The sequence below is a fragment of the Anopheles darlingi genome, chromosome X (genome assembly GCF_943734745.1).
Source record: "Anopheles darlingi chromosome X, idAnoDarlMG_H_01, whole genome shotgun sequence".
Taxonomy (NCBI): Eukaryota; Metazoa; Arthropoda; class Insecta; order Diptera; family Culicidae; genus Anopheles; species Anopheles darlingi.
This window is the reverse complement of record NC_064873.1, coordinates 11,522,745-11,584,630: the sequence shown is the minus strand read 5'-3', so window position 1 is coordinate 11,584,630 and position 61,886 is coordinate 11,522,745. Positions and strand designations below refer to the sequence as shown.

Here is a 61,886-nt window from a genome sequence, read left to right as displayed (position 1 = left end):
TCCACATGAGAACTGAAGGCTGCCTATGGTTGCTTGGGCAGTAACTGCGTCACGATCACGATGCTGCGGATGCTGCGGCGGACAAAAAACAAACACGTATTTTCGGTGAACTACACTTACCTCAGCTTACTACGATGGTACACTACTGTTTCACTCCCAAGCAACCATAGGCAGCCTTCAGTTCTCATGTGGAGAACAATAAATCCCCCTGAAGGCTCCAACAGTTCTGCTGCTGACAACAATCAGAACACCAAATCCCCTCAAAGGCTCAAACAGTTCTCCTATGAGAACACGAAATCCCCTCAAAGGCTCAAACAGTTCTCTTATGAGAACACTAAATCCCCTCGAAGGCTCAAACAGTTCTCTTATGAGAACACTAAATCCCCTCGAAGGCTCAAACAGTTCTACTATGAGAACACCAAATCCCCTTAAAAGCTCAAACAGTTCTTGACGATACCAGCAGAGGTCGCAATCGATCGTTGCGATCGGTTTGACGTTTCAATTTCACGAAAATTCCTGAAACAACAACAACGTCGGTTGCATCTGCGCTTGTTAAAACAAGTGAAAAAACGTTTAAATTAGTGAAAAAGTGTAGTGTAAAATAAGTGAAACAGTAGTGTACCATCGTAGTAAGCTGAGGTAAGTGTAGTTCACCGAAAATACGTGTTTGTTTTTTGTCCGCCGCAGCATCCGCAGCATCGTGATCGTGACGCAGTTACTGATATTATGAAGGAACACCGGATGATAAGAAAGGCTATGGGATGAGGTAAGTACGCCGGTACCGGATCGTATCAATCCACGGTGACACTAACACGGATTCTCCCTTCCCCACAGGATGCCCATAATTCCATATTAAACTTTGACGAGAATGTGTCGTGTCGTGCCGAGTTGCCAAGTACTGTAACCTGCATCTGCCGACCTTTCTGCGCTCGGTGACCCGTACGGGGGGGGGGGGGGGGGAGAAGAGCTTCGAGCAGGCACTGAAGGATGCGCTTAACTTTCGAACGAAGTGAAGTGATCGATTGAATGATTTGTGCAGCAACGACAGCAACCGTGATGAGTGATAACCGTGCCGAAACAACCGACCGTATATCAGCTACAAACAGCACAGAAATCTGCGGCCGAAAACCGAGCATCAGTAGTAAGATTGTAGAGGTAATTGTAACTGTGAATCCTGTGACACACTAGAGCTAATCTCAAAGACGTTCGGTTTGGTTTCAGTTTCGACTTGTTGCCCAGAGGGCTTGATGATGTGGCTGCGAGCGTGATGATCGACAGCATCAAGTACTATAAAGCGGTCAACGAGCTGAACATCACCGACACACTGCAGATGACGAGCTAAACGGCGACGGCTTGTATGGCGCCACCGAAGGCGAAGCATCCTACCAACTTGCCATACGATCCCTTGGTGCAAAAGTGACGAAACACTGCCTGCTGCTTCAGCAGGATAACTTTCCACAGCTTGCAAGCCGTCTAGCACCGGGAGATGCACAGAACGGGGCGCTCCATGGGGAGGTTGTCGATGATCTGAGCCGCTCATCAACACCGATCGACTACGATGCTAGCGATCTATCTACAACCATTAACATCAACAGCAACAACTGCATCATCATCAGGCGCAACAGCAGCATCTGTTACATCATGTGCAACAGACACAGCAGCTGGTGCAAGTCCCTCATCCGATGAGACGTGGAGTGCTAGTCACCGGTACGCAGAATGGTGGAGGTGAAGGATGCGCTCACCTTTCTAACAAAGATGTTTCATTGCCAGCCCGTACAACCATCGCCATACGTGAATGGTGCCGGTGGTATGCCGAAGAAAATCGCCGGTCGTGAGTGGAGTGCGGAGACGATAGAGGCGTCAATGCGACCTGAAGCACGAACCAAAAATTTTCATCGAAAACTCCTTCCGTAATCGGTAAGTGTACATACAAATGATAACAATGATCTCTACCCCGTAATGAATGATAACAATGATCTCTACCCCGTAATGAATGATAACAATGATCTCTAACCCGTAGCACGCCACCGGCTATCACATCACCGCAGCGCGGGAGACCGATCGGCTACGGGCCTGATCTTCAATAGGGGGGCCCCCTCTGCTGATCGGGAATGGTAGCAGCTGCTGCTCGTCATCCGACGAACGGATCCACAAAGAATTGCTGCGGCATGCACTGACGCATCATCCGCTCCATCACCACCACCATTCTAATCAGCATCACAGTGAGGTTCAGCAACGGTACCTCATCGGATGCTGCTTACGAAAACAGCGAGTAAAGGTAAGTCTTTATACCGGTGGTCTGCTTCATTCTCATTCTCTTTCCCCCTTTCTCTTCTTGACAGCCTCCATCCACATCATGCATCGGCCAAGGATATGTGCTCTCCTCCCCAGCCTCGTTGAACGGTTCGTTAAAGCGATCGGAACCGAACGATTCGTACAGTGGGACCCCGACCGATTACCATCATCACCTCCGTAATCGACAGCAACTCGTTGCATCATCGGATGAACGGACAATGCAGATAGCAAACGGTGCCGTCACTCCTCCACCCTATCATCCGCACAACCTCGGCACGGAGTACGGTGGCCAAGCACCACTGTCACTGCCAGGTACGGTTTCCACGGTGACCCCATACTAATACCAAAGCCCGCTCCGGAAAGGGGCGCACGGCATCGCGGAGATAAGAGGGTGATTTTTATGGGTAAATTAGTGTAATTTATTTATAATTTAAAAAAATAATTTTTTCAAATAAAATTTGGTGTTATACATATATTTGTAGAAAATAAATATATATATCACATGTACACAATATATACCGTGCCTGCGCACGCTGCGGACAAAATGTGAACTATTTTGGGGGATTCAGCGTTCTCATCAGACGTTCTGATGGGCATTCTGAATCCCCCAATTTTGTATGGAGAAATTGCTGCAAATTTTGGGGGATTCAGAATGCTGATGAGACCAGCCTAGAGTTCTGATCAGAATTCTGAATCCCCCAAAATTTGTTCTCCTTGGTTGCTTGGGTAATCGAATGATGGAGACGCCAAGCCACATACCAACATAATATCGCATGCCACCTTTTACGTGCGATAATGTTAACCATAAACATGTATCGAATGCATCTTTGCCTGTGCGTAATAAAATGTAGTCATCTTACAAAGGATTGTGGTCATCTTACTATGCAAGAGGAAAGACTTAGAATAGAGGACACATGAGCGCTATACTCGAAAACGATGTTACAAAGAGAGGTAACGTAATGCAATATTAGTAGGCTAACGAAAGGTGGATGCAGCTCCTTATCATTTGGGAGCGGTTCAGGAGATATGCTGCGAGACCATTGCTGCTAGCCTTTGGGATTAGCTCGTGTGTCTCTCCGTGTAAGAGTAGTATTCACTTAGTGTGGGCTAAGGTGTTTAATTTTCTTTCCACATTTACTTTTCATATTTTTTTTTATGAATGCTGATTCTTTCAAGAATATTGTGTGACAGTTTTGAATAAATTGAAGCAAAACTGATAAAGATATTGATTTTTGAATGACCGCCTTTCAAAACTTTTCTCAAAATCTACCCATCGTATGCTACGAAACTGAATCTGAATCGATCGATTGAAATGATTTGATTTTAAACACTTAATCTGTTCATAACACTGTCCAGTTTTAATAGAGATTGTTGATACTTTTTAATATAAATTAAGTAAAACTTGTTCTTTGAAGGAAAATCGAAAAAACCACCAGTTTTTCAGCTTCAAAAATAAGCCATAAATCGGAAAATTGGAAATTCCACAAAAATTCTACAGGGGTAGCTAGATAAACTTATAATCTAACTAAAAATATTCATTTGTATACTTCCGATGATTCACTAGAAAGCTATGGTGGGCACCGCAAAAAGTACATTTTTACAGCCCATCGCTTCTCTGGCTTGAATGCCATGAGAGTAGTTCCATTTCGCCGCGATTTCAGCCCCGCGGCTCTAACGGTTTACAACTCATTTGTAATCAATTAAAACCACATTTACTTCCAAAGGGTCAAGGGAAAGTTGTATAACTTACTATTTTATTTGCAATCATGCCGGTTATCTAGAGGCGTCTTTTGAATTGGCTCTCGCCTTTTAAGCAGTAGTCTTTATGGTTTATTATCGAAAGCATTCATCCGCTTGCCGACGATCGTACATAAAACAGTCGGCTGATATACTTATTGCGTACCAGGTTGGGGCTGATTGAAACTATTGGAGGATATTTCAGAAGGCCGCTCGTTGGTTATAGCGCGTAATAAGTGTATCGTCACTACCGAGCCTAGCTTGTGCGGCCTTCGTTGATTCAGCAGAATTTGTCCTGTTTCAGCAATCGAGGTTTGATGAAGGCAGATATGAATGGGCGCCAATAAGAGAATTGATGATTGAGGAAAACATAATGCAGCTGATTAGTGAGAGTAAGATTGCCTTTGACCATAAACAACTGCGTGAGCCACATGATAACGTGACTGCATATGGATGCTCTTAGCAATAACGTAAGTGTTTCTTCACAACCCTATTGCCTTTGGAAATGGCGCTATTAAAGACAAAAAACGGACCCTCAGTTGTTTGAGAAACGCTTTTCAAGATTAGAGAGTGTGTCACCAGGTTTAGATATCGTTAGTGCAAAGGGCGATGAAAACATACTTCGAAATAGCTCTGATAAGGTAAACGTGATGGGTAACCCTTCACAAAGCATTACGTAAGTCTCACGCATTACGCTCGTAACAAGCTGTACAGCCGGGTTTTCTAACGCAGCAGACACCGGTTGAAACATCGACTAAAGATGTTTACGATCGACAGCGCAAGCACCGCAGCAGAAGCTGCAGAGAGTAGACCAACAGAACGGAAAGCTGCTCATCATCAGTCGCCAACGTAGGCAGCGAACACAGCTCCGGTGATCCCTTAACGCGGCCATAAGTGGCAGGAAGAGGGAATCATGCGACCGCGTCTTGGAGGAAGGGACGAATGGTTGGCCTGTCCACGGCTAGCACGGTTGCCGTGTATCGTCCCGAGAGAAGTATGCTGAAAGCGGTCGTAGGCCAGCAGCAGCAGCAGTAACGAACGCGGATGGTGCCTGCCCGCTAGAACGGCAGCGGTGGTGCGACCTCCGGCAGCACCGTAAGGCTGCACACGCAGAACTTAAGAGCAGACTTTAAAAAAAGATAGGAAAGGAGCATTCCGGCTGCTTCTGGATAGGGATGGCATAGCGTGATAAGGAGAGGTGTGGAAAGCGAGAGGGCGAGCTAGGCAGAGCCTAGGTGGAGAGTAGGGCCTATGCAGAGCCCCACAAAGGGGACTTAAAGGCTCTTATGGGCCTCTAGAAGCCGCCAGGTGGAGGTAATGCCAGGTTAGGAGGGAGGCCTCGAGCGACAACCGTTTTCTTCGTTGTACATATTAGTTTAAGCAATAAATGGTCTGATTTAGAATAACAAATCGAAGTTGTTGCTGGCAACAACCACCACGGTAATCAATTTTGTGAACGCAGTGCCGTCTACGAAGCATTTAAGATCGGAAGGTCTGTCGCATATATGCAGCTTTAGCATCCCGATCGATCCATGTAATCTTTCAGCGTTCAAGCCGTGCAGCGTGCCCTGCTGTGCTGTGGTCAAGCCGTGATAGTAAACTACGTGGCTTTGATTCATGGCATGTGCGATCGCTGCTACCTGCAGCATTGCAAGGTGTGACTGCCTCGAAAAGAACATTTCGGTTAGTGCGTTCCTTGCAGGATCACATACACCACCGCGATTTGCTCCCGATCGCGGCCTTGTCGCGGGCCTAAAGGCGGGCCGGCGCTTTTGTGGTGCTTTTCTCCGCCACCACTGATGTTACCGCTGCCGATAGTAATTGCACCTGAGCAGCATGCAGCACGGCCCTTCCTATCGCGGCGACAAGCACGGCAAACTGCGTTGCACGCATCTCTTTGTGGGAGGGAACACCGTGGAGCGCGAGTTGATGATCGAACTTATTTGTTTGAAAGAGCGCCAAGTGCAAAACAATTGATGCGGTGTGCATTGCACTCCCAGTTTTGCATACATTTATTGATAGCCATACTTATTGATTTCAAGTTGGTGAAGTTGTGCATCGTGTTATTGTGCGTTTAAAGTGCTCCGCAACAAAGTTCGCTTCCCATCGCATCGACGAAATACATCCACATCGGTAGGTAAGTATAATTCTCCCAATCAATAAAAGCCATGCATTAATCGTTCTCCTTGATATTCCAGCACCACGAACAGACTTGCAACATCGAACACTACTACCACACACATACCCGACTACGAACTTGACCAAGGAAACAGCTGGAGTTCCCAGCACCCCAGCACTGAGCGAGAGGGAGAAAGGGAGAACAGAACACAGAGAGAAACAGAGGGGAGTGTAAGAGAGATAGAGATCCCCAATACCTCGGTAGAAGATCAGTACCACCAAGAACGATCGAAGACGAGAGAGGAGAGAGAGCGCGAGAACTGCGCATGTCCAATTTTTTTGCTCTCCAGAAACCGACCAATCCTGAGCAAGCTCTAATTGGAATTCCCAAGTAACCAAAATTTCCGCTCTTGTGAGAAGTTGTGAACCTCACTTTCCTTGGTGAGAAGGCTCGCCCTTGTGAGAATTTGTGAACACCACTTTCCTTGGCGAGGTGGCTCTATAGCGGCCCTAAAAGGGTGCCACTATGCAGCCCTATAGTGAGCACATTTCTCACTATGGGGAAAAATCTCAGTATCCCCATAGTGAATGGTCGGGTGGGATGGGGAAAAATCTCAGTATCCCCATAGTGAATGGTCGGGTGGGTGACAAGAACAACAAACAATCGAGAAAAGTATTGAAAAATTCAGAAAACTCGTAACAAATGAATAGTGGCACACGGAAAATTGGGACATATGGCCAGAGTAGCCGGTCCCTAGTTTTAGCGAGGTCTGGGTCCCCAGAGTAGCTAACGAAGGCCCAGGAAGCTGGATTCATTAGCCGTACTAGGGTAAATCCTCATTTGAAGAAGAAGAAGAAGAAGAAGCTTCTCCTACCAACTGTGTCGCCTTTCAACTTCTCATCTATCAATTCCGCTTCCAGATCGTAAGGCCCTTTTTCGACCCTGCTCTATCTATTCTCGTTTTAGGTTCACTTCTCTTGAGCGATGTCCGGGATATTCGACGGCCTAATCTCTCCGACCTCCTAGCTCTAATTTCTGTGCTCTTGCCGGCATCAAAATCGCCTATGCACATGCTGACATCTCTGGGAGTTTTCGCACACGGTTGTCCCTGGTTTCGTGAGGCGTTACATCGAGCACGGCGAGTTTCGTGACGGGTCGAATGTATATGCTGTCTGCCGTTCTAACGCTAGCTGACCGAACCTGACCGTCCCGCTTGCTCACGTACACTCGGTCCACCACGCCCTTCGGCCAGGAGTTTCGGGGTAGCCGGATCGACGATCACTACCACGTCCCCTGCCTTGACGGGTTCATTGTGCTGGTGCCACTTGGTTCGCCGGGTGATCTCCGGCAGGTAGTCCGTCAGCCACCGCCTCTAGAAGCTGTTAGCCTACGCTTGTGACGTTCGCCAATTCTGCCGCTGTCGTCCAACTAACCCGGCTGCTTCATGCCATTCGACGAACCCAGCAGGAAGTGGTTCGGTGTTAGGGCCGGGGCCGAGTCTTCGTCTACCGGCACGTGTGTGAGGGGTCGCGCGTTCATGATGCCCTCGATCTCGGCCAGGTGCGCAGCACTTCGTCGTTCAAGCGTTTGGCCGAGCTCGCAGCAACGATGTTCTCCTTCATCGTCCGGATCAGGTGCTCCCAGCTGCCTCCCATGTGTGAGGCTTGTGGTGGGTTGAACTCCCACCGTACCCCGCGTTGGCTGCACTCCTTTGTGATAGCGTCGTAGTCGACCAGCTCCGGGTTGCGTTTAAGTTCCCTCTGCGCATCGACGAAGTTGGTCCCTCGATCACAGAATATTGTGAGCGGGGTCTCTCTGTGCGCAATGAGATTCGGCAACCCCATGAAATATGAGCTGGTGGTCAGCGAGTGAACCAGCTCAATATGGACCGCTCGCACCGTGAGGCACGTAGCCAACATGCCCCAACGCTTTTCCACTCGCCTTCCTACGGCTACTTCGATTGGGCCAAAGTAGTCAACTCCTACGTATGTGAATGGCCGGACATAGACCACAAGACGCGCCGGGGGCAAGTCGGCCATGATGGGAATCTTCGGTACTGCAGCCGCATTCTTACACCACTGGCAGTTCCTGCGTACTCTAGCGTAACAGGACCGGAGGTGAGGAATGTGATACAGCTGGCGCATCTCGTTAATCACTGTCTCATGGTTTCGAAGGTGGAAATTCGCGTGGAATTTTCGCACTATCAGCTCCGTGACTGGATGACGCTGTGGTAGAATTACCGGCCTCTTCGCACCCTCCGTTGCGTAATGACATACAGCAATTCTCGTTCGCATGCGCAGGATTCCGCCCTCATCCTGGTACGGACTCAGCGAGTGGATCGGGCTCTGCTTTGGAATCACGGTACGCGTAACGGATTTCTTGGCGTTCTTCAGCAGGTCGATTTCTATGGGAAACGCCTCCCTTTGCGCCTGGCTGATTATAATCCGTTGCGCGTCGCTCCTTTCCTCCGCTGTTATAGGGTCCGACGATCCGGCTCTTCGGGTGCTGCGAGCTTTGCAATTGTGAAGGAAGCGCAATACCCTTCCGATTACTACGAGCACCTTTGCCCAGTCTGAGAATCGCGTCACGTTAACAACGGGCTGCTGTATGGACCGAGCGTCAGTCGAGTAATGGCCGACGAAAGGCTTGTGGCGGCGAGATCGGGCATCCTGCTCCATTTGGTTGCGTCGTCTGCCGGGTTGAGCTTCGTGGGTACCCATCGCCATTCCCGGCATTTTGACGTCTTTAGAATCTCCATAATGAGGTCCCTGATCGGAAATGGTAGCAGCTGCTGCTCGTCATCTACAGCGGCTTGCACCACTACTGACGCATCATCCGCTCCATCACCAACACCATTCGAATCGGCATCACAGTGAGGTTCAGCAACAGTACCTCATCAGATGCTGCTTACAAAGGCAGCAAGGAAAGGTATGTCCTTACTGGCCGTCCACACCATAAATATATTTGGCAAAAAAAATTGGGTCTACGAGTGTCCACACTACAAATTTATTTGCCAAACATTTCTGTGAGTGCCTGAGTGATCGCTCAAAATCGGGCAAAAATTGGGACATTATCATATCGATAATGGGCCGCATTTTACCAAAAACCCCAATTTTCTTATCTCCAACAAAAAAATGGGTAAAAGACTGAAATAGGCCCCCCCACTCACGGTGAGTTACTGAGTGACCGAAAAAATCGTTAAATACCACTTTTAGATAAGCAAACCTTCATAAAAATATGCGGAAACGTAAATAAATGTATTAGGGGAGGGGGGAGGGATGGAAAAGTTACATTTTACCATTAAAACCACGATTTTTTCGGTCACTCAGTAGCTCATCGTGAGTGGGGGGGCCTATTTCAGTCTTTTACCAAAAAATGTTTTGATTACGTATCCAAAACATGTTTTTGTTGGAGATAACTGAAACAAGCTGCATGCAACCGCCGCTCACTTGGATGCAAATGTCACTCATGGTAACCCACGTAGCTGCAAAAATTTGGAGTTACTTGTTGGGCTCCGCCATACATTATCCCCAAAAAAATGGTGGTGTGGACGGCCGGTTATAGGGGCAACATACCGGTGGTCTGTTTCATTCTCACTCTCTTCCCTCTTTCTTTTCTTGACAGTCACCATCCACATCATACATCGGTCGAGGATATGGTGGAACGGCGTCACCAGAAAGGTGTTTTCGCTCCGTTAAACCTCGCCCAGATGATCTATTCTTCGTTGCCTTTCTCCTCGATGTCGTCCACCACGTTGACGCTCACCTCGCCAGCCTCGTAGAACGGTTCGTTAAAGCGATCGGTACCGCACGATTCGTACAGTGGCACCCCAACCGATTACCATCATCACCACCACAATCGGCAGCAACTCGTTGCCTCACCGGACGAACGGACAATGCGGATAGCAAACGGTGCCGGCACTCCTCCACCCCATCATCCGCATAACCTTGGCACGAGGTACGACGGCCCAGCATCACTGTCACTGCCAGGTACGGGTACGACGGTGACCCCCTACTATGGTGCCCCGCACCGGAACGGGGCGCACGACATCGAGGAGATGCGAGGGTAATTTTTATGGGTAAATTAGTTTAATTTAATCATAATTAAAAACAATCATGCATGCAAGAACGGGTTGAGAGCGGGTGTATGGCGGCCTGGCACGGACAGAAAGGTGGATCTATTTGTAAAGAATTGTCCAGAGCGCCAATTTGTTACGGCAGCGGAAATACCAGCCCCTATAGAAATGTCCAAGCTACCAAAGAATCCGTGGGATTTTGTGGCCATGGACATTTCATCGTTATGTGAGACATGGAAAGTGTTATAAGTACTAACTGACTATTACTCAAGATTTTTGGTAGTAGTACCGATTGGAAGCATGGATGCAAACGCGATAAAAAGGCGTTTAACACAATTTTCAGGACATATTACGTGTCTTACAAAATGAAAGCGGATAATGGGCTCCCTTTTGACAGCGAGGACTTGAATGCATGGCTCAAAAACGAATGAGGAGTAAATTACCAAACATAAGAACGGAGGACATTCAACGAGGGGATGAGGAGCTGAGGGAAAGCGATAAGGTTGCGAAGTTTGTTAGGAATCAAAGAGAGGATAAGAGAAGGGGCGCAAAGAAGTTAGATCTGAAAGCAGGCGATAATGTATTGGTGAGGAAGAAGAAGAAGGATAAGTTGAACAGAACGTATGAAGAAGAAGTGCATGAAATGATAAGTATTGAGGGTATCGGAAGGATAAAGCTGAGAGAGATAGCTACGGGAACGATACGAGTACGTAATGTGAAAATGGTGAAGAAGTTTATGGGAAGAGATGCAAAGGGGGAAAGAAGAAGAAACAGGAGTGAGGTAACAGAGAAAGGAGTGAAAGAAGGGTCGGGCAGGTATAGTATAAGCAACGCTGTTGGGATTTTTGAAATAGGTGGTGGGTTTGAGTGCATGTGGTGGGTTGTAGGATAAGTGTTGGAGTAACATACATAAACGAATTATAACGGACGAATGGGATGATGAATAAAAATCCGGTGAGATCGAAAGTTCTAACCGCCGAGAACAGACGTAAATTCGCGATTTCATTTCATTCAAACAAACGCAAAAAAACCGAAAAGACTAATTGAAGAAAGAAGTTGAAATGGATTGTATGTAGTGCGATGTAAGGGGACGGATAAAGAGGGGTAGGATGTGGGATGCTGGTATAGGTGAGGGGCGAACCAGCAAGCCAGTGAATAAAGGGACAAGCAACAGAACAGACGTGCAAGCGTTTACATGGCAAGATATCACAAGATCCTTTAAGATTTTCTGGAACAAACCGATGGTGGTCTTCTAGCAACTAGACAGAGCTTATATAAAAAAAACGACTTTAAAACAACATGTACCAGTGAAACAACTTTCAAACACCATTTATTTTCCTTTCATTTCACCATTGTTGTTTTGTTTAAAATAAAATGCAGAACATCGGCAACTCTGATGCGAATTGCACGGCCGGGACTCACTTGCAACCCAGATCAAACGACGAGGTATAGCCAACCAGGTATAGTGCCATACCGAGTAGATCGAACTGGATGAGCAGGACGTACAAGAAAACTGCCACGATTATGGTTTTGCACACCTTGTCTAGTAGCTTCATACGCCGCAGATGAACCAGCGCTTTAGGGATGTTTTCATCCTTCTCCTTCAGTAGATAGCGCCGGGCACCGAGTATGCAATTCCGGAAGTACAGCGTCACATCAAACTCGATAAAGTCCCGATAATAAAAGTCTTTACTGTGCGGCGAGGAGGAAGAATCGAGTGAAAAGGCTATATAAAGAGGATCTATCCAGATTGGGTTGAGGGGAAAGTAATCCATTATTTTCAATCTCGATATCTCGTTTTCGATATCTCGTCAAGTATTAAACCAACACTCTCAGGTTGATCTCAGGATTGATAAGAGAAAATTTCAGCATGTTGAAAACAAAAGTCAACAGGCCCTGCCAGACGGCTAAACTCTAGCGTAAACGTAAAAATTAATGCCAAAACGTTTACGCTTGCCGTTCATGTGCTGTCAAACGATTATAGGTCCGAGGGGTGTGAAATCTAGCGTAAGAGCTGTTTGCTAACGGGAGGGGTCGCAATATGTTCTGTTTGTGGTTTACATCGATAGTGAGTGATCATTGCTAGTGTGCTCAATCGTTTTCTTCCCCAAAACGATTTTAATTTCCTCAACCGGGCCACGTAAACATATAGAGGCGTAAACGTTTTAGCATTGATTTGTAAATTTACGCGGAAATTACAACAAATCATTTGAGGTGCATTTCACATCAGGCAGGGCCGCCTTTAGCCTCTTGGAGGCCCTGGGCACAACATGATAACGCTCCCCCCCCCACTTTCCCCTGTTTTTACAATTGTAGCGCGATCTATTTGGGTAGGGTAGGGAAGATTGTTTCCCATTTAATACATGTTTTTCCTCTAGTTTCTAATAAGTTTGATTTTCAAACAATACACCAAAATCGTAGTGCTTTGAGGGCCCCAACCAGCGCGGGGAGGGGCGCTTGGCACGTGTCCATTGTACTCAATGGGAAAAATGGCCCTGACATCAGGACATCGCAATGCATCACATGTTTGTAAAACCTAGAACTTCTTCGTTGTTTTGATGCATTCAACTTGTTCGAACTGGAACTGGAATCTAGAGAAACTTGTGAAAACTAATAGTTTTTCACTAAAAAGAAATAAACCATTTATAAAAGAGGGACACTAAAGTTTCCATTGAAATGTCAGCAAATTATCAAACAAAATGAATAATATTAATGAACATCGTACCATCGAAAATATTTTAAATAAAGCCTTGAACTTCACCCAACGATTATGAATTACTTTTTCCTCATCCCATTATATGAAGGGCGGCCAATTGTAGATGTGATAGCATCGCTTACTTGTCCTCTGGCTTTATCTCCGACGCTAACTGGATGAAGTTACGATTCTTGAAGTCCCAGTTGTTCAAAATGAAGTACTCGAGCGCCACGTTAGCGGTGTAGATTTTGCGTTGTAGTTTCGCCAGGCTGGGGTTATAATTTACATGTAGATAATACATCATGTAGTTGTTTGGAGTCGGGGCTAAAAAACTAAAACACTTACAATGGTTTTTGACCCATCAAGCGGAATACGCCGTCGATCAGAATGGCCGGTAGTATATGGTATAGCAGCACCCGGAACAGGTTGTAAATACGGACCTGCGTGATGCTACCGCCTGGTGCCCAGATGCATTTATCGAGCGGAATCTCATTGGATATCATGCGACCCATTTCAACGATTTGCGTCATCGTGGAATTGCGAAGGTTGGAGATGCAGCAGTTATAGATAGGAAGATTCGGGCTCGTACTGAGAGCACCGACAGCAGCGGTAAAGATATGGAGATTAGATTAGATGGAGAAGATGTGTTAAAGAGGTTCAAACTGGTCGAACTAGACTACTAACGGAGAGTGGAGCGTTTGTTGGGAAATACCTGACGAACTAGTCCCACAATCCGAATGAATCCACACCATCTGCTACTACCACCAGGAATCTTAGAAGGGGGAAGAGCTTTTACTAGGGGGAACTTTCTAATCGGATTTCTGTAGTAGACTACTCTGAAGTGTATCGAAGAGGAAATATGTCGAGCCGAGCGTAACCGTGAATCTAGGAATGTTGGTATCGATGCAAAGGCTCTGCGGAGCGAACGCTTCATTTGACTATTTCATGATCTCGTCGCCCTTGGATATCGGCAAGAACTGGGCGTATACCTTGGAGGCCGAGCAGTGTGTTCACAGCGAGGAAGATATCCGATTGAGACCTTACGTACTCTCGATCGCTCGATACAATGCGCACAATCAAGAACAACATGTTGTTTGCACATGGAAAATCCCACGCTTCATCGGATAGCAACTTGCATAATCACAACCGCTTACCCGCTAAGCAAGGGTAACTTACCTTGCCTTGTGGATTACGTTCGACTCCGTGCCGCGCTTCCAGGCCGCAACAATCATCGCCTTGATGCACACGTCCACGGGCGTAAAATCGGCGATGTTGTTCGGATCACAGTACATGGTCCGACAGAGACCGATGCCGCAACCGACCAGCAGCCCGACCGGTCCATTAAAGTTGTCCATCCAGCCCGGTATCGGGTCCTTCATCGACGAGATGACGATCGACGGCCGGAACAGGATCAATGGCAGTCGGTCCGCATGCTCGGCGACAATCTGCTCCGCCAGGCTCTTGGTGAACACGTATGTGTTCGGCAGAAAGCCCATGTACTTCGGCGCTAGCACGTCCAGTGTCTGTTCGTCGAAGTGCTCCGCGATTCGGATTGTGTCGCGCCAATCGGCGTATGCTGGATATACCTAAACAATACGCATATTCTTTTAATTCCTTTAGCCGCTGTTAACGATGAATTGCTGTACGGGCCAGAACCTACCTCCTCATCGATGACGTACCGGTCCGGGTTGGAGTAGGTCGACGAGACGTGCATGAGAACGCGCAGATCCGGCAGCTGTTCAGCCAAGCGTACCACCTCCTGAGTACCGCGAGTATTTAGCAGGATCGCCGCCCGGAGTGGATCGTCAAAGCGTACGCTAGCGGCAACGTGAAAAATGACGGATACTTCGCGCATCTGCTCTCGGTCTTGGGACGACAGGCCAAGCCCGGGCATGGACACGTCACCACGCACTGGTACAGTCTTGGCGAGCAGGTGTGGGGCCTCTAAGCGCAGCTTTTCAAATAACTGCGCAACGGGAGATAAGCAAAGGAAGATCCGAAGGATTGGGCTTAGGTACCGATATGCTGCAGCTACTGGGAACATGAGTTTTACCGGAAGTTGATGCATTTCGGCTATACGCTCCTCGACGGTCTTGTCTTTCTTCTCGCGAATCAGCATGTAGATGGTCCGGAGGTCCGAGCACGAGCGGAGCAGTTTCTCAATCAGCACCTTTCCCATAAACCCTGTACCGCCAGTCACGAAAATGTCCTGGCCGGCAAAGAACTCCCTGATCGATGGTTTACTAGGATCGAAGTTCTGCTCCACGGGGAGCAGCCCGCTTGGATGATTGGAGAACGCGTGCATGCTACTATGTTTCTTTTTGATGGATAGTAGCTCTGGCTGGCTGATGGGTGGGTTGGCTGCACGCTAGAACCCCAAAGAACCTAAACACATACACAACTATACACATACACACACCACCTCCCGTCACATACACACGCGAGCGTATACACTTTACCCACACACACACGCACACTCACAGGTACTTCAATTCAGTAGCGAAGAACTAAGAACCAGGGGAGCGTAGTATAGGCTGCCTGCTTGGATCGGTTCACGTGCAGCAATGAACCGAACGTTCGCCGTTGGGCTTCAACGAACCGCCAACCGATACTGCTGATGGGAGGCGCAATTCCCCCCAACACAGCTTGGCCGGGGAGAGTGATGATGGACGGCTGCATCAGTAATTAGTGTGACCTTCACTCAACGGTGATCGCGAAGCCTCGACTTTCAGACCAGAAGTAGACGTAGAGAAAGGGGTGAGCGAGTGAAGTAGACTAACATCTTCCCGTTCCATCGTTCTACCCTTAACACACATGGCCAACGTGAACCACGTGTGCTCCACGTCTGCCACCGGCCCATCACCATCGCAGCCGAAGATCGGCAAATTGGATATTCTAATCTGGACCGGTTCGGCCTATTAGGAAATATATTTCCTAGGAGAAGTCACGCACATATCGCGCAGATATTTGCTTATCGACCGACATCCTGATGTCGCTGAATAAATTTTAATTTTAGTCCGAAAATAACCGGTTTCCACATTCACATTCCTGTCATTTCCTTCCAGCAGCTACCAGCCAGCTCTGCGACTGGGGTGCTAGATACATATGCTGGGGTGCTAGATGCATACTTCGACATCTAGACCACGAAATCTAGTCACAAAGATAGATTATGGGCCCTATTCCGGGTGTCTTGTCTTGCAAACGAGATTGTTGTACTACTGCTGAAAAAACTTAGCAGTCTTGTTTAGCTCTAATGAATGAACTTGTGATTTTTTACAGCCTGATTTCAAAACAAATACTAATACTACCAAATTAATCACCAACACCACCAAAAACCAACATCCTTCGGTCCAATGGCAACTACGACCAAAACGAAAAAATATACTAATATATACGAAACTAATTTACGAAATATATTTCAACAGTAGTACAGCAGTCTCGTTTGCAAGACAAGACACTCGGAATAGGGCCCTATTGTGTTCCTTTATTAGACGCCATTCAACTATTCATCGAGCATACACTAGCCTGTCTGACAGACGAAACGAGGTGTGATTAAGGATCGGGTGCTAGAGGTTATTATTTTGTGAAGCAGTTTATGCATAACTGACTTGTTGTTAGTATTTCCGGTTGGCGGGCCAGCGGCCTCCATGTGTTATCGCTGTACCTAAACTGCGCGGGGCCGAAAAACCACCCAGGTGTGCATTCAAGCACTGCTTTGTGATTGCTGCATTTTAATTATTGCGAGGCCGGGCATCCGTTCCATTGCTACCAGATGTTTACTGGCGATAAAATATGGCTAACCTTCAAGGTCCTTAACATTGCCTGCATAAATTGTTAAAGCGCTTTTCAATTAAATGCACCAGCAATCTCTCTGCTCCTCTGGCTTGTTTGCATTGCAATTCTGTTTTGGCGGTTGGTGAGTAAAGGTCAGATGCGGGAGAGAAGGAACAGTTCATTTGAAATACCGGTAATACTAACATTTTTTTTTAATGATAATTGGGGCAAGGGACATACTCAGGGGTCAGGAACCCAATCTCTTTATAGGTATACGGTATTCTTGCAAAACCGTATCAACTAATTTTCGCTATGAAGCCGAATAATTAGTGTTGAATAGAAAAAAATGTCTCAACAGTCTCAACCAAGACAAGGCCCAGCTATCCTCACCGGCCCAATCAAGAAAATAGTTGGGCTAATGTTTTTCTGTTTCGAAGGACTGTGGTAAAAGTTATTCGTCTCGAGGTTTCTTTTTCGATTAAAAATGAACGTCGCTGCACCATTAGCGGTTGAAAAAGAACTTATTTGGTGAAGTAAGATTGGCCACATGAATTGGTGATTACGTTTAACTTTATTAACTGAATCTGTGGACTTATCTCAGGCCGGTCGAAGCCCCACACGATCATACGATGTTTACTTGGAGGTTAGAAGGAGAAAAGGAGTTGTGCGGCTTACTCGGCGGCCTTCACCAGAGCCTCAGCGACCTCCACGGCGATGGCAGCTTCGGCACGATCCTTCAAGACAAGAGAGAAACAAACAAAGAGAGAAAGAAATTGTTACTAAGCTGCTAAGACTTGTTGTTCATTTGATCTATAGGCTGACAGTTTCCCGCCTTCTGTATACCTTATCTCCCGAAGCGGACGAAAGCTGGCTCTGGGCACTGGTCAGTAATTCCCTGCAGGCGGATGCATCCAGATCTTCGACAGGGTGGGCCTCTTCGGCCAGCACCTGCACCGACGCATCCTCGTTCACGGTGACGGTACCGCTCGAAACGAAGATTTTCTTCTGGGCACCATCGTTTTCGTACACGGTGACAACGCCGGGTTTCAGCACGGCTAGAAAGAAAATGGCGACGGTCAGTCGTGTAGCAATCCAGGAAAGCGGTCCATCCACAATATTGTTTGGTACCGGTCAGTACAGAACTTACCTAGCGTCGGAACGTGTTTAGGTAAGATACCGAATGCACCGCTGAACGACGGCACATCTACTTGCCGGATGTTGGCGCTATCGTAGAACACCTTGTTAGCGGCGGCTAGTGTGAAGGCCATCTCGTCAGAGTAGCTGCGAGATTGCACCATGCGAAGTGCGGGCTTCGAGTAGGTTACCAAACGAACGGTACGCAGGACATTCATTTTGCCTACCGGAGAAAATTATGTAACCAGGATGTTTTTATGTGTAGCAATCGTATGAGGCAGCGGTTCTAATGTGATTAATTATGTCCTGCACGAGTCGCTAGCCAATGGTTTTGAGGAGTTTAATGTTGTTTGGGTACCATTTAACGAAACTTTTGTCGCACAGCGCGGTAAAAAGAAAATTTACTTACTGAAAAAGGCTTTTGTAACAAGAATTTTCACGCACTTGTGTGTATCTAACCGTGATCGAAAAATGGACTTGAGAGCTGACAGCTGTTAAGCAAGGCCAACACTGCTGGTGCCCCCGTTTACGAGCGCCTCTCTCAGGATCGCTATAAAGTGCCATAAAAGCAACTCTTTTTTGTACAAGCATTTTATGGATAAAACTACGCCGGATCCGCCCCGATAGATTTGTAATATTTCCCCTTTTTCACAGGAGAGAGAGAAAGGTGGATTTCAACTTAGAGATTAAGTTAAAATTTGGGCATTGTTGTCCACTCCCTGCTCCTTCTTTGATTTAATAAAGCATCTTTAATGCAGAGGACCACCAGCGATTACCAGCACGCGCGCTATCGAGAAACGGTAAGTCCGAGAAACGGTAAGCCCATGAAACGGTAAGACCAGAAATCGAGCCAAATGTCAGCGTTTGACAACCAAATCACTGGCTTTGTTCATCGGTTAAGTGCGTGTGCGAGTGTGTTCGCCCTTTCATATCGCTGCGTTAAAGGAGTCAGTCATTATGGCTACCGTATCAGGTAAAAATGAGGAAATTCTTCAATAAATAATCAGTTTCAGTGCGTGTGATTGCGAGAAAGGTGTTGTAAAAGTGGTTAGCCGCAAAACGATAGTCCTGGTCATCCGCGGTTATCACTGGTTGTAGGATGATTTTTCAGGGCATGATCAGTGCCAGCCGTGGCCTACCTTCAAGCATCCCTGTATCTGGTATATGGTATGCGCTCTGACACGCTCAATCGTATTCCTCAAAAAAGGGGAGGGGGCTACCAGTTACCGCGTGGCTGTAGCTGAGCAATTTTTAAAGAAAAAGTAGAAGTTTCGTTTTTCATTTGTTGAGATTAAACATATTCCAGACATTTGCCACAAACAACAGGCGTTTTTTTTAGTGCCTGTAGGTTAGTTGCTTGGTATGTGACACGGAGGATAGGTTTTCGAGTTTCCCCTGGATATAGTTAGTTTTTACTACCACTTGGTATCACTTGGACCATCAACGAGACAGGAGAACTTGTATGACAAGACATCAAAAAGGAATGTAAACGTGGAGTACTTTCAGAGGATTGATGAGCACTCATTGATTGAGGATTGATGAGCACTCGCTTCATAATAATTAGCCTTTGTAACTATCAAATTCCATTGGAAATGCGCCCTATGTCTGATGAAAGAATTATACCTTCACCGGTATCGTACTCTTGTTAATCATTCGTTTTACGGATTCCAGTTGCTAATAATTACATATCAAGCGCAGAGCTACAACCGAAAGGCGGTTTGGATCTGTCACAGAAGATCGCGATCAGGCGCGGTTGTTGTCCAAGTCGGTATTCGTGCAATTCTGGCAGTAATATCTGTTTCATCGCTTAATTTTTATTTGAGTCCCCCATCCCTTGTCCATCTGCGATACCTAAGAAGATTTTACGGGCTGGGTTGTAGTCTGCCATTCTCATAAAATACGCATTCCACTGTAGCCGGCCTAGTCTCGTTCAGCGCGACATTTAGATCGTTTTACAACTTTAGTCCTGTTACAATACACACACACACACACACACACACAACAGCTTTGTACACATTGTAGCACAGTTGGCACAGTGGAACAAATTAATCAAGGCTAACACGACGATTGCCGATGATTTCGGCCACTCAAAAGTCGCATTAGCATTCGAACATATTTTCGAATCAATCTGTTTTTTGCTTTTTTTCTTTTAGGAAAAAAGGGCAAAAAGACGAAGAAGAACAAGCTTTCGTTAGGCGAGTTCCTTACCGATGGTAATACGGGCGCACTGAACCAGGTGCAGATTTCTGTACCGGTCAAGCTCAGCGGCGACTGGGGCGATGATGTGGATGACGATGATGATGAACGTTCCCTGCGAACGCAGGTTATCGCATTGCCGACGGCACCGCGGGCTACCCGGATAATGAACGATGACTCGATTCCGCATCATCCGCCCTTTTCGATCTACGTGTCGAACCTACCGTATGATATCAACGATGAAGATCTGTACGACTTCTTTCCTGGCATGGACATCGTCTCGATGTCGCTGCCGCGAGATGACGGCGATTCACGTCGGCTTCGTGGCTTCGGCAACATCGAGTTTGCTTCGCGCAATGATCTGATCAATGTACTGGCCATGCCCGAACCCATCATCCGCAACCGGCGCATTCGCATCGGGCTGTACAATGAGAATGACACGAAACGGCGCAACAATCGATACGACAATTTCGGTGGTGGCGATTCGGAACGCGGTGGATCGGACAATTGGCGCGACCGGCCGGACGGCAATAGTAGCGGCTACGGTCCACGCGGCTCCGACGGTGGTAACAGTGGAATGCGTCGCTATAATAACTACAACCGAGATCGTGATGAGCAACGCGATCGTCCCGATTCAGGTGGTAACTGGCGGGCCGGAGATCGCCCTGCGGCAGCAGCAGCACCCGTTTCGCCGAACGCATACAGGCGCTTCGGCAGCGGAGGTCCAGGTGGTGATCGCGACCGTGACGGTGGGTTCATGCGCCGTAATGTAGATCGGACACCACGCCGTGACCATGACGTACCAATGGAGCGGCCAAAGCTGGTACTGCAGCCGCGCACGTTGCCAATCCCGGAGCGACAGAAACCGAGCTCAATCGATGACGATTCAGAAGTGAATGACGGAGAAGGTGATTCTAACAGGCGTAATGGCGAAGAACCGGAACTGTCGTCCGCGCCACGTGCAAAACCGACACCGGTACCGGCGGCAAAGGTGTTTGGTGCTGCCAAACCGGTTGATACGGCCGCCAGAGAGCGTGAAATTGAAGAACGTCTGCAGGAGGAGGAACGAAAGGAGCGCGAAGAGCGCCAGCGTAAACGAGCGGAGGCTGCTGCAGTTGCTGGCGAAGATGGCGCTGGAGGCGACAATGAGCCGGACAAAGAGAATGTTACTACACAGAACTGTAAGAATAAAGCAGGCAATGGGGATGCCGGAGGTGCACCGGAGGAAATCATTAGCTGGCGTGTACGGAACACCGACGACGAAAAAGGTCAGCCTGCGCACGCTCAGTCGCCGACGCGAATACCCAATTTTAGCATAAAACATAACAATAGAAATACGGGTATGTCCCCTTCCCCATCTGGACTTAACGATTTTCGTTTTTCGTTCCTAATGAAAACCCTATTTAGTTAACATGGGTGATAACTGCCATGCGAATTTTGTATTCTTGCTCTAATCGCTGCGCTACACAGAATCAGCTTCCAATTGTTCATGATTAATGCTTGCCTGATTTTGATAGCGTTGTGTATTGTTAAACCCGCATATATTCAACATTGTGTGCTGCTTCAATTGTCGCGTGGCGATGCCCGATCATTTTTCATATTTGTAAAAATAAATCTCTTACCATTGCAGATGATCGCAAAACGGATAATCACCGAGAACAGAGGGGAGATAATCGTCCAGTATATCGCAACACTGCCAGATATCAACGGTAAGCATTAAAGAAAAGAATAAAATGCATTTACAGCATCCGAGACGCGCCTGTAAAACGGCGTCTACACGACGACGAATGTTGGAGAACTTCTCGACGAGAACTTCTAAATTAAACGTCATCCCATACAAATCCGCCGAGAAGGTATCGCGATAACTGAAATGCAAGTGTAGCGAGCGAGCAAGCGAGAATGGACTTACCACACCTTTTGGAGCTGTCAAATCATATGTAAACAGTGCCCTTGTGTTGTGTTTTGAAGGTCGTGAAAGTATTCGCGATAACTTTTGCTCAAATTGAGCAAAACTTATCGCGATAACTTTGTGTGTCGTCTGGGCGCCGTTGAACTAATTATAGGCACAAACAAATGACCAACTGGTGCTCTTTCTGCTGCAATGAATGCGTTGAGTTGGATTATTATAGCAAAAATAATGTTTTTCATGCCTTATTTTGAGATATACCTGTTGTTGATTGAATGGTCAACGTGCATGATCAAACTGATCGTAGCTTTTTGTATGACCGACAAAGTTGGTAACAGAAACAAAGGAGGACGTGAAAAACATACAGAACACCTGGAATGCGTAAATGTATTTTCCTAACCAATGAACCGGGCAACGCGATCAATCAACTGCATTTAAATCAACACCAACCAAAAATTATTCATTTACATCCGACCTTAACCACTGAAAACAGTATTGCCATGTTGTGAGAGGGGATTAACATAGTATCTGCAATCTTCTTTTTCTTCTATGAAGCAATTCCAGTGGCCACGAGGCCACGATTGTCGGTAGTGAGGTGCCAGATACTGACACGAAACAGGCGCAGCCTAAGGAACGTGATGTGAAAATGGAAGACCGTATGCCTAAATTTCACGAGCCTATCGGACCAGTATGTATCATTTTCTTCATGTGCTGAGGATGATCGGAATAAATCGTTTTCGTTGACCATTCGCACATCTGCAATAATGCTAACGACTTCATACTCTTTCTCTCTCTCTCTCTCTCTCTCTCTCTCTCTCTTTTTCTCTCTCGGTCTTTTTTTATCTATTTCACTTTTTGATTTTCACTTGTAGAACCTATCCGTAAACAACACATTCGAAGGACTCACGGCTGATGATGATGATATTGGGGACTGAAACAATACCAAAACCACTACCAACACCACTTCTTACGCTGAGTGTATCTATCAACAGAACTCGTGGCTTTTCTTATTTTTTTGTTGTTGTAATGTTTCTATTTCTTTTGACACATTTATTTTCTTATGTTTTGGTACTATTGTAGAGTCTTCCTATATCGCCTCTACCACGGCAATGGTTAGGACCCCACAGCAACTCTTATACGCGATTACTTAAACACTTCTACACAGCATCATACCAACACACATACACTCAAACACGGACATGCACATACATAAATACAAACAAACAAACAAATAGTACTGTTAATGAGGCGTAAAAGGAAGAAAGGTTAACAAATTATAAAAAAAATGTATCTTGATTTTGTTTAGCGCTTTATTATAAATTTTAAAGCGCCCTTACGCGTGTCATCTGTTCAAGACATTAACTGGAAAATGGTGACTATTCGGCTTTATAAGAAACGTAAAATAAACGAACCATCGGACACCTCTTCCCCTATTCACGGGAGAAAGATGGAGACCTGAAGAAGAATGCCTTTCCTTTCCTTCTTTTCTCCTTTCAGCACAACGCATGATCATGTTGAACGAAACGAAAAAACTATTCGCACTCGATAATGTAATGAAGATAGAAAGCTATATATATTTCCATATTCCCGTTGGATCCTTTGGTCATCAAAGGATACCGCGATATTGAGTGATTGGCAGTAGCATTAAGCAGGTGTGTCCTCAAATTAAAATGATCTTAGAGATGTTAGGAAGCAATCGTCGCTAACGCACCAGCAATAACAGGTCTCTCTAATGAAAAGGCATTCATAAATACATGGCTTTTTCACGCCATGTATTCACGCTCCAGCTGTCCATTCGTCATGTTAGGCTATATTAGGAAGTCTTATTTTAATAGGAGGCTGCACGAGCTGGGTTCGTGTGTAAATTTAAAGTAGAGTAATTTTGTGCCAATAGCTAGTGGCTGGCTTTTGCTTATTTCCGGATTGGAGTCGAAAAATTCGTTTAAAATAATAATTGATGCGGTTGATAAGCGAATTCAAGGATCATGAGAGCAGGGAAATTTTGATGAGGATTAGTATCAAAAATTAGATAATTAGATTTGCTAATCGTCGCAGCTTAATTTTTTGCTCTCCAAATCTCCTTGTTCGTTGCTTAACATGAATAATAAATGAATCTTATTTCCTTCGTAATAATATCTTCGCGCTTCCGTTCGTTTTCTGTTTGCTCTATTTTATTTTTATTATTTATATTTCACTGCTTCCCAAAATCAACTGCATCAAGCCAATTATGTGTCAACAATTATTGTTTCCCTTCATTCCGAACCCTTATATATATAAACATACGGCTCGCCCGTCATTATATATGTTAAAAAATATATATTTTAACGGACGAGTCGTATGTTTAAATTACGCTTCAACCTTTATCCCAGATATATGATATGATTCTTCAAGCCGCTCCCTTTTTCGCATTATTATTTATAATTTCAGCTCGCAAGCATGCCTACCGTGCTGACCGATGCCGATTAGCTCAAATGATAAATGTGCGTAGTAAGCTTCCGCATAGAGAGTGCTTTGACTTAGTGTGTTCCAATAATTTTGTTCCAGGCCAATGTCCGAACAAGTAAGAAGTAGGCCATGCCAAACGATCCCGCTCGGCGATGACCATGTAAAGCGAGTCAAAAACGAGTCTCCGTCTCTGTGTATTCGTAGTTTTGTGTTGGTAGCGTTTGTGTGTGTGCGGCGAGAGATGAGCATGAGATAGCATATTTGGTTAAAGTATCCTCACTATCAGCGTAGCACTATATCTGCTGTGGCTAATAATTAAGCATCGAGCGAGTGTAAAGCCAAGAGTCGTTCTATTTGACACTCAAGTGTAGACTCTATAACACGCACACTGTCTTTGATGGCCGTGTACAATATAGCAGCGGCGGTGAATAAGGTGACGCTGTCTATGGTTGTCGTCGCCAAGTCATGCGGGTTACTAGGGACATTAAGAAGGGTTGAGAAGTAGAAAGAGCAGCGCGGTTGAAGAACCCAGGTGAGGAGGGGGTTATGATTTCACCAATCGCAGCGGACGATGACGTGACGTAAGCACCCGGACAACCCAATCACAGGACTGGGATGTTGCACAACAAAAATACTTTTTACCAAACCCGCGCGAACGAACGTCACGGTTTTCTTCGCTCTACGCAGCTCTCATCTCATCGCGACCCGTCATTCTGCTAGACGAACACCAAACGAACGGACTGCGTGCGTTCTTGCTTCTTCGAGAGGCACGTGGTCAAGTTGGAAAATACCTCCAACACCCCTTAGGTGAGTGAGTGAGCGAGCGAGCTAGCGTGCTTGCGTGCGTGCGTGCGTGCAAGCTACGCGTGAGCGAGTGTTTGGCAATTTTTTCCCGGTCCGGAAAGGCAGTATCCTTTCAATTGTATCACGTTTGGCATCTACCGATCAACCAGCATCACAAAAGCACACCTAGCCTGCGAGCGCAAAGCAAACGGACACCTAATCAATATCCCCAGCCAATCAGGGTGTCCTTGGCCCTGCGTGTGTGTGTGTGTGTGTCCTTTTTTGCGCCTAACCTGTGAATCATATCATTATCGTTGGGTAAGTTCACTTTATAAATCCCCATTTTTACCATCCCTATTGCCTCTCATTTTCCGCGTCTATTTTCACGGCCATGGCTCGGTAACCGGTTTCAAGCACGAGCAAGGGAGTAATGTGTATGTGTGCGTGCATAGCAAAGCGAAAGGTTGGAGATATGATTCTAGAAGGTTGGAGAATCAACCCCCCCCCCCCCCACATTAAAATACTGCCACAGGTCTAAATGGACGCACGGCGCGATCGTTGAGGAATTTTTGATGCGAATTCGCACGGCATTATTCGTCAATTGTCTTGAATGTGACCAAGCGATCTTATCAGCAATAGGGGTAGAGTTTCTGTTTATCACACAGCATCTAGAGTACAGCAGGGATAATAGGTTCGTTATTTGTGCGATATATTAGCTAGATAACCAGCCACAGGCCGCCATGTTGTCCCTGGATAAGGTAGTGTGATCCATTCGGGGTCACAAACACACATTTTGCCACGCATAACAGAAACAGCATTGCCTCAAAAACCGGTACACGATTTCGATCGTGATATTTGCATTGGTAAGAGCGTTGCTTCAGCCTCCAGAAGCTTCGAGATGTATAGCTTTTGGTTAATACGTCACGCGTTTCTCGTGAGGACGGGAGTTCACACAGTGTGTTAGGCCTCCGCGTGGCGGATGTGCGTAATGCTATGTTGTTCGATTTCTTCGAGAAAGTTGGGGTTTATACTAAGACTGACAAGCATGAGACAAGTATATATTAATACATGCATACCTCTGTCGATCTTCCCGGGCATACGTATATATACGTCTTAGTGTACAAAATGGCAAATTCCGTCCCAAAAAACTGCGATATGCGGACATCGTTCATATTCTGCTTCCATTTTCAAAAATAGGCGACAGAATCGCATCAAATGCATATTGAAGCTTACGGTGAGCATGCTCTTGATGAAACAAAGTGCAAAGTGTGGTTTTAAAAATTAAAAAATGGCGATTTTGATGTGAGAAACGAGAATCGCAAAAAACCACCGAAAACTTTAGAAGGCATCGAATTGCATGCCGTATTGGGCGAAATGGTTATAAGCGAGCTATACAAGCAACACTCTATCGATTTTGGACCGTGAAATCCGCATAAATCGACCGGAATATCGAAATTGATAAAACAGACCGATTTTGCTCGATGAAAATGCTCCACCACACCGCGGAAGACCGGCCAAGAAGACTATAAAGACCTCAATTGGGATCATTTATCGCTTGCGGCTAACTCACCAGACTTGGCTCTATTGAATCAACATTCATTTGCATCGTTGGGGCAAATACTGGCCCAGCTGCGCTTCCATTCTTACAAAAGTTTGAAAAAAAATGAACCTGTGATTTGGATCGAAACAAAAGATCGACTTTTTTGGCGAGGCATTTTGTAAGATGCCTAAAAGATGGAAAAAATGTATAGCTAACTATTAAAATTTCTTTGAAGAATAAGAGTTCCTCCATTTTTGCAGAATAAACGTGTTTTTTTGACAAAAAAGGCGGTTTCATATGCATACACTATTTAAATGTGACGCAATTTTACACCTTTTTTAATTAACAGGTAAAGGGCCCGCGACTGTCACCTCAACTTCCGGGGCGTTACATAAGGCGTTAAAATTTCAGTAGAATTAAACGGTGAATTTATTGTAAGTATAATGGTACTTAGAGTGCGCGGGCGCGCATGCGTGTGTTTGCGCGCGTGCGTACGTGCGTGCGTGGGACAAAGAGGTTCGCCTATTCTGCTGATGCAACTTATTTACTGTCATGCTCATCTCAACTTTTGTCATCTGCAGCCACTGTCGAGATGGCACAAGAGTCCGACTTCGTTAACGAATTCCGATCATGGCGAGAGATGGTACGGGCAGCGGAAGCGAATGGTGGTGCGGGTGTCTGTTCCAGTGCCCTGCGTGGCACTGGAAGAAGAAGGGATAACCTTTTACGGAGGCCTAGTCAAACGGAGCAACCAGAATCCCTTTTCTTCGTCGACCGCCGCAGTAGCACCATCATCATCAGCAGGCGCCTTAACACAGGAGGAGGACGAGCTGCTTCAGTTGGAGGACGAGTACGCTCTGCGCAGAGGATCTCCGCCCGGTGTGGCAGGGACGAGTGCCGAGTGGCTGAGATCAACCGGTCCCGTTACCAGCCCAATCAATATAGGATCGGCCTTTTTGAACGGAGGAATTCCCGATTGGTCGAGGTGCGACAGCATGTTCATGGACGAGGCGGTGGACGAGCTGCTGGCGGCGAAGTGCTGTACAACAGCCAGCAGCGGCAACCACAGCGCTACAACAGGTGAACGACTGTCGATGGACCGGCGGAAGGCAGCAGACGTCTACCGGAATGAAATCAATACGACAAGCTTCAGTAGCGATGCTGAGGCAAGCATCATTGTACACGAGGACATATGCAATAAGAACATAAGCATCATTGACAGCAGCAGCACCACCACCTACTCCACCACAAAGTTTTCCACTGGAGAACGGTGCTCGGTGACAGCAGCAGCAGCAGCAGCAACAGTACGAGGCGACTGCAGTAACAGCAACGGTGCTGTGGCAGCGCCAGCAGTGTCTGTGGCGGGAGCAGTAGTAAAGATATCTGCCGATGAGCAGCAACAGCAACGATTAAAACATAGTAGCTATAGCTATAATAGTACTAATAATAGTAGTAGTCGTAGTAGTAGTAGTAGTAGTAGTAGTAGTAGTAGTAGTAGTAGTAGTAGTAGTAGTAGTAGTAGTAGTAGTAGTAGTAGTAGTAGTAATAATGATACGAATAGCAGTAATAGTAGCAATAGCAATAGCAGTGGTAGTGGTAATAGTAGCAGTAGCAGTGGAGGCCTCTGGGCAGGTGGCAGTTTTGGTATAGTGGCGGAAGAGGAACTGGATGATGAAGTGGAAGTTGAGGAGGAACAGGAGGAGGAAAAGGAGGAAGACAGCGACACAGCCACTACACAACACCTACCTGAGCTGATGCATTGGACGAACGAAACGTGCGTCAACAATGGCCTCTTCACCGACGATGTGCTCTCCGATCAGCTTTGGATCAGCGCTCCAATCAATGGCACTCATCTCACGCAGGACCAACACCACCAACATCCACATGGCACCGAACCGCCGGGCGTTGCGTGCAGTGGCACTATGACCGCCTACGGTACCACGATCGACTATTATGCTGAGCCCAAAATCAGCCCGATATCGCTGCACGATGAAATAGAACAGCTGTCGGCAAACTGGGACTGCGACGTGGTATCCAACCATCTTGCTTCAGCCCCGCCGTTCGCGGCACTACACTACACCTCCAGCACAGCTGATGACCCGATGCTTTGCGCCGGGTCTAGCCCAGTGCAGATCAACGAATCAGTCTCACTCAATATGCTTCGCTGGCTGGAAGAGGACATCTCCTCCACCATTGACAACCAACATACCGCCCCATCACGTCCAGGATCGGACCACAGCACTGGAGAGGCATTAAGAGTCGCAGCACCTGCGCCAGCGCAACCGCTATCACCACCATCACTAACAAAGAAGTCCGCGGAGCGTCCACAATCGACCGACCAAGTGTCCGGTTTTGGGAAAAATCTGGATCTTATTCAAACTCTTTTTAGCTTATCGCCGGACAGCCAACTGCCGGAGAACACGAATCAATCGCAGCGCGATCACAACTATTTCACTGTCAAGAGGTGCAATAGCAATTTGGCCGGTGAGTCCGAGATGCACCGCAAGCGCCTTCACAGCAACACAGACAAGGAAGAATCGGAGAAAGAGGAGCACCAGAAAGAAACAAATAGAGAGGAGTGCAAGGAGGCAATAAGGAAGCCATCGGATACTAAGAGAGCCAAGCGAGATAGCAGTACATCGAAGATATATGCTGCAACGAATACTACTACTTCAACTATTAGTGCCACTAGTACTACTCTTTCTGCTACGACTACTATGAATACTATGTTTAATACTGCTACTTCTGCTGCTACAGAGCATGCCATTCCTTCAGCACCACTATACACAACGCGGCAGGATAGGAGGCGACCGACAGCGATGGCCCTTAGACTAGATGTATGCACGCAGTCACCACGGACCAACGTTGCCTCCAATCTCAACCACACACACAATCCCGTGTCAACGTTGACCGTCGACACACCCGAACTAACCAACGACATCCTGGACCTGGAAGACGAGAAGTTCGATCTCCTTTCCTTCATCGACGCCGCTCCGTTCGAGGTGAGTAGCTCTCGGAGACCATCGTTTCCTTTTTTTAGCGTCGGCTCTGCTTTAATTACTCCATGTTTACATTCCCTCACAGGAAAACTTATTGGAGCTGAAGAACATCAATTCACGACGAGATCCCGAGCGATTAAATCCTGTGACTAGCATCTTACCTTCAGTAGCAAAACAGGAAGGAACTGATAAGGAAACTGTATCAACAGAAGATATTGAGTGTGCAAATTTGACGCCCTCGTTGTCGCTTCCGCTTTGCCACCTGCTGACGATCGACACCTTGAACCATGTGAACCTTGAACCGGAGGCTACATGTGAACTACTGTCATCATCCGGACGATACCAGGCGGACCACGACTCGGTACGCGCCGGTTCAAGATCGTCCGCTTCGTCCGCATATGGCGGCGATTCGAGTTCGGATGTGTCTTTCAGTAGCAGCTCAAAGCCTCCAAAACGGCGAGGCCGACCCCCAAAAATGCCCAGCGGAACGCTGCTCGATCGGTCAGCCTACCAGCATTTGAGCGAGGCGGACTGGCGTTACCGTGAGCAGCGAGACAAGAACAACGAGGCATCTCGCAAGTCACGCATCAATCGAAAAGATCGTGAGCTGAAGCTGGAGGCCGAGGCGGACGAGCTGAGTGTGAAGCACCGGAAGCTGTCGTATGATGAGAAGCGGTTACAGCGAGAGTGCCAGAAGTGGCGTAAGGCAGTCATGAAGCTGGCTTTGTTGTAGCGCTACTACTATAAATGAACCGTGTTACTTACGCATACGCAAACACAGTTGGTAAAAATAGCTATCTGCGTACAACAAGCTTCAGCTGAACATTACCAATTATTCCCAAGCTTGTGGTTTTATCCTCCTCCATCACTTTAATCGAGTATGCGTTGTTAAGTCATGTCCCTCTCCACCATCTTCCTTTTTGTGTTTGTTGAAAAACGATTTGCTTGTTTTTTCCCATTCCATCCTAATTTCGCAGTTGTTTTAGTGTTGCTATAGTGTAAGTGGACATAAGTGGATCGATAGAATTTATCGACTCTAATGGAACCACTACCATATTAACGGCGGTGTTGCAATTTTTGATTGTGCATATATCATTCCTTTGTTAGAACATTACTCACTTACGTAGAAGTAAACAGAAAATAACACATTTTATCTATGGGTTGCGGTTTTCGGAACAACATGTGTTTTCACTAAACACTAGGCATAAATTAGGATAAAACTTCATGGAAGACAAACAAATGATAAAAAAATGATTAAAACAATCATAAAATCGCGATCTAATCGGCACACAAAAATATATTGTTAGGTTATAAAGCTAAAGGAATAATTTTGATTTACCCTGTAATCACTCTCCATTAAATAAAGGCCCAACAAAGTGGGCCACCAAACAAAACTAGCGCGCTTGCGATGGAGGATGCCTTAATGATGCATGATGATGAACTGCTACGGTTTCAAGACTTTGACTTTATGGAGCACATCTGGCGGGTCGTCCTTATAATACTGATTGTAGTCACTAACGAATGCGCGGTATGATAACATTCATCATAAAAAAGTTGTATCACGTCAGTAGTACCATGGGAGTATTTTATACTTGTATATATTTAATATCGTGATCCATAATAATTTGCTATTATATTAGAAGCGTTCATTGAAGTGGTTTATCACTTTTTCTCCGATACCTGAAGAATCATGTTCTGGACCGTTGACAAGAGGGTAGCATCACTGGCACAGTAATCAAGGATCTTAAGCAAACTTTCGATATCCTTTTGCATAAACGCTATGTTGGCAGCTTCTGCATAGCAGCTAAAGATGAAAAGTTTATAAAAGATTTCTGATTAAGATTTTTTTTCACCTATTTAGAATTTTCACCTATTCCAGAATTAGTACCAATAATGACATAGATTACAATATACAAAGACACACAATAGATTCAGCGCAACAGTTAGCGCAACAGTAGAGAACCAGTACTCACATACGCGTACAACCGGCGTCAGAAAGGTGAGTATTTTATGGGAATGGCAGACAACCCAGCCCAGAAAGGGTTACGCTTCTTATTTCATCCAGATGGACAGAGAAGACGTGATAGACCTCATCGAGATGGAGCGATGGCATTAACCCGTATGCAAAAGGTATGCAATGTGGACGCTTAATGTTCAAAGCCTGGTCCACACGCTGCGATTTACCGCTAGTTTGGTCGGTCCAATCTTTGGTCGCTGCCAAATCGGGGCAATCTGTGGAACATCCACACGCTGCGATTTCACAGTGATTTTCAATCGCAGATCCCATGGATTGTGCTCAGTGGATGGAGGAAACACTATGTTTTTCTGCCTTTGCATTTTGCATTTTAGTAAAACAATACCTGTGACAACAATTAGCGGCTAACGGCCACTTTACGATTTTTAGCTACAGAAAGGAGCTATAAAGACATAAAATTTTTCATGTCAAACCATAATGAACACACTCACACATGTCTGCACACGCACACATGTATGGAAATTGGACCGATATTAATGCATTCTTGATTCAATTTGCTAGATTTGCTGCGACGGCCGAAAGTTTGCTAATCAGTCCAATTTCGCTGTCCACACGCTGCGATTTCGATCGTACGATGTGTGGACCAGGCTTAAGAGGTTGCAAAGCGGCCACTAAGCGGCCGTTTCGTATGATAGGTCCACAAAACTGGCTGCTTAGTGGAACATTGACGCCAGAATAGAAGTCAGAGACTGTCATGAAGAACGACCACGCTCGACCGCGAGTGGTGAAAGGATCTTCTTCAGCAGGGCAAGACCGTTTATCAGTCATAGTTTGATAAGTAAATGAGTAAGTAATGTTAACTGACGAAGGACAATGAGCTATTCGATCCTACACTATTGGGTACAGCACGGCCGTACTTACCTAGCGCGTAGATACCACTTCAGCTTAGTGTCCTCGCTGCAACGTGGCAGATACTTCTTGGCCTCTTGTATGTTCTGCTGGCGCAGGCACACTTCAACAAATGGTTCGTAGCCAATCGGACTCTTCTTCGCCTTGGAAAACCGTTCCAAATCCTCCCACATATAACTTTCTGCAATTGTTTGCACTCGCACCCACCAATAGCGCCGATCCGGTAGTTTAAACTCGCTCTTCAACTTCTCCGCGTACCGCACATCACCCAGCTGCAAGAGCTTGCGCACAGTCGCATGCAGCGATAGCCCCTGGAACTGGTTCTGGTGCTTATCGTTCAGCAACTTTTGGTGTTTGGCCAGCTTTTTTGCCTCGTCACATAGATCCGCCTCGATCTGTTTGCCAACACGCCGAAAATTCCCGCTTACGTCTGAAATCGAGGCGTCTAGCTGGCCTAGTTGCTGCGCCTCGCGTAGAGTCAGCTCGGCCTGTGCAAGAAAGTCGTCCTCCTGCGAATGGATATCTTTAAGCGTGGACAAACTATTGAGCTGGCAGTACTTCTTGTACAGATTCTGCGCAAGTGGGTAGCGCCGAATCGTCATATGAAATTGAGCTAGCTCGGTCGTGTTTTTCATCTCTAGCAGCGCCATATAGATAAGATCGATGTCGCCGGACTGGGTGGCAGCAATTAGAGCCTTCTCGCTAGCGCCTAGTTTCAACAGCAGTGGCACCTGCAGCTTCTTCTTCGTCTCCAGCTCCAGCAGCTTCAAGTAAGGTGCACGAAACATTACGGTGGCGTATATGCATTGTGTGTCCAAGACCAGCCCAAGACAGCAATACATACCGTAATTGCGAGCTTTATTTTACCGATCTGCTGTGCACGTTCCGCCACGCTCGCGAACGACATTGGTTGCTGGAGGCCCGCACTGGCAAACTTGGCAGCAATTTTTCGAGCCACTTCGTCGTCATCTGGCAACACAGGGAACGAAGAAGTGATTAATACTGGAGTAATGGTAGATGTAACTTGACAGGATGTGGTTTCGTATACTTTTATCCTGCGCCAGCTTCTGGAACGCCCAGTGCTCTAGAATTCGCTTCTCAAGGATGTTCAGATACTTGGCAATCTGCATTGCAAGTCCGTAGTACTTTCGGAACATTAACCGATCGAGAACAACAATCGGCTGCAGGTGTTCGAATCTGCAAAAATGTGTTTGAGAATTTTGAACAAGCTGATCAAACAAAGTGCCACCCGGAATCGCAAATACGTACTGGCGAATCGTGATGGGAATGGCAACGTTCGGATCGCGCAGCGCGTTAAGCACCTTCAGAGTTTTGCACATGCGAACGTACTCAATGACGTTGTAGTCGGCGAGGAAGCTTTTGCCGAAGTAAGCCGCCCGTATCAGGCTCTTCTGCGTATTTGGATCAAACTCGTAGCCAGCAGCCTCGATACAATCGCCCACGGCCCCTCGTAGCTTGCCTGCCGTTAGACACAAATATTCATTTGATTGGTGGCTTCGTTCCTGGAATTTACAATGTGCCACGAACAGAAAGCTGGCTGGTTCCGAGATACTGATGCCAAAAATCTTTTTTGTACAGCTCGGTACGCGCTGCATAAGATCATGGCTATTGCTGCTTATTACACGGACACTGTCCATCTCTTGCACGAGGGTTACCGCTGAATCGTAACTGTAGATACTGGATTCACCCGTAGTGAGCACGATCTGCAGCATGTTGCTGTAGCATATGATCACGGCCGGCGTTTCGTTGCCCGGCGCACCATCGAGACACCACGCCAGCTGGGTCGGTCGTTCCGTTCGTCCCGTCGTAAACTCACAGTACTTATGGCGCAGGTCAGATGAACCCATCCAAAGGCAACCCGTATTAGTTAAAAGCGCCAGGTGTTGATGGTCAAACGACGCACAGATCAGAGTGAACGATTTGTAATCCGTTGTTAGCGATATCGGTGGTGTGGTGAGCGCATTATCGCCGTACCGGGCCACGATTACATCGGGCCCCTGAGTCACCACGCATACAGTCGTGCGATCCTTTGAAACCATCTCCCAGCATCCTTGGCTGTTAGTAATGTCTGAAACAGGGAATCGATACTTGATCATTATAATTGTCGCATCATGCAACGCCATGCAATTGTGCCGCGTACTCACTTAGTAAATCGGAGAGCGGCCGTGATTTAGGATCTTGGATGTTGTTCAGCACGTAGATCTTCGCGGTTCCGGTCATGGCGGCTACGCCCGTACCGGATGCGGATTGAAAGATACGTGCCTCGCTAACATCGGTCACGTCATTGCTCACACTAAACTTATGAACGAAACTACCAAACATATCGTATATAAAGATGGTGCCGTCATTCTGCACCACAATCAGCTCCTCGGCACATGACCAGCCGAGGGTCACTATCTCACCGAAGTCCCACTATAGTACCAGGTCGGAGTCGTGGAATGAAATATAAGCGAAGATAATCTGATAACAATTCATCAAAACGAATGCGGGGAGATCGCTACAGCCGAATAAAGAAATACATTACGTTGATCGATGAAATTTGCTTGCCGATACAGTTAAATATCCGTATAACTTGTCTCGTACTTGTGTCGCCTTCAATTTTAAGAAACGAGTTTCTGTCTTTTATCACGGCGATAGGGCCACCGTAGGGTGCAGCGTATACTTTCATATGATCCAGATCGATGTTTGGCGGCCATTTCATTTTGTAAAGTTCCACCTTTCTGCAATCGTTAAATACCTTATTAGCCACAACCGACCAAAGCACACTTTTTCCAAAAGGCATGTTGATTGAAAGATGCGAAGATTTGCGAAACACATAAAGTACCTAAAGGAGCCTCCTTGTTCCAAAGTGAACCATTCGCCAGTATTGTACAGCAGCGACATTTTCGATTTGTTACTAAAAATTATCTACAATAATAACGTTGACCAATATCAGCTAAGAGCGCAGATTGGGCCATACGCAAACTGCCAGACGAGATGGACCTGCTCTAGATCAGTCTTTATAAAAACCAAGGGCTGGGGCCACACGGAGCGTAAATTTATGCGTAAATTTACAAATTAATAGCCGTGGCCACACGAGGCGAAAACTCTAGCGCAAAAGCCGTGGCCACACGGGGCGAAACTCTAGCGCAAACGAAAAAATTAATGCCAAAACATTTACGCTTGCCGTTTACATGCTGTCAAACGATTATAGGTCCGTGGAGCGTAAAACCTAGAGTAAAAGCTGTTTGCAATCGGAAGGGCTCGCAATATGTTCTATTTGTGGTTTACATTGATAGATAGTGATCATTGCTAGTGTGTTCAATCCTTTTCTTCCACAAAACGATTTTAATTTCCTCAAACCGGCCACGTAAACATATCGAAGCGTAAACGATTTGGCATTAATTTGTAAATTTGCGCGCAAATTTTCGCTCCGTGTGGCCACGGCTAAACGAAAAAATTAATAGCCGTGGCCACACGGGGCGAAAACTCTAGCGCAAACGAAAAAATTAATGCCAAAACGGTTTCGCTTAACCCTTACACGCTGTCAAACTTTTATACGTCGTCGGACTTTTTCGCTGAACCCTTGACGCTATCGAACGCTTTATTTACGAAAATGTAGGTTCTTTTCGTATTGTTTTTGCATTTTTAATATAAATATAACAGCAACAGCAACAATATCGTTAAAAACTGCAAAATTTATTCGGAAATCAACTTCAGCGGCCAAAACACAGATGAAAACAATACGTTTGACATTTCGGCATAAATTTTCGGGTTTTTACCCCTGCCACACGAAGCGAAAACAATTTGGCATTAATGTGCAAATTTGCGCGCAAATTTTCGCCCCGTGTGGCCACGGCTAATGCCAAAACGGTTTCGCTTAACCCTTACACGCTGTCAAACTTTTATACGTCGTCGGACTTTTTCGCTGAACCCTTGACGCTATCGAACGCTTTATTTACGAAAATGTAGGTTCTTTTCGTATTGTTTTTGCATTTTTAATATAAATATAACAGCAACAGCAACAAAATCGTTAAAAACTGCAAAATTTATTCGGAAATCAACTTTAGCGGCCAAAACACAGATGTAAACAATACGTTTGACAATTCGGAATAAATTTTCGGGTTTTTACCCCTGCCACACGAAGCGAAAACATTTTGGCATTAATGTGTAAATTTACGCGTAAATTTACGCTCCGTCTGGCAGCATCTTTTCGTTTGCGCTAGAGTTTACGCCCCGTCTGGCACCGCCTTTTCGTTTACGCTAGAAATTACGCCCCGTCTGGCACCGCCTTATACGTCCGCGGACATTTTCGCTGAACCCTTGACGCTATAAGCCTGCCACAGACCGCAAACGGCGCGTGCGGAACGTTTCACCGCGTACGAATAGAATGTATGGGATTGTACTGGGCAACACATACCGCACGCGGACGGCGCGTGCGGAATCGTGCGGACCTTGCGGCCAAATGCAAAAGTTTGCATTTTGACGCGGCGAAACGCGGCGAAATCCGGTGGATTTGATTTGGCAGTTAGTTGTAAACAAAATGAGTGTTTGCATTGTGATCATGGAATCATGTTATTGATAATAATATTTATATTATAATATGCTAATTAATAAGCCGTGGCCACACGGGGCGAAAACTCTAGCGCAAACGAAAAAATTAATGCCAAAACGGTTTCGCTTAACCCTTACACGCTGTCAAACTTTTATACGTTCGCGGACTTTTTCGCTGAACCCTTGACGCTATCGAACGCTTTATTTACGAAAATGTAGGTTCTTTTCGTATTGTTTTTGCATTTTTAATATAAATATAACAGCAACAGCAACAATATCGTTAAAAACTGCAAAATTTATTCGGAAATCAACTTCAGCGGCCAAAACACAGATGAAAACAATACGTTTGACATTTCGGCATAAATTTTCGGGTTTTTACCCCTGCCACACGAAGCGAAAACAATTTGGCATTAATGTGCAAATTTGCGCGCAAATTTTCGCCCCGTGTGGCCACGGCTATAGAAATTTAATATTTTGTTTTCGTTAACAATTCGTGTTTTCGTAAACATTGTTTGGTTTATATCGATAGGTTCAACGCTATAACGGCCGTGCCGCGCCGCACGCACCGCAACCGGTATGTGTTGCCGCTTCATCCGCGGCGAACCGTTCCGTCCGCGCCGCAAGCTCCGCTTGCGGTCTGTGGCAGGCTTAAATCCGGCGAGAAGTTATCGCGATAACTGAAATGCACGTGTAGCGAGCAAGCGAGAACAAGCTTGCCACACCTTTTGGAGCTGTCAAATCATATGTAAACAGTGACCTTGTGTTATGTTTTGAAGGTCGCGAAAGTTTTCGCGATAACTGTGTGTGTCGTCTGGGCGCTGTTTAAGGAAATCACTCAGGCGATCGCTTTTTTGCTGGTGACAGCAGACGTTTTGTTCGGGGAAATAGTCAACGAACCTCAAAAAATCGTTGAACACGACTGAGGCGTCAACTAACGCCTGACGGGAATAGGCACCTAAACCAACCCTACCAGCTTAGCCTCACAGAGTCATACCTTGGGGCTTGTCCACATTAAACCGTGGGAAGATTGCTCACTATAGAATGCCATTGAGAGCTCGCTCAAGTGCTCAAGCTTTTCACTGCTCGAATTGTACTGACAACTGCTCGTATTTTACTGTCTACTCGACGCACTTAGCCGTTCGTTCAACTTGCCGTTAAATTAAGCCCTATTTTAACCGTTAAACTTTGGATGCAACTTCGTTTATTCAAACAGCGTCTGCCACCAAGTCAGGGGCGGCTGTCTCTCCCGTCCCGGCGGTCATCAGGACGCTAATCCAGTGGGAATGAGTGATTTTGCTGATTGCGGCTCATAGTGTGGATTGGCTCGAAAATTTGGCCAACAACACAACCCTGCTCGAATACGTTTTGATGTCTGCTGTGAGTACGTGTCTACCGCCGTTGGCAGCTGCGCTGTAGCAGATTCCGGTGTAACGGTCGCGAAATAACCCTACCCGCCCGATCACAGTTTCTATCGTCTCCCGTACACGTCTCCCTGCGTCACCACGTCAGTATACCAACTTTTGTGCGTATTGTCTAAGCCCAGCCGCGTGTTTACGGTTTACGTTTGATGCTATTGCCCTAGGTACTACAATATTTTCCGTTGGCACGGTCAAGTTGGTACGACCCATTCACCGCTTGCTGTCAGATCCAAAGGTCGGTGTATGCATGACCCTGCAGTGCTGGTTCCCGTGTTAAATCCGGAGCGAGAGCGAGAGTGAGCGAACGAAAAAAGGTGATCCCAGCGGGATAGTGCGACGAACGGTGGCTGCGAGAGGGAGAAAGCATTGAAAATCCCTGCTTCTTGTTAGTGGTTGCCACAAATAAGCCAAATTTTTCTCAGCAACTCCACAGCGTGATCAAGAATTGGGCGCTAATCAAAGCGATTTGGGGCCCTGTTTAAGGAAAAAACGACTAGAACGTCTCCCCTCTGGACCAGGCAAGAATTTGGATTTCCGTTTAAACCGTCCTACGGTCTGCTAGAACGAAGGAAAACTTCATAACCAACACTATTATCAGCAACACACGGGCCACGGGCATTGATCAACGGTATTGGCCTCGGGCCCACCACTGCCCCTATTCGCAGCCCAATCCAAGTTCATTGCGGCCTAGGAAACTGCGAGTATTCGAGGCAGGGAATCACCACACCGCATTAGGAGAAATTTCGATTTGGTGTGTGTCCGCTACGTCCACACGTACACTCTTACACGGGCACCCTTGGTCGAGGAAGGTGAAAAGGGCGCAAGGAAATCAGCGAAAAAGTTGGAAGAAAAACCGCAAAAACGTATTCCGTCAAACGGGTGTAAAGGGGAAGTAAAGAGGAAGTAAAGGGGAAGTAAAGGGAAGGAAAATCGAACCGCTAGTCAGTGGTCTGCCAGTGGTGTGTTGTGTGCCGATTAAGCGCGCGCGTGTGTGTTGTGCGCTTCTGCCGCCATCGTGTGTTTCCTGCCTAGAGATCCCTTAACTAATCGACGAGAGGCGACAAACATGGCGAAACCAGCCCAGCTCTTAATTATTGAACCGGCAACCGAGCTCAAATTCCAGGGTAAGTGATAAGTGAGAGCAGTGGGTGGGGTGAATTGGGGGTGGCAGTCGACGACCCGATTCCTGCACCATCCTGGGGTACCCCGGCACCTCTGCGGCGGCGTGTTGCGTAAAACGCATCTGGGCCGGGTACCACCATCGTACAGCGGTATCCGCGGTATCGTAGATATGATACTGCATAAGCGACCATAGGGTGGGCATGGTTGGAAGAGTTTGGACTTTGATATCGCCATTCGCTGTTGACTGTACCGTCGGTCCCGCGGTACAATTACCAGCCTTTTCAGCTGTTAGCCTACCTCTGCTTGTATTGTGCCTCGCGATTATCCGAATCGCGAATCTACTGCCGGCAAGAGACATGACACAAGAATTTGTTATATTATTTTTAAATAGCTTACCAAAGCTTATTACGTTCTCCGTATCCTCTCACCAGATACGCGCGTCGTGCTATTAGCCTCCATCCCTAGTGCGCTTTTGACGCAACGTATAATTGCTTTTATATATATATATATATATATATATATATATATATATATATATATATATATATATATATATATATATATATATATATATACACATATATATATATATATGTATATATATATATATATATATATATATATATATATATATATATATATATATATATATATATATATATATATATATATATATATATATATATATATATATATATACGCACACAACAGTACGACGCACAAACCAGTGTATTTCATATATATGTGTAGGACATGTGCACACAACGATTATTCTTTTCTAAGATACCTAATATACAGCGTATTTGTTTGTTTTATCTGTGCTTACACTCCACGTAGCCTTTACTACCGCTTCCACTACACTATCAAATGGCCATAACAGGCAATCAATAGATTCTCCAATCAACGTGTCGCCACCAACAATTCTAACACGGCACTTAGACCACACTATGACGATTCCCAGAATCATCGGATATACTCTTTAATTTGTATTATAGTTCTCTATATTGTTAATATTCTCTCTTTACAGGACCGTTTCGAACGGCAGTTGCATCGTATATGCGGCTTACTAACCCCACAGACCATGATATTTACTTCAAAATCAAAACGACCGCCCCGAAGAAGTACTGCGTGCGGCCGAATTGTGGCCTGCTGGAACCGCGCGAATCACAGGAAATCGCAAGTGAGTGAGAAAGAACCGGGGCTTCCAAAGGGTGACGTTCTCCAAACTAATCGTTCGCCCTCTGCCATCGTCCTGCAGTCGTGCTCCAGCCATTCATTTTCGATTCGAACGAAAAGAACAAGCACAAGTTCATGGTGCAGTCGATGGTGAAGCCGGAGGACGAGGAAATCAATCTGGAGGAGCTGTGGAAGAAATATCCGGAAAATCTGATGGACTCGAAGCTACGTTGCGTGTTCGATTGTCCCGTCGAGGCAAACCAGGCTACCCCGGCATCGGCAACGACAACGGCGACAGCCTCCAACAGTGTCGCCCCAGTTGCCCATCGTACGTTTAGAGTAGCCGAACTGCCACTTTTGATCTACTTTGTTTGAATTAATGGTTAATCCTTTCTTGTGCTATTTCTCATGCTATAGCAACGAACGAAGCTGTTTCTTCTAGTGCAGCGCTCTCTAACACGCTGGCAACAAGCAACATTGGCATTTCGAATGATGAGCAGCTTATGGGTGACGAAATGGCACTTGTAAAGGAAATGAAAAGACTAAAGGAAGAGGAAAGTGCTCTACGCCAGGAGAACTTACAGTTAAAGGTAAGCATTTCGGGGTCATTAGCTAGGAAAATTGAGTTTCTTTTTCAGTGTTACAATTACTTGCACAAATACTTTGTGCATCCCCAAATTTCAGCAATGATAACTACCGTTGCATTTAAACATACGGCTTGCCCGTTATTATATACGTTAAAAAAAATTACCTTTGGTAACAATTTATCATCACATAATACTCGTAGTAATGCATAGATGTGGACATTAGTGATGAACTCTATAAATCGATACGATTTTCTTTTTTTTTTTAGGAACAAGTCTTACAGTTACGCACGCAGGTGGATGCCAGGGCCAAGGAACAGCCATCAGCGGCAGCCCGGGCCGCCAGTAGCACCACAGGATCGGTATATTATCAGAATCCGTATTCTCCACCTCCTTTGCCCGTTAACCAGCAGCCTATCATTTACGGCATATTGGCCCTCGTCATGTGTTTCGTCGGTATACTTCTCGGCAAGCTCCTTTACAGCGAAGCGGCTAGCAAATAAAGTTTAATACAGCAATGATGATGGTGGTGGGGTGGTGGTGGCGGTTCGTGCTGATATTGGTAGTGTTGTTCCAGCGGTGCTTGCGGTGGTTGGAGCGCGTAAAGCAGCACTAGAACCAGTGCGATCGATGTCCTATCAAATCACGTTGACACTTGCTTAATGCTGTGGCACAAATGGGTTTGCTAAACAATGGATGCATTTTTGATTCGAACTAACTCTGCTTCATCTTCCTTCATACAACAAGTTACCGTACGGTTCGGCCATGATCAAACGGACGAGATTCGATAGGAAAAGGTTAAAGTGCAAATGGCGAAATATATGTGGGAAATGGCATAAAATGAATAGAAGGGGACGTATTTCATTATCGGAAGTCATACGCAAACCGCAAACCATAAATGATTTACATAGGAATGCTGAGAAGGCGATGTGTAGGTTTGATTTGTTGCGCTGGCGTGGAAACATCCAAAAGCAGTCAAACGATTATAAAATGATTACAACTAGTGCAAGACAATGCGCGATATTTTCAATATGATAATACTGAGAATTGTCCTCAAAACGCCTGCTCGGTAGCAGTGATTCTTTCGCAGTGGGGACAATAGCTGTAGGCAATAGCATATATCAGCAACAGCCTAGCCGCGCAGAGATACATTATTAGAACATCCCGGCTCTTTTCTGTTTCCATTAGATCCATCTTTCTCTCTTCTCTCTCATAGCTGCCAACCTTTCCTAACTTCTCTCTCAGCTCGGGAGGATCAGCTTTTTACCAACATTTCTTAATTCTCTTCATCCCAAAACACCTCCAACTCATTTTTTTTGTTGCTCCAGTACGGAATGGTTAATGTTTCAGTGCATTTATATTTTTTTTATTTCTGCTCATCTTCTATAACACTGATTGAGTATCGACAACAACAAACATATTTCACATGCAAAGAATCCATCCGCCCCCATCTGGAGTTTATACTAGCAAATATCCAATAGAACCCCGGCAAACAGGAAATCTGACCGTTGTTTGTGCAAGTGTGAAGGAAAAGAGTATAGTAATAAGTGCAAATAAAAACCGCTAATTTGTAAAACACGATTGCACTTATAGCTTAACAAAACAACAACAAAAATCGCATACTTCTAATGGAGATCACAGTCGATCATACATAGCTACACAAATTACCACATACGCAATGCCGGTAGGGTGTATACATTGGAAACAATTAAGCAAAACTCTGAAGGAGAAATGAAACAACGTTAGGAACTGCGATAAGCCAATTGTGTGCTTACGGGAAGCTGTTAAGCATCCTAGTGAATGAATAAGCCGAGAGAAAGAAATATTCATTAAAATTCAGCAAATGTTTACAAAGCATTTAACATAAAAAACACTCCTATGTATTTCCGTTAGTTTAAAACTGTTTCATTTTGATTTTTACCTAATTGATTAATTTAATTTGTTTGACCAAACACGTTTCGGATCGAGAAAAAAAATGTATAAAACGTTTCGCGGCCCCGATTTGCATTCTTAAGCGGATGTTTATCCAGGAAAGTGTCAGCTGTTTAAGAATGGAAAAAACACAGTCTCCATGATTTTAACCACTATGGTGTTATGGCACAGTTTTGCGGCGGTTGATCGATCGCTATCAGAACGCGTAGCCTATACAGAGCACCCAGAAGTAATGTTGCCGGAATTAGCGTCAACTTTCTGGATTGCTTAATCCTTACTATCCTCAAGCGACCTAGATCATGCTGCACTACGCTACAAAATTACAATTAAAAAAAATATTAGCAAATGCAAACACAACAAAGATTCAATCTGCGCGATAGCAGAACACAATCAGCGTTTGCGATGTGCTTCTCTTTCAGTTCCGAGCTGCGATGTATCCCATCGCATTCATCTTCCTGGGTACAATCTGGCAGAATTTCCTGCCGCAATACATCCGGCTATATATTCTTTTTAACCATGCATAAGGGCGGACGAGCCTTATTTTTTGATTATGTATTGAAAGAAAATTCTCACCTACTTCTCGAGGAATGAAATCGAGGTTGAGCAAAAGAAAAAAGAAATACATCCTTACGGATCGGTGAGTACTATAGTAGTATTGTAAGTTAGATGGACGGTGTAAACAGAAAAAACGAGGAAATTAACAAGTAATCAGATAGTAACGGTTAGAAATAACGAAAGAGATGAAGTACTCGAAACAGCGTAACGGAGGTCGTTTGCAGGTTGCAAATTAGTAATGTTGAAAAGAGCAGAACCAGACTTGGCCATTAGAGAGTTTCTGAGTGTGCATGTTAAGAGGAAATGAAAATGGAAACGAAAACGTATAAATTAAATAGGTGGCTCATTCCGAGCATTTCCTATCACCATTGCATACTTGCAGACAAACAAATATTGAGACATCAACACGAATTATACAACAGCAACACGAACTATGCAAATACACGAAACGAATGGAAAAAACAAAAGACAAAAATGGAATTTTCACAATCTGTTTTAAAAATACTGATTAACAAGAGTGGGACAAATATCTGGGTAAAGAGGCAAAGGACAGCAACCAAAAAACAAAAAGCATACACAAAATAAGATGAATGCAAAAGATAACAAATAAAGTCAGGTGCGATAAGAACCCAACACTAAAGAAATAGGTAATAGGGCATTACAAATTATAATAATCAAATGGGGGTAACACTCGCTCGGTCATTACTCTGCTAGCAAATGTAATGAGAAAACATTGAATTGAGTCTAAAAGGCCTTCTAAATCTTTATCATTGCTGTTTCTGTAAAAGCATACTTATATGAAAATGCAAAATAAAAGAATGTACACTAGCTATTTCGAGATTGAATTCGAGAATTAGAGACAACAATTCGATTTTCTTTCTTGGTAACCACTTGTGGCGCATTATGCCGTCAGTCGTGTTTTGGATTGTTAAGATTGTTTCTTCGTTTATTTATTGTTTAAGAGAGAGTGGGACAAGGGGTGTGGGGGAGTCAGTGAGGAAAGAATATAGAAAATGTATAAACGGCCGACCATCCTCGTTCTATTGTCCTATCCGTCGTAGTACCTCCGATGGATGAGTCCAGCGTTATCGTTGCGCAGAATCTCTCAAACCGGTTCAATATGGGCATTTCTCGCTTATTTTTTTCTGTTTTTCAAGCTACAAACAACATGTTTAAGAATTTGATTCGTGTTTAACGCATAAGCAGGTCACAAGGTTCGAATCGGTCGCACGCTTAATATGCTCTATTTTTTATGTTTTTCCTCTCCATAAAAACATTCATGGGCTATTTCTAATTGTTTTGCTGTCCCAATGTGCTCGATGATCCGTTATTCATCCAACCTGCAGAATAATTCCTTCATACAAATTCATATGTGAATGGAAAAAATCTGCTTGCGAAATAGAAATCTGCTTGCAAAATGAGAACATAGATCACGAAAATGAGAGCGTTATGATTGCAATGCAACGAGTTTGTGTCTATTGGATACTTAATGGCCCACTAGCCACTGAATTTTCTGAATGAAGCAACTGTGTCTCAACTCAAACTAAACCTTTTATCATACCTGGGGAACGTTTTGCTTGGTAATCTTGCTGGTAAACAATAATATATATATATATTTATAAATTCATAAATTTTGTGGTGCGAGATACCTAATTGCGCCTTTCACACACGATCGGTCCTCTAGCCCTCCTGACCGAAATCTTGTGTGAATTTGTCCAGCTTTTTCATGTCATCCTCGTTGACGGTAGGTTTCGTGCTGGCTAGAGATTTCAGCATATCATACTGAGAAAAGAAAACAACGAAACGAGAATAGAAATGAAAAAGGGCATGGTGGTTTAATGCTGGGCCATCGGTGGGTTGTTTGATGAGCTTACCATCGTAACCGGTGGCTCGTATAGCTTATCGCCGGGAACATCGATCCACGTCATCTCGATCGCTCCCGGTTCACCTGGACTGCATGGCACGAGCAAATCGTCACAGATAGTCGTTTTATCCACTGGTGACGGGCCGGTGACCTTTTTGAAGTGCGTGGCAGTCTGCACCTTGCGCACCGGCTGCATGAGTGCGTCGCGCACCACGATTGAGATGTCAGACCCGGAGAAGCCCTCGGTTTTGCTCGCCAGCGTACGCAGATCTTCCTCGGTGAGCAGGTGAGCAGTGCTACCGAGATGAATTTTGAACATCACATGGCGCGCATTCGCCTCCGGCAGTGGGATGTAGATACGCTTCTCGAACCGACGACGGATGGCCGAATCGAGGATCCACGGTGTGTTAGTAGCACCGAGCACGAGAATGCCTTCATTATCGCTGCCTACGCCCTGCATTTGGACCAGGAACTCGGTCTTGATACGGCGCGCACTTTCACTCTCGTTATCCGAACGGGCAGAGCACAGCGAATCCACCTCGTCAATGAAGACGATGCTTGGTTTATGGGCCCTGGCCAACTCGAACAGATTCTTCACTAGCTTCTCTGATTCGCCGACCCATTTCGACACCAGATCGGAGCTGGAGACCGAGAAAAATGTCGAATTGTTCGCCTCGGTCGCAACCGCCTTGGCTAAGTACGATTTGCCCGTTCCGGGTGGCTGTATAAAGGAGTAGAGCAAGGAGAGGATGAATATATAGGTGCAGTAGACACAAAAGGAGCAGGTGCAGGAGACGCAAGAGGAGTAGGTTCAGGAGACGCAAAGAATGTTGTTGCCATCACAACACTTACGCCAAACAGCAGTATACCCTTCCAGGGCATGCGCTTGCCTGTGAACATGTGTGGGAATTTGATCGGCAGAATCACGGCTTCCTTCAGTGCCGCTTTGGCTCCCTCAAGCCCAGCTACATCCGACCATTTGATGTTCGGCTTTTCGATAACGATCGAGCTCTCCAACTTGTGCTGCAGCTGCTTTTTTTCCGGATTGTCCGAGTCTGAGTCCGAGCTGTTCCTGTCGCCATCGCCACTCTTATCCTTCGACTTTCTCTCCCCATCCTTGGCTGGCTTCTTGCCCTTCGTGCCCTTGTTCAAGTACGCTTTTAACTTTTCCGCACGATCGAGATACTGAAAGCACTTGGCACGAATCGATTCCTTTGCCTTGTCGCCTTGTGCTTCATCTGAGCATGCGGTGGTAAACGTATAATTCATTAGATATGCACTATATATCAAGCAGCGTAGTTAAATGACGATGAGCGAAAACTTACATTTGATCGCATGGAGGAAGTACTCAACCCCGTGCTCATAAAGCCGGAGGGCTTCTTTATAATTTTTATTCCTATCCTCCTCCGTCGCTTTCGTCACTATGTCGATTGCTTTTTGCAAGGTCGGTGCCATTTCGCTGGATTATTATACAGCGCCTCCGGAATAAGAGAAAATCGAAAGAGAAATAATGAGCGTTTTCGTAAAAAAGAGTTTGGGCCACCAGTGACACGTACTGGGTCACCTATTCCGTCTCGTTGTATGACTAATGTTTGCAACCTTAAATCTCATTAATAGCACCACGACGGTGGGAGCGAAAGGTGCGAAGGTGAGAGAAGAAAAAGAAGGCGCATATTCTACAAAAACACAACAACTTGCACTCGTTCGAAACCGGGATAACGTGAGCCGGTTGCACGGTCGTACAGCTCAGATCTTACCAGGCATATACTTACTTTCAACGTTTTTCTATTCCGCTAAACCAGAAGCACCGTAAAACCAGTTCAATTCTACCAAACAAAATGTTTTTGGCAATTCACACAACCGATACAGGCTTGAAACACCCTTAAATGACAATGGAATGCTCCAGTAAGCAACATCACTCAATCTCACATGAAAATCTCACTATGAAATTAGGGTAAAAGACTGAAATAGGCCCCCCCACTCACGGTGAGTTACTGAGTGACCGAAAAAATCGTTGTTTTAATGGTAAAATGTAACTTTTCCACCCCTCCCCCCTCCCCTAATACATTTATTTACGTTTCCGCATATTTTTATGAAGGTTTGCTTATCTAAAAAGTGGTAATTAACGATTTTTTCGGTCACTCAGTAACTCACCGTGAGTGGGGGGGCCTATTTCAGCCTTTTACCGAAATTAGAGATAAAGACTAGGTGGTAAAAGACTGGGGGTAAAAGACTGAAATAGGCCCCCCCACTCACGGTGAGTTACTGAGTGACCGAAAAAATCGTTGTTTTAATGGTAAAATGTAACTTTTCCACCCCTCCCCCCTCCCCTAATACATTTATTTACGTTTCCGCATATTTTTATGAAGGTTTGCTTATCTAAAAAGTGGTAATTAACGATTTTTCCGGTCACTCAGTAACTCACCGTGAGTGGGGGGGCCTATTTCAGTCTTTTACCAAATGTAACTTTTCCACCACTCCCCCCTCGCCTAATACATTTATTTACGTTTCCTCATATTGGTAAAAGACTGAAATAGGCTCCCCCACTCACGGTGAGTTACTGAGTGACCGAAAAAATCGTTGTTTTAATGGTAAAATGTAACTTTTCCACCCCTCCCCCCTCCCCTAATACATTTATTTACGTTTCCGCATATTTTTATGAAGGTTTGCTTATCTAAAAAGTGGTATTTAACGATTTTTTCGGTCACTCAGTAACTCACCGTGAGTGGGGGGGCCTATTTCAGTCTTTTACCCTCATATTTTTATGAAGGTTTGCTTATCTAAAAAGTGGTAATTAACGATTTTTTCGGTCACTCAGTAACTCACCGTGAGTGGGGGGGGGGGGCTATTTCAGTCTTTTACCAAATCAATCAAGCTATTGTTTCAAGTGAGCGCGGTAGCTAAATAGAGCTAGGTTGGTTGAGAGTTTGGTAAAAGACTGAAATAGGCCCCCCCACTCACGGTGAGTTACTGAGTGACCGAAAAAATCGTTAGGGCGATTCTACATTGGTCAAAAACTTTTGATGCCAAGTCAAAACAAAAGAGCTACATTTTTCCACAAAAATGGAAAAAACTTTTGACAAATGGCCAAAAGGGTGATGCCCGCGATCGGCTACAGAGGGCGCTGCCGGTTTGGAGCGATCGGCTACAGAGGGCGCTGCCATCTACGAGACGACTACACTAAAGTGCAGCATTATGTGTCTATCAATCAGCATAAAGCATTTTTTTTTTTAAAAAAAGCTGTAGGCGCATGTGTTTAAAGTTATGTTTTTTTGTTTCACTGTATCAAAACTGAGCGCCAAAGTAGCTCTTTTGATTTGGCGTAGAAAGGCGTCCTACATACACCATTTTTTTTTATGTATGGACCTTTTGACGCCAAGTCAAATTTTGACTTGGCATCAAAAGTTTTTGACCAATGTAGAATCGCCCTTAGGTTGATTCTACATTGGTCAAAAACTTTTGATGCCAAGTCAAAATTTGACTTGGCGTCAAAAGGTCCATACATAAAAAAAAATGGTGTATGTAGGACGCCTTTCTACGCCAAATCAAAAGAGCTACTTTGGCGCTCAGTTTTGATACAGTGAAACAAAAAAACATAACTTTAAACACATGCGCCTACAGCTTTTTAAAAAAAAAAATGCTTTATGCTGATTGACAGACATATAATGCTGCACTTTAGTGTAGTCGTCTCGTAGATGGCAGCGCCCTCTGTAGCCGATCGCTCCAAACCGGCAGCGCCCTCTGTAGCAGATCGCGGGCGTCACCCTTTTGGCCATTTGTCAAAAGTTTTTTCCATTTTTGTGGAAAAATGTAGCTCTTTTGTTTTGACTTGGCATCAAAAGTTTTTGACCAATGTAGAATCGCCCTTAAATACCACTTTTTAGATAAGCAAACCTTCATAAAAATATGCGGAAACGTAAATAAATGTATTAGGGGAGGGGGGAGGGGTGGAAAAGTTACATTTTACCATTAAAACAACAATTTTTTCGGTCACTCAGTAACTCACCGTGAGTGGGGGGGCCTATTTCAGTCTTTTACCGAGAGTTTTGAAAGTTTAGCTCAGTTTGAGCAAAACTTTCAAAACTCTCGCGAAAACTCTTGCGCTCCCGTCTGGAGGCTCGGTTAATGCTTCATGTGGCTCGGGCTGAAGAATGTTAAACATTGTAAACAAATAATTCGACAACCGGTTACATCAAGCATCGGGGCTAACGCATTTTTATATTAAGTACTATCCTTCTAGTATATTTACTTTGTAGATGTTGGTGATCCGAGCGAATGTGGCGTCCGCTGCGGTTTTTCGCTCCCGGCGTTGTTACTATTCTGAGCGAAATTTTCTAAAACTGAAAGACCGTGGCTTTATACAGGATGTCTTCCCAGCGGAAGCGGCGTAAGTTTATTAACAGTTGATCTTCATTGCTGTAGCACCATGACTACTTTGTCTACATTATTTGACTTTGTCTTTTTTTTAAATATTAATGGCAGGAACAAGGCCTCCACAATGCTCGGTTCTTCGTCACAAACGGTGTATGCTGGCTTCGATCCTACGGCCAACAGCTTGCATGTCGGCAATTTGCTCGTACTGGTCGGTTTGCTGCATGCACAACGGTCTGGCCATCAACCAATAGCGCTGGTTGGTGGAGCGACCGGCTTGATCGGGGATCCGTCCGGTCGTAAGACGGAGCGAATACAGCTGGAAACACAAACCGTACATCATAACGTCGCATGCCTCATGGAGCAAATTAAAACCATCTTCGCTAATCATGAGCGATATTTCTGGGACGCAAATTCAGCTGCTCTGAAGCCAGTGGTGGTGGTTAACAACGCTGATTGGTACCAGCAGTACAATTTCGTCGACTTCATGGCCAACGTGGGACGCCACTTTCGCATGGGAGCGATGCTGTCTCGCTTATCCGTTCAAACTAGACTTCAGAGCGAGTCTGGGATGAGTTTTACTGAGTTTTCCTATCAGCTGTTCCAAGCGTACGATTGGCTGCACCTGCTGCGGCACCACGAGTGTCGCTTTCAGCTCGGTGGATCCGACCAGATGGGCAACATCATGTCGGGCCAGGAGCTGATTAGTCGGACTGAGCCGAAAGAAGCAGTGTTCGGGTTGACGCTGCCCTTGATCACCAACGAAGAAGGAGACAAGTTTGGCAAATCGGCCGGCAATGCCGTGTGGCTGTCCAGTCAACGAACGACACCGTACGCCCTGTACCAGTTCTTTAAACGGACGCCAGATAAGGCGGTAGAGCGACTGCTTCGGTTACTTACGTTCCTACCGCTCCCGACTATCGAACAAACGATGGCCAGGCACCAGCGCGCACCCGAACTGTGGGAAGCACAAACCCTGTTGGCGAACGAGCTGACCCGGCTCGTTCACGGGGACGAGGGATTGCAGAAAGCAAAGGCTATTAGCCAAGCGCTTTATAGTGGGGATATTTCCACCCTCGAACACATGACCGTAGAAGACATTTCTCAGTGTTTCGATGGTGCGCCCCTGTGCAATGTGCTACCGGAACCAGGTATGACTGTATTGGACGTCGCAATGCGAGCCAAATGTTTCCCAACGGAAAAGGATGCAATTCGTATCATTTGTTCCGGTGGTTTTAGCATCAACTTTAAGAAGGTCAAAAATACAGCAGAAGTGTTGATACCGTCTGTTCACATAATTTCAAACAAAATTTCTATTCTTCGGGTAGGCAAACGAAACTATTACATCGTTCGGTGGTTGATGTAACGTTGAGTGAACAATTATCAATTGAGTAAATCTTGAATATAAAACAGCTTCTGTGCGCCATTTTAACATTCGCTGCCTTGTATGCTTTCGTCAAAAAAATGACCACTATCGCTTGATCTCTTCGTAGTAAAATATTTAGGTAATAGTATGCGCGAAAAATCATAAAGACTTTATAGAATTAACTAATATAGAACTGCAGGACGAAGGTTTTTTTCCTGATGCTGGGCGGGAAACTTTCATAGGCACCGTTAGGAGGGTGAGAGCTCCTAACAGGTAGTGTGGGATTTCCGGTCTCTGAGGAGTTCGGACCTACCCACTAAAACCCTCCCTGCCAATGCCTTGAGCCCCCTTCAGATCACCTACTCGGTATTACCTTCGAAGGGGAGGCTGGGCATGGCTGGACTACATTTTCTATAGTAACCGGCAAGTGTAGTGGTTTTCTTAAAGCTTGAACATTTCTCTTTCAGTTTCACTAGCTTTCATCTCGATTGGATGGATAACAATTTTTTGATAATTGTTTAAATGAGAGATGGTCGATCACAGTTGTGAGAAAAGTAAAAGACCACTTTGCAAAAAATATAATTGTGACTCTAATAAAGCCCTCTGGTTACTATATCTTTATTGGGCCTTTAGTATACATCTGTTTTAAAGTTTTAGGTTCCCTTTCATTATTGTTTACAGTAATTTAATCCATCAATCGTAGCAGTTCCAGTAGTAAGTCGATTGCGCACGGGTTTTCGCAAAAGAAATGGGTGTATGGGAGGAAAAAAAAAATCGTTGAATGCCTGAAATCTTCTTATGCAGCATTGATTGAACCATGTGTCTCAACAGATATTAGCAGAAAAAATATTATTAGTAGGGGACGCCTTTATGCCATCATGACTAATCACCAATGTTCATCAGAACAGCAAATGAGATTTTAAAACGGACGTCCTAGGAAGACGAAGACGATAAGAATGATCGAACAAATGATAAAAACCATTCCAGAGATTAGGAAATCGTTAGAATTAACTATCTGTTCCATCATGAAAACCCTGTCACTGTCTATTTTGGAGCAAACTATGTCACATTAGATAAGCTCTACATGAGTACAAGAGTACGTATGCTAAAAGTCTTCCGTTTATAAGCCAAAAATATGGTTAAACGTTAGAACTTCACCCGGAAATGTGCAACCAAGCTAAAAGAAGGCTAGAGCAATGTTCTATAGTCTGACGAATCATAAATGGAAACATTTAATATATACTATCACGAAAGAAATCGGCGGAAAATAAACCATGGCTCGCAAGAACGTAATGTCTCGGTCATAATCATGTACGGAGGTGGTAGTATGAAGTTGAGGGGTGGATTTTCCATGACTCTTGTGGACAATTTAAAGAAAATGATGGTATTATGGCGGGCGAATTTATGTTGACACCCTAAATAACTCTTTGATAGGTTCAGTACGAATAGACCCATTTAAAAGCACTTTTGTTATGCAACAGGGCAGTGATCCTAAACATACTGCTAAAATAACTAATATTTTTTAATGTTCCCGTGTCATTCTCCTTCTCAAATGGCCTTCTCAAAGCCTAGGCTTTTAACGGATTTAGAATTTGTGGGATATTTTGGATAAAAAAATCATTAAGAATTATGTTACTATCAAAAACAATTATTTTTGAAAGTTATTAAACGAGAATGATCCACAACACTCCTGAAATCATGTAAACGGCATGCCAAAACGCCTTTAACTTGATGTCCGGGCTAAGGGTGCATCATATTAATTGTTAAGAAAATTTCATTGTAGGTGGGCTTTTACTTTTGTCACAACTGTGATCGACCATCTCTCATTTAAACAATTATCAAAAAATTGTTATCCATCCAATCGAGATGAAAGCTAGTGAAACTGAAAGAGGAATGTTCAAGCTTTAAGAAAACCACTACACTTGCCGGTTACTATAGAAAATGTAGGATTTATAGTCAAGAATCTACAAAAATCAAGGGGTGGGCTTTTACTTATGCCGGTCACTGTACCCGTTGGAGGTTTGCTGGCGCCGTGGTTATCTCCCCAGTGAACATTCAACAGACCCCTCTGCCTGCGACGCAGCGAGAGGAAGGCAGAGGAGGTTGAAAACGAAACCCCCGCGGCCTGCGACGGGGTCGAGGAAGGGGCAAATGCGACGCTCACTATGGAACCGCTCGTAGGCAGCGGGGGAAAGAGCGGAAGAAACCGCGAGGAGGAGAAGGTTTTGCGCGCGAGCTTGTGGGACGCTGTTGCGGAGGGGGAAGGGCGGAATGGGAAGAGAAGAAGGGCGAACGAAAACGAACGCGAGCTTGTGGGTTTCGATTACGAGGGGTGGGAAGGGCGCAAGAGTCGAGGGGCGATTCGAACGGCAGCGCGCAAGAGAAGAGAACAGAAAAACGAGACGGAGCAGCCTCGATCAAAATTCGGCAAAGTCCGGATCGCTGCAGTCGAAATTTTTCTAAGTCCCGGGAAGCACGCACCGGGACTTAGAAAATTTCAGAGTCGGCGTCGTTCTGGGACTTAGCCAAATGTGTAGCAGTGAAAGTGTTGCGGAAAGTGTTAGTGATTTTGTGAGTGACAACGTCAGTTTACATGCAAGGTAAGAAAAGATGACATTGTGAAGATGCAAGTGATCTAACACCTTTTGTTTTTTATCTTTTTCTTCAACATGTTCCCGAGCATCGATCGAAGAACGCGTGTGGCACATGAGGCTGAACAGGAACGTTCATGATCGCAGCCCGGATCATGCCGCCACAGCGACGCCACCACGGCAGCATGTACGACGCCACCACCACGCACCCACACCAACGTAGAGCGTCATCACAACACCAAACACCGCGGCGGAGTTCGCGACCGCGATTTCGTTGGGGGAAGGGGGCAGAATATGGAAAAAACCGAAGTGCACTTCGTGCACATGATTTAGAAAAATAAACGCCTTCGTGCGAAGGCCGAACGAAATCCGAAGTGCGTCATATTTTTGGGATGGGGGCGATTGGAAAGAAAGAAAGGGGGCTATAGGAGCGAGCGAGAGAAAGGGTCACGTTTGATTGGTTGAAATCGAGACGATTTTGTTCCGGCCCTAGTGGACGAAATCGGGCCGCCACCATATTTGCCAAATGTATGTATCGTTCCGTTGGCGGCTCGATCTCGGATCGATTTTTCTATAGTGAGAAGTCTTCTCACTGCTATGTGGGAAGCAATTAGGAAAAATAAACGCCACCGCCATTGCGCGATGGCTTACGGACCAATCAAAGCGTACTTCATTTTGGGTAGGGAAAGAGTATAGGACAGAAAGAAAGGGGACTAGAGGAGAGAGCGAGAGAAAGGGTCACGTTTGATTGGTTGAAATCGAGACGATTTTGTTCCGGCCCTAGTGGACGAAATCGGGCCGCCAAAATATTTGCCAAATGTATGTATCGTTCCGTTGGCGGCTGGATCTCGGATCGATTTTTCTATAGTGAGAAGTCTTCTCACTGCTATGTGGGTCCTTTGCTCCCCACATAGCAGTGAGAAGATTTCTCACTATAGAAAAATCGATCCGAGATCCAGCCGCCAACGGAACGATACATACATTTGGCAAATATTTTGGCGGCCCGATTTCGTCCACTAGGGCCGGAACAAAATCGTCTCGATTTCAACCAATCAAACGTGATCCTTTCTCTCGCTCTCTCCTCTAGTCCCCTTTCTTTCTGTCCTATATTCTTTCCCTACCCAAAATGAAGTACGCTTTGATTGGTCCGTAAGCCATCGCGCAATGGCGGTGGCGTTTATTTTTCCTAATTGCTTTGAACCCACCCCGTGACGCCATAAGACTTTGGTGATGACGTCGTCATGGTGTGACGTCATCATGATGTGATGTTTGCCGTTCGTGCTGTTGGTGGTGGTGACGTCGTCTACGTCTGCATCTGGCTTGGTGGCGTCGCTGTGGCGGCGTGATCCGGGCTGCGATCATGAACGTTCCTGTTCAACCGCGTGTTCCATTCGATCGTTGGCGTGTTCTATGACCTTTGGGTTGACCGTTCGATGCAGAATGCTCGTGTACATGTCGGAGAGGAAAAAACATATGAAAATATTAGATTACTTCCGGGGTAATGTAATGTTGTTTTATCTTACCTTGCATGTGGACTGCAATCAACACCTACAGCTTCACAATCACTTTCCACTACATTGTCGACAAACACTTGGCTGCACTGGCACTGCACCGTCTGCGGAACGCGTGCTTCCCGGGACTTAGAAAAATTTCGACTGCCGCGATCTGGACTTTGCCGAATTTTGCTCGAGGTTGCTCCGTCTCGTTTTTCTGTTCCCTTCTCTTGCGCGCTGCCGTTCGAATCGCCCCTCGACTCTTGCACCCTTCCCACCCCTCGTAATCGAAACCCACAAGCTCGCGTTCGTTTTCGTTCGCCCTTCTTCTCTTCCCATTCCACCCTTCCCCCTCCGCAGCCACGTCCCACAAGCTCGCGCGCGAAACCTATTCCTCCTCTGGGTTTCTTCCGCTCTTTCCCCCGCTGCCTACGAGCGGTTCCATAGTGAACGTCGCATTTGCCCCTTCCTCGACCCCGTCGCAGGCCGCGGGGGTTTCGTTTTCAACCTCCTCAGTCTTCCTCTCGCTGCGTCGCAGCCCAGTGAACATTCAGTAGACCCTTCTGCCTGCGACGCAGCGAGAGGAAGGCAGAGGAGGTTGAAAACGAAACCCCCACGGCCTGCGACGGGGTCGAGGAAGGGGCAAATGCAACGCTCACTATGGAACTGCTTGTAGGCAGCGGGGGAAAGAGCGGAAGAAACCGCGAGGAGGAGGAGGTTTCGCGCGCGAGCTTGTGGGACGCGGCTGCGGAGGGGGAAGGGCGGAATGGGAAGAGAAGAAGGGCGAACGAAAACGAACGCGAACTTGAGGGTTTCGATTACGAGGGGTGGGAAGGGCGCAAGGGTCGAGGGGCGATTCGAGCGGCAGCGCAAAAGAGAAGGGAGCAGAAAAACGAGACGGAGCAACCACGATCGAAATTCGGCTAAGTCCGGATCGCGGCAGTCGAAAATTTTCTAAGTCCCGGGAAGCACGCGTTCCGCAGACGGTGCAGTGCCAGTGCAGCCAAGTGTTTGTCGACAATGTAGTGGAAAGTGATTGTGAAGCTGTAGGTGTTGATTGCAGTCCACATGCAAGGTAAGATAAAACAACATTACATTACCCCGGAAGTAATCTAATATTTTCATATGTTTTTTCCTCTCCGACATGTACACGAGCATTCTGCATCGAACGGTCAACCCAAAGGTCACAGAACACGCCAACGATCGAATGGAACACGCGGTTGAACAGGAACGTTCATGATCGCAGCCCGGATCACGCCGCCACAGCGACGCCACCAAGCCAGATGCAGACGTAGACGACGCCACCACCACCAACAGCACGAACGGCAAACATCACATCATGATGACGTCACACCATGACGACGTCATCACCAAAGTCTTATGGCGTCACGGGGTGGGTTCAAAGCAATTAGGAAAAATAAACGCCACCGCCATTGCGCGATGGCTTACGGACCAATCAAAGCGTACTTCATTTTGGGTAGGGAAAGAATATAGGACAGAAAGAAAGGGGACTAGAGGAGAGAGCGAGAGAAAGGGTCACGTTTGATTGGTTGAAATCGAGACGATTTTGTTCCGGCCCTAGTGGACGAAATCGGGCCGCCAACATATTTGCCAAATGTATGTATCGTTCCGTTGGCGGCTGGATCTCGGATCGATTTTTCTATAGTGAGAAGTCTTCTCACTGCTATGTGGGAGGCAGAGGGGTCTACTCATTGCACACTGGGTGGCAAATAACCCACGAGACTAGCTCGAGACTATAGGGGCCCAAGGAACGGAGACTAGAGCGATTCGGAGGCGTGGACTGTGGTTGTCTCGCTCTCTCCTATAGCTCCCTTTCTTTCTTTCCTATACTCTTTCCCTACCCAAAATGAAGTACGCTTTGATTGGTCGGTAAGCTATCGCGCAATCGCGGTGGCGTTTATTTTCGCTAATTATTTCGAACCCACCCCGTGACGCCATAATACTTTGCTGATGACGTCGTCATGGTGTGACGTCATCATGATGTGATGTCTGCCGTTCGTGCTGTTGGTGGTGGTGCCGTCGTCTACGTTGGTTTGGTGGCGTCGCTGTGGTGGCGTCTCTGTGACGGCGTGATCCGAGCTGCGATCATGAACGTTCCTGTTCAACCGCGTGTTCCATACGCGTACTTCGGTCGTTGGCGTGTTCTGTGACCTTTAGGTTGACCGTTCGATGCAGAATGCTCGTGTACATGTCGGAGAGGAAAAAAACATATCAAAATATTAGATTACTTCCGGGGTAATGTAATGTTGTTTTATCTTACCTTGCATGTGGACTGCAGTCAACACCTACAGCTTCACAATCACTTTCCACTACATTGTCGACAAACACTTGGCTGCACTTGCACTGCACCGTCTGTGGAACGCGTGCTTCCCGGGACTTAGAAAAATTTCGACTGCCGCGATCTGGACTTTGCCGAATTTTGCTCGAGGTTGCTCCGTCTCGTTTTTCTGTTCCCTTCTCTTGCGCGCTGCCGCTCGAATCGCCCTTCGACTCTTGCGCCCTTCCCACCCCTCGTAATCGAAACCCACAAGCTCGCGTTCGTTTTCGTTCGCCCTTCTTCTCTTCCCATTCCGCCCTTCCCCCTCCGCAGCCGCGTCCCACAAGCTCGCGCGCGAAACCTCCTCCTCCTCGCGGTTTCTTCCGCTCTTTCCCCCGCTGCCTACGAGCGGTTCCATAGTGAACGTCGCATTTGCCCCTTCCTCGACCCCGTCGCAGGCGGCGAGGGTTTCGTTTTCAACCTCCTCAGTCTTCCTCTCGCTGCGTCGCAGGCGGAGGGGTCTACAAAATGCACACTGGGTCACAAGAGCGGAAATTTTGGTTTGTTGGGTTCCAATTAGAGCTTGCTCAGGATTGGTCGGTTTCTGGAGAGCAAAAAAATTGGACATGCGCAGTTCTCGCGCTCTCTCTCCTCTCTCGTCTGCGATCGTTCTTGGTGGTACTACTGATCAAGGTACTTTAAAAAGACAGGTAGCTTCTTAACCGCTTTGACAGGTCACCATTTTCAATTTGTTTGACATTCATAGCAGGGCGCTTTTTGTCAACAAAACCACGTGAGTTTCAAGAAGAAGAAGAAGAAGATGTGGGCAAGTTTGGTGGTTTTATCAGGGAAAGTACCTGATTTCACTCTTTTTCGAATGTTTAAATGATTCATCTCTCTATTTAAGATCATTCGAGCGACCGAGTTGTGTTTTACAGCGAGTGAGCACGGTCCAGGAACGCTAGCTAGCTCTTGTTCTAGGCCGGGTGGCAAGACCTACGGACCGATATCATATTGAAACACTAGGAAGAATTTTGAGAATATTTGCATAAACTTTAACTTTCGTGCCACTTTTCGTGAATTTGAACTGTCGTAATACCACAGAAAAGCGAAAACAGCTCCGAAAAGAGCGTTCCCGAAGTAAACATCCCACCATCCCGTGAATGTCAAACTCTGAAGTTTTTTCTAAAATACGATCGGGGATTTGTTCTGCATAAAGCTACCTGTCTTTTTAAAGTACCTTGCTACTGATCTTCTACCGAGGTATTGGGGAACTCTATATCTCTCTTACACTCCCCTCTGTTTCTCTCTGTGTTCTGTTCTCCCTTTCTCCCTCTCGCTCAGTGCTGGGGTGCTTGGGAACTCCAGCTGTTTCCTTGGTCAAGTTCGTAGTCGGGGGTATGTGTGTAGTAGTAGTGTTCGATGTTGCAAGTCTGTTCGTGGTGCTGGAATATCAAGGAGAACGATTAATGCATGGCTTTTATTGATTGGGAGAATTATACTTACCTACCGATGTGGATGTATTTCGTCGATGCGATGGGAAGCGAACTTTGTTGCGGAGCACTTTAAACGCACAATAACACGATGCACAACTTCACCAACTTGAAATCAATAAGTATGGCTATCAATAAATGTATGCAAAACTGGGAGTGCAATGCAGACCGCATCAATTGTTTTGCACTTGGCGCTCTTTCAAACAAATAAGTTCGATCATCAACTCGCGCTCCACGGTGTTCCCTCCCACAAAGAGATGCGTGCAACGCAGTTTGCCGTGCTTGTCGCCGCGATAGGAAGGGCCGTGCTGCATGCTGCTCAGGTGCAATTACTATCGGCAGCGGTAGCATCAGTGGTGGCGGAGAAAAGCACCACAAAAGCGCCGGCCCGCCTTTAGGCCCGCGACAAGGCCGCGATCGGGAGCAAATCGCGGTGGTTAAAGATGTATGTGATCCTGCAAGGAACGCACTAACCGAAATGTTCTTTTCGAGGCAGTCACACCTTGCAATGATGCAGGTAGCAGTGATCGCACATGCCATGAATCAAAACCACGTAGTTTACTATCACGGCTTGACCACAGCACAGCAAGGCACGCTGCACGGCTTGAACGCTGAAAGATTACATCCCTGAGATCCGATCAACTGGAAGCTGGATCGATCAGGATGCTAAGGCTGCATATATGCGACAGACCTTCCGATGCTTCGTAGACGGCACTGCGTTCACAAAATTGATTACCGTGGTGGTTGTTGCCAGCAACAACTTCGATTTGTTATTCTAAATCAGACCATTTATTACTTAAACTAATATGTACAACGAAGAAAACGGTTGTCGCTCGAGGCCTCCCTCCTAACCTGGCATTACCTCCACCTGGCGGCTTCTAGAGGCCCATAAGAGCCTTTAAGTCCCCTTTGTGGGGCTTTGCATAGGCCCTACTCTCCACCTAGGCTCTACCTAGCTCGCCCTCTCGCTTTCCACACCTCTTCTTATCACGCTATGCCATCCCTATCCAGAAGCAGCCGGAATGCTCCTTTCCTATCTTTTTTTAAAGTCTGCTCTTAAGTTCTGCGTGTGCAGCCTTACGGTGCTGCCGGAGGTCGCACCACCGCTGCCGTTCTAGCGGGCAAGCACCATCCGCGTTCGTTACTGCCGCTGCTGCTGGCCTACGACCGCTTTCAGCATACTCCTCTCGGGACGATACACGGCAACCGTGCTAGCCGTGGACAGGCCAACCATTCGTCCCTTCCTCCAAGACGCGGTCGCATGATTCCCTCTTCCTGCCACTTATGGCCGCGTTAAGGGACTACCGGGGCTGAGACTGAGGTTTCCGCTGCCTACGTTGGCGATTGATGATGGGCTGCTTTCCGTTCCATTCTGTTGGTCTACTCTCTGCAGCATCTGCTGCGGTGCTTGCGCTGTCGATCGTAAACATCTTTAGTCGATGTTTCAACCGGTGTCTGCTGCGTTAGAAAACCCGGCTGTACAGCTTGTTACGAGCGTAATGCGTGAGACTTCCGTAATGCTTTGTGAAGGGTTACCCATCACGTTTACCTTATCAGAGCTATTTCGAAGTATGTTTTCATCGCCCTTTGCACTAACGATATCTAAACCTGGTGACACACTCTCTAATCTTGAAAAGCGTTTCTCAAACAACTGAGGGTCCGTTTTTTGTCTTTAATAGCGCCATTTCCAAAGGCAATAGGGTTGTGAAGAAACACTTGCGTTATTGCTAAGAGCATCCATATGCAGTCACGTTATCATGTGGCTCACGCAGTTGTTTATGGTCAAAGGCAATTTTACTCTCACTAATCAGCTGCATTATGTTTTCCTCAATCATCAATTCTCTTATTGGCGCCCATTCATACCTGCCTTCATCAAACCTCGATTGCTGAAACAGGACAAATTCCGCTGAATCAACGAAGGCCGCACAAGCTAGGCTCGGTAGTGACGATACACTTATCACGCGCTATAACCAACGAGCGGCCTTCTGAAATATCCTCCAATAGTTTCAATCAGCCCCAACCTGGTACGCAATAAGTATATCAGCGGACTGTTTTATTTACGATCGTCGGCAAGCGGATGAACGCTTTGGATAATAAACCATAAAGACTACTGCTTGAAAGGCGAGAGCCAATTCAAAAGACGCCTCTAGATAACCGGCATGATTGCAAGTAAAATAGTAAGTAATACAACTTTCTCTTGACCCTTTGGAAGTAAATGTGGTTTTAATTGATTACAAATGAGTTGTAAACCGTTAGAGCGGGGCTGAAATCGCGGATAATAATAGTACATTTTTAAAGATTTGATTGTATTTTGTGGAACATTTGTTAAAAACTACTCTCATGGCATTCAAGCCAGAGAGGCGATGGGCTGTAAAAATGTACTTTTTGCGGTGCTCATCATAGCTTTCTAGTGAATCATCGGAAATATACAAATGAATATTTTTTAGTTAGATTATAAGTTTATCTAGCTACCCCCGTAGAGTTTTTGTGGAATTTCCAATTTTCCG

The 61,886-nt window shown here is 45.9% G+C and overlaps 8 protein-coding genes and 1 long non-coding RNA gene across 14 annotated transcripts; 5 read left to right on the top strand and 4 right to left on the bottom strand.

Annotated features, from left to right (window-relative positions):
- Positions 1-954: 954 nt before the first annotated feature.
- Positions 955-2,853, top strand: LOC125956707 (uncharacterized). The gene is made up of 5 exons (XR_007469214.1): positions 955-1,155; positions 1,222-1,707; positions 1,771-1,917; positions 2,021-2,278; positions 2,343-2,853. It is a non-coding gene; the product is annotated as an uncharacterized LOC125956707 (long non-coding RNA).
- An 8,675-nt stretch (positions 2,854-11,528) lies between these two features.
- On the bottom strand, positions 11,529-15,523 carry LOC125953848 (putative fatty acyl-CoA reductase CG5065). Its single transcript, XM_049683647.1, has 6 exons — positions 14,975-15,523; positions 14,582-14,887; positions 14,098-14,507; positions 13,267-13,509; positions 13,065-13,190; positions 11,529-11,918 (listed from the first exon to the last, which is right to left on the bottom strand). Exons 1-6 carry the CDS (start codon positions 15,224-15,226, stop codon positions 11,645-11,647), a joined length of 1,611 nt encoding a protein of 536 aa, XP_049539604.1. The 5' UTR covers positions 15,227-15,523; the 3' UTR covers positions 11,529-11,644.
- Positions 15,524-17,221: 1,698 nt separating this feature from the next.
- LOC125954761 (ATP synthase subunit delta, mitochondrial) lies at positions 17,222-18,374 on the bottom strand. The gene is made up of 4 exons (XM_049685324.1): positions 18,239-18,374; positions 17,843-18,052; positions 17,539-17,750; positions 17,222-17,429 (listed from the first exon to the last, which is right to left on the bottom strand). Exons 2-4 carry the CDS (start codon positions 18,045-18,047, stop codon positions 17,367-17,369), a joined length of 480 nt encoding a protein of 159 aa, XP_049541281.1. The 5' UTR covers positions 18,048-18,052; positions 18,239-18,374; the 3' UTR covers positions 17,222-17,366.
- A 346-nt stretch (positions 18,375-18,720) lies between these two features.
- LOC125954753 (eukaryotic translation initiation factor 4B) lies at positions 18,721-23,364 on the top strand. Of its 2 annotated transcripts, none has more exons than XM_049685311.1 (5): positions 18,721-18,802; positions 19,983-21,293; positions 21,656-21,734; positions 22,487-22,619; positions 22,804-23,364. In XM_049685311.1, exons 1-5 carry the CDS (start codon positions 18,787-18,789, stop codon positions 22,864-22,866), a joined length of 1,602 nt encoding a protein of 533 aa, XP_049541268.1. In that variant the 5' UTR covers positions 18,721-18,786; the 3' UTR covers positions 22,867-23,364. The 2 variants fall into 2 exon arrangements, with proteins under 2 accessions (XP_049541268.1, XP_049541262.1); XM_049685305.1 differs by having other exon boundaries at positions 19,983-21,365.
- A 1,388-nt stretch (positions 23,365-24,752) lies between these two features.
- LOC125953601 (serine-rich adhesin for platelets-like) lies at positions 24,753-31,265 on the top strand. Of its 2 annotated transcripts, none has more exons than XM_049683284.1 (4): positions 24,753-25,183; positions 27,049-27,133; positions 27,281-29,701; positions 29,784-31,265. In XM_049683284.1, exons 3-4 carry the CDS (start codon positions 27,362-27,364, stop codon positions 30,429-30,431), a joined length of 2,988 nt encoding a protein of 995 aa, XP_049539241.1. In that variant the 5' UTR covers positions 24,753-25,183; positions 27,049-27,133; positions 27,281-27,361; the 3' UTR covers positions 30,432-31,265. The 2 variants fall into 2 exon arrangements, with proteins under 2 accessions (XP_049539241.1, XP_049539232.1); XM_049683275.1 differs by having other exon boundaries at positions 24,753-25,477.
- On the bottom strand, positions 31,164-35,605 carry LOC125953612 (vacuolar protein sorting-associated protein 16 homolog). The gene is made up of 8 exons (XM_049683296.1): positions 35,428-35,605; positions 35,128-35,323; positions 34,748-35,015; positions 33,852-34,671; positions 33,631-33,779; positions 33,427-33,551; positions 32,595-33,346; positions 31,164-31,502 (listed from the first exon to the last, which is right to left on the bottom strand). Exons 1-8 carry the CDS (start codon positions 35,484-35,486, stop codon positions 31,361-31,363), a joined length of 2,511 nt encoding a protein of 836 aa, XP_049539253.1. The 5' UTR covers positions 35,487-35,605; the 3' UTR covers positions 31,164-31,360.
- A 2,884-nt stretch (positions 35,606-38,489) lies between these two features.
- LOC125953802 (vesicle-associated membrane protein-associated protein B-like) lies at positions 38,490-43,014 on the top strand. Of its 2 annotated transcripts, XM_049683585.1 has the most exons (6): positions 38,490-38,640; positions 38,719-39,678; positions 40,704-40,856; positions 40,935-41,180; positions 41,270-41,442; positions 41,706-43,014. In XM_049683585.1, the coding sequence occupies exons 2-6, from the start codon at positions 39,621-39,623 to the stop codon at positions 41,937-41,939; spliced, it is 864 nt and encodes a 287-aa protein (XP_049539542.1). In that variant the 5' UTR covers positions 38,490-38,640; positions 38,719-39,620; the 3' UTR covers positions 41,940-43,014. The 2 variants fall into 2 exon arrangements, with proteins under 2 accessions (XP_049539542.1, XP_049539550.1); XM_049683593.1 differs by having other exon boundaries at positions 38,490-39,678.
- Positions 43,015-44,825: 1,811 nt separating this feature from the next.
- Positions 44,826-47,687, bottom strand: LOC125953779 (vacuolar protein sorting-associated protein 4-like). Of its 3 annotated transcripts, none has more exons than XM_049683566.1 (6): positions 47,560-47,659; positions 47,344-47,463; positions 47,113-47,265; positions 46,640-47,025; positions 45,798-46,508; positions 44,826-45,705 (listed from the first exon to the last, which is right to left on the bottom strand). In XM_049683566.1, exons 3-6 carry the CDS (start codon positions 47,240-47,242, stop codon positions 45,604-45,606), a joined length of 1,329 nt encoding a protein of 442 aa, XP_049539523.1. In that variant the 5' UTR covers positions 47,243-47,265; positions 47,344-47,463; positions 47,560-47,659; the 3' UTR covers positions 44,826-45,603. The 3 variants fall into 3 exon arrangements, with proteins under 3 accessions (XP_049539523.1, XP_049539531.1, XP_049539515.1); XM_049683574.1 differs by having other exon boundaries at positions 47,344-47,393; positions 47,560-47,627; XM_049683558.1 differs by lacking the exon at positions 47,344-47,463 and having other exon boundaries at positions 47,560-47,687.
- A 2,276-nt stretch (positions 47,688-49,963) lies between these two features.
- LOC125950072 (tyrosine--tRNA ligase, mitochondrial) lies at positions 49,964-51,570 on the top strand. The gene is made up of 2 exons (XM_049677712.1): positions 49,964-50,174; positions 50,270-51,570. The coding sequence occupies exons 1-2, from the start codon at positions 50,044-50,046 to the stop codon at positions 51,522-51,524; spliced, it is 1,386 nt and encodes a 461-aa protein (XP_049533669.1). The 5' UTR covers positions 49,964-50,043; the 3' UTR covers positions 51,525-51,570.
- The last annotated feature ends 10,316 nt before the right edge of the window (positions 51,571-61,886 follow it).

Excerpts from the sequence above, each read along its gene's own strand:
- LOC125953848 (XM_049683647.1), bottom strand. The coding sequence starts at position 15,226 with ATGCACGCGTTCTCCAATCATCCAAGCGGGCTGCTCCCCGTGGAGCAG. Across the intron at positions 14,888-14,974 it reads CCGAAATGCATCAACTTCCG|TTATTTGAAAAGCTGCGCTT; the intron begins GTAAAACTCATG and ends CCCGTTGCGCAG. Across the intron at positions 11,919-13,064 it reads GAGATAAAGCCAGAGGACAA|TAAAGACTTTTATTATCGGG; the intron begins GTAAGCGATGCT and ends CTCGCCGCACAG.
- LOC125954761 (XM_049685324.1), bottom strand. The coding sequence starts at position 18,047 with ATGAATGTCCTGCGTACCGTTCGTTTGGTAACCTACTCGAAGCCCGCA. Across the intron at positions 17,751-17,842 it reads TAAACACGTTCCGACGCTAG|CCGTGCTGAAACCCGGCGTT; the intron begins GTAAGTTCTGTA and ends TTTTCTTTCTAG. Across the intron at positions 17,430-17,538 it reads CGTCCGCTTCGGGAGATAAG|GATCGTGCCGAAGCTGCCAT; the intron begins GTATACAGAAGG and ends CTTGTCTTGAAG.
- LOC125954753 (XM_049685305.1), top strand. Across the intron at positions 21,366-21,655 it reads ACATAACAATAGAAATACGG|ATGATCGCAAAACGGATAAT; the intron begins GTATGTCCCCTT and ends TTACCATTGCAG. Across the intron at positions 22,620-22,803 it reads TTCACGAGCCTATCGGACCA|AACCTATCCGTAAACAACAC; the intron begins GTATGTATCATT and ends TTTCACTTGTAG.
- LOC125953601 (XM_049683284.1), top strand. The coding sequence starts at position 27,362 with ATGGTGGTGCGGGTGTCTGTTCCAGTGCCCTGCGTGGCACTGGAAGAA. Across the intron at positions 29,702-29,783 it reads TCGACGCCGCTCCGTTCGAG|GAAAACTTATTGGAGCTGAA; the intron begins GTGAGTAGCTCT and ends ATTCCCTCACAG.
- LOC125953612 (XM_049683296.1), bottom strand. The coding sequence starts at position 35,486 with ATGTCGCTGCTGTACAATACTGGCGAATGGTTCACTTTGGAACAAGGA. Across the intron at positions 33,780-33,851 it reads ATTCCCATCACGATTCGCCA|ATTCGAACACCTGCAGCCGA; the intron begins GTACGTATTTGC and ends ACATTTTTGCAG. Across the intron at positions 33,552-33,630 it reads GAAGCTGGCGCAGGATAAAA|ATGACGACGAAGTGGCTCGA; the intron begins GTATACGAAACC and ends CTGTGTTGCCAG.
- LOC125953802 (XM_049683585.1), top strand. The coding sequence starts at position 39,621 with ATGGCGAAACCAGCCCAGCTCTTAATTATTGAACCGGCAACCGAGCTC. Across the intron at positions 39,679-40,703 it reads AACCGAGCTCAAATTCCAGG|GACCGTTTCGAACGGCAGTT; the intron begins GTAAGTGATAAG and ends CTCTCTTTACAG. Across the intron at positions 41,443-41,705 it reads AGGAGAACTTACAGTTAAAG|GAACAAGTCTTACAGTTACG; the intron begins GTAAGCATTTCG and ends TTTTTTTTTTAG.
- LOC125953779 (XM_049683558.1), bottom strand. The coding sequence starts at position 47,242 with ATGGCACCGACCTTGCAAAAAGCAATCGACATAGTGACGAAAGCGACG. Across the intron at positions 47,026-47,112 it reads CTTCCTCCATGCGATCAAAT|ATGAAGCACAAGGCGACAAG; the intron begins GTAAGTTTTCGC and ends CCGCATGCTCAG. Across the intron at positions 46,509-46,639 it reads AGGGTATACTGCTGTTTGGC|CCACCCGGAACGGGCAAATC; the intron begins GTAAGTGTTGTG and ends TCCTTTATACAG.
- LOC125950072 (XM_049677712.1), top strand. The coding sequence starts at position 50,044 with ATGTTGGTGATCCGAGCGAATGTGGCGTCCGCTGCGGTTTTTCGCTCC. Across the intron at positions 50,175-50,269 it reads GTCTTCCCAGCGGAAGCGGC|GAACAAGGCCTCCACAATGC; the intron begins GTAAGTTTATTA and ends TATTAATGGCAG.